Below are 71,919 nucleotides of genomic sequence, written 5' to 3'. Positions count from 1 at the left end.
AGGCTGAACACAATCTACCTTGTTACCAGACTCAAAAATCAGGTCTAGGATGTAACCTTTTACCATTCCTTTAGCTAAAGGACAGTGATTGCTCCCAGGAGGCTCACCTGTGTCTCATAGTAAATAGAAAAATAAAAGGCCTAAGGATACAGACATATTCTAGTGTCTAAGAAGGTGTTTTAAATTTAGCAAATGCAAGTAAAAGCCTAGGTAGTTATAAGAAGGTGATGCTTCAGATTACTTCCTGTTGCTACGGCGCTGTGGTATACTGTTCAGAGATTTAATATTAATCAGTGGACTTTTTGGTTTAAAAAAAAAATCCACTACATGATCCACCATAATAGTTTCAAAGTCAAGATTTTAAATTTCCTTTGGTTTGTCTTTTAAGTATGGACTTAAAATGTTTCTCACTGTGCTAAATTTACATACATCCAGTCTTCTGGATAGAGAAAAGAAGTCCCTCTTCCATGATGTGTAGTCAAACTAAAAATCAAGATCAAGTGAGATTTTTGCCCCTTTTACTTCATGGAAGTCTTCTGCCTCCGCTGAGCTTCCATTAACGAGTGTTTGTGCTATTAACACAGTGGAGTATGTCTAGTGCCCCTTTCTACAATGTGTACTTCAACACAGAGCACAGGCAATGCTGATACCAACATGTTTAAAACTTATATTCTTTGTAAACTTAAAAGGGATTCTTGTAAGATACAGGAAACCACCTGAATCCACCTCTCAGGTCAAATAGAATCCAGACAAGTACTTCCAATCAACAACCTAAATTTCCCACCCTTTGCCTAGTCCAGAGGGCAGGATTCCCCCACCTTTTCCTGGTTTGGGGACTCCCCTCCCCCAACTTCCAAAAGCATGGGTCCAAAAGTTTCAAATGTGTGCCAAGACTTGATAGGCTCTCCTGTCATCTGTGCTCCCACTTGTGGTTTGAAATCATGCCACTGGTACCCTATTCCTGATATGTCTATAAGTGGCTCACTTACCAGCTACCGGATCACTACATTCCTGCATCCAATACCAGCTGATTGGTGAGTCTTCCTTTCTGATTGGTGTGACTGCTTCCTGCCATTCTTACCAACCCTACATCTAAACCCTTCATCTATGACTTTCTCCCTTGGGTGAGATTTTTCCCTCCCCTTCTCACAGGCTGCGAAAAATCCTAGTACTTAGTAAGCCAGATCTTCCCAGGCAATTGTGCTCTTGGTCTTTGACCATCAGCAGATGAGCCACTGGAACAAATTGTACCAATTTCCTCAAGTCAAACCTTGCTCTTGGGATGCCATGATGGGTCACTGACTCCTACTCTCCCCATGGGAAGCCCATTTGCCCATCCCCACAGTTTCCCCTCTGGGATGCCTTCTGGAGAATGTCAGATCCCTATGCCCAGCACCTGCGTTAAGGCCTTCTAAAATCATATGCCTCGGCAACCACACTTGGCCTCAGTATCCCATAAATGACAGATCCAAAATGGAACCTTTTTCATTACTGCCAGCAATCAGGTAAATGGAAGAAGGTTCCCTACACTTAAGCCTTTTCTCCTCTTTACTCCAAAGCCTTCCTCTTTGCCTGCTCTCCCGAAAGGTTCACATGTACTCCTCAAAGAATTTTCTCCCTAACCTACTTAACTTTGTCTTCTGCCCACATATATGTTCCAGTATCCTGCCAGATTTCCTATGTCCAAGACAGCACCAAAGCAGCTACCCACAGTGCTCCATTCTAACCTCACAGGCTGTGGCAGCTGGACCTACATTTTTCCTCCTAGGCACAGATTCCTGCTCTTCCTGGACTTAGCCAACATTTCAGTCTTTTGCCCCTCCCCCCATCACTGGCCCAGTGTCAGCACGAAGTAGCCAAGAAGTAGCCAAAGATGATTGGTTTCTTCACCCCATATCCATTTATTAGCAACAAAAGGTTGTAACAGTGTGCTTCAGACCCAGGACAAACAGCTCCAGGCTCTCCCAGCACTCCTCGGTCCTTATCTGCTGCAGGGCATGGCTGGTATACCCTGCCCTCCACCCTGAACCTTCCAGGGCCTTCTCCTTCCCCTTCACCATATAATCCAGACACTTTGGTGGTCCTCCTCCTCCTCCCTCTTCTTCTTCTTCTTCTTCTTCTTCTTCTTCTTCTTCTTCTTCTTCTTCTTCTTCTTCTTTCTCTCTCTCGCGATCTCCTCTCTCTCTCTCTCTCTCTCTCTGCTTTCTCTTGCATGGCAGGCAAGAACTGCTTCCAATGAACTTACATGTATATTCTTTAACTTGCCTTACAGGAGAAGCTGTCTTCTGTGAACACAGTGCCCTTATTCCCATCTTGGCCGCCCCTTCCTAGTTCCTCTTTTTTTTTTTTTTTTTTTTTTTTTTTAATTAAAAGAAAAGAGAGGAATGTTATGTTGGTGTGCAGGCAATAAATACATCTGGCCTGCCCTCAGGGGCCTTTAGGGTCCTGACAACATTCTATGTCACAACCTGTCTGCCTCCTATGTCATCACCTGCACCAAGCACATGAGAGATAAAAAAAAAAACTCACCCGCCACCTGGTGCTTCCCTCTCTCTCTCTCTCTCTCTCTCTCTCTCTCTCTCTCTCTCTCTCTCTCTGTCTCTCTCTCTCTCTCTCTGTCTCTGTCTCTCTCTCTGTCTTCCTCCCTCCCTCCCTCCCTGTCTGTCTTTTCCTCCCTGTCTCTGTCTGCTTCTATCTATCTATCTATCTATCTATCTATCTATCTATCTCTATCTCTCTCACTCTGCTTTCATACAATAAACCTCTTTGTACCACATCTGTTGTGTGGCATCGTTCTTTATATATTACATTTCCCCTTACAGCTTTCCCACCTGAACTGTAACACTTACAAATAGTTCCCAGAGCTATAAGCTTCTCCTGCTGCTGTTATGCACAAGGAGGGGGAGTAATTCCACAATCCCATGGGGCAGGGGAACAGAAGTTCAATTCCTTCCCTGGTCATGGATTGTATCTCCAGCTCTCTACCAGTGATTTGTATAATTGGAAGACTTCAAACTCTCCATTTTCAGAGAAGCCTCAGGCCCTTATCAGTCTGTTAAAAATTGATTTAAGGTAAGGGAGCATTAGACATTTTTTTCACCAAACATTATTCTACCAGCTAAATTAAGGTTACTCAGGTCACCTGACGAATCACCTGATGATTTTCTGTAAAGACCCTGTAAAACATATCAGGTATGTAAGACATACTCCCACAGATATACATAAAAACCAGAGACCTACTAATACTGCCTTTGTCATGAAGGTGATCCCAGGCATAAGGAGAAAGTTTCAGAAATTAGAGGGAGTTGAAGGGATGAGTAGGTCTCAATGTTTGGAAATTGCTCAGAAAGTTTGCAACAGCCACGACTCAGACAAAGAAAGACACTCTCCCATGTTGTGATCATTGCACTTGGGGAAACAGACAAGAGAGGGAATGGAAGCAACAGACCAGAAGAAATGGTTCGGAAATTTGCCTGCATCATTTGACAGGGCCCTGGGCGTAGATATGTTGATATAGACAAAAATGTCCACAAGACACCTTGCTCCAGTGTGTCGATGGCTTCCTCTCAGTCCTGACTACTGAGGCAGAGTGTGGGCACCTAACAGAAGGCCTTTTTACAGGCTCTGGAGTGAGTCTAAGCAAAAAAGCTCACCTGCCTGTCCCTCAGGCTACATACCTAGGCTACAACCTAGAGAAAGGAAAGCCAATCCTTTCCCATGACTGTATTTCAGATATCCAGCCAGTTCTTACTCCCTCAGCAACCCAGGGATGGTTAGGGAAGGGAAAGTAGAATCCCAGCCCCTCCCCTGGGAGGGAGAGGTTTAAGATAGGGGGCAGGGTGAGAGACTCTTGAAAGAGACACATGTACTGAGTGAATGTTGTCTAGGATGTCTTTGGGACCTAACATTTCAGCTTTTTGTAGATTATAAAGGACAACATAATCTCTTCTGTAACTATTTCCTGCTGAAATTAGGCATTGTTGTCAGGGGGCCCAGGAAGGCTAGAATGTTAGTCAAAGCCAGGACAGGAGAGAGGAGGGCAAATTGAGGGACATCTATTTCACTCACTGCCCAGGTTCTGTGAGACTACCAGGAGCTAAGAAAGTGCAGGCCACTTTGGTGCAGTCTGGCTTGCAGGTTCTGAGTGAACACCTGTTGCTGTCACATTTCAGGCAGTTTTGAAGCAGTCTGCAGTTGACTGGAAACCTGCTGGGACAGATACAGACAAAGGATAGAAGGTAAAGTTAAGGAGCTTGGGGGAAACACTTTTTCTTGGGTATACACTTGAAACGTCAAGTCCCATGATCCTGGTATTTGGGCTAGGGAGTCCCAACACCAGGGGAGAAAGAGATATTCCATCCTCAGCAATGGGCAGGTGGGAGAATTTACACAGTTGATTGACAGGAATGTGTGTCTGGAGTTGAATGTAAGCTGCCACTCCCTGATGCTTATAAGATTTTTTTTTAAGTTTATAAAAAGAGAAAAGTTTTACACTGCTTATAATCTGTACTAAAAATCACATTGTAGAAAAAGCAATAGAGTCATGCCTTTGGGTCATAGTAAAAGCGTAGAGATCCAGAAAATGATTCTGGGTTTAAAACATTAACACTCTATCTTTTGTCCAGAGGCCTGGATATATAGATTGGAAAGAAATATTTTTAGCACCATGAGATGCACTTTAAATCAATATTTATTTCTATAATGTCACATCCAGAGGGAAAGAAGTTTGAGACATTTCTCATTTTTTTTCATATACAAGAGGTTGATTACTGAAAGCAGTCACAGCAAAGCAAATTCCTTTAAATAATGAAATATTTTTAAGCTGGGCATAGTGGCACACACCTTTAATCCCAGCACTTGGGAGGCAGAGGCAGGTGGATCGCTGTGAGTTTGAGGCCAGCCTGGTCTACAAAGCAAGTCTAGGTCTACAAAGCGAGTCTAGAACAGCCAAGGCTACACAGAGAAATCCTGTCTCAAAAAAACAAAATAAGAATATATATATATATATATATATAGGATGCTGAAGTTGTTGGTCTTTGGAACAGTGTTATGTATTGCACAGGAGAGCATCAGCCTTTGGCTGTCAGACACAGAAGTCTGAGAGATTGGTCTATGAAGAAACTTGGGAAAATTGATCTACCTTGGCCAGTAGGGCAATCAACCTAAAAGTGTCCATACTTTGGGCAGAGCCCTGGTAGCAGGTGAGATATGTGGCCATACTTTGTCCAGTGGTTAGCATTAGCACAAACCAGGTGGAGTCATCTATGCCCCATCATCTTCTTTGGAAGCCTCAGGGTCACTGCTAGGAGCTGGCATTTCTGTCTATTATGAGTAGCCTTTTCTCTAAACATTTTAAATGCCATATTCAGAAGATCTTTGATGAGTCTGAGGACCATTACCTATCAAGTATACGTTATTTTAAACAAACCTTATTTGTTTCTACTTACTTGCTTTTGCCTTAACTTTAAAAACATATGTAGGAGGCTAAATAAAGCTTGTCCCTGAAATTGAGTTAATTATATTTGTATTTAGCATGGCTATGAGCATAGCTCTAAGTATATTAAAGAATTTGATCATTAATAAAATATCTGAGTATACTTACCTCACTTTGCCCTGCCAAGGTGGAGGCCTTTTATTTAGCCACTTGGGAACAATTTTGGAGCCAAGGTTACCATTTAGTAACAAGGGTTCTGGCCTGTGATGCCACTGGGGGCCACATCTGGGTCTGTGTCCTGTAGCAGCAAGGGTCTATTACTACCAAATGTCAGGCAGATGTCCCAGGTGTGGGCTGCCTCCAAGGGACATTTTTATGTCTGATCGATGTGCAAAACAAGCCCCACCCCTTGCCTGGGCATTGCTAGCCCTATGGGCTCAAAAGCAAGAGCAATTACCCTGCCCCTAATCAGCTGCAGTGCGTGGGGAAGTAGGCCTTGTACATTTCAGGAGTTGTGGGTGAGCCAACCCTGAGGGTATAAGCATTGAAGAGCTGGCTTTGCCACTTGTCTCCTATATATCCTCTGCCACCCTGTCACCTTGGCCCTCCGCCACCCCACACACACCTTGGACCTCTGCCACCCCCCCACCTTGGCCCTCCGCCACCCCCCTCCCACCTTGGCCCTTGCTACCAGGGGCAGGTGGGAGAACTAGCTCTGGGGTCATGAGAACAGTAGAGCTGTCCCTGCCCCTCACCAGCTGCAGCAGTCCAGGCCCCCCACCTCACCTAGGCAGCACACTTGGCTACCCTCTGGATGCACTCTTGTTATCTACACACTAGCAAACCATATTGTACAGACTTGGGAGTTTAGGGGTCCAGCCTGGCTGGGTCTCCCACTAGCTCCTTGCTGGGGTACTTTCTTCCCTCCCACAAGCAGCCCCATGGTCAAGCCTTTCTCCAACTCCAGGGCCCCCTCTTACTTGCCTTTGGTTCACCCAGCAACCCCCCCCCACCCCCAACCTGTGCACCTTCCTGTTACCTGAGGTATGTGGATAGATTCCCTTCCCCCACCCCCATGTGGTACAATCCAGTTCCCCCTAGCCTAAATTGAGTGGGACCTGGACCCGACTCCTCCCTTAGGCTCTTGAGACCCCACTCCCACACTGGAAGGAAAGGGGTGGGGAGAGGGGAAGTGCCAAGAGTCTGGTAACTAAGTTCCTACAGCAACTAAGAGGGACCATTTCCTGTCTTACCACTGATTTCCAGAGGTGTCCACTGGCTGCTATTTCCATGGCAATCAGGAGTGACAGTTCCTTGGGCAAATGGGACACAAGTTTCCATGATAATGAAAGAATGGGATGAACCAAGCTGGAGGAGTCCCATCTTGCCCATTTTTAAGCTGACATCCCCCACAAGGTCAGAGGAGTGGAGCTGTTGGAGACAGTAACGCAAGAGAGCTGGGGGGCGGGACAGTCCAAACTGGGTACCCAGTAGCCCAGTTTCGGTCAAGCTGGTCTCCTCACATTGTTATACCAAGATTACCCAGATAAGAAGACCCCCAAAAAGACCACCAGGACTTAACACCGATGCAACATACACAAGTCCTGTATTATGGGCTCAGAGCTTCGGATCACAATCCTTCCTGACGCAGCAGGACAGGAGAGTGATTCCAAGCTTCAAGGGCAGTGGGTTCATAAAAGGAAGTGGGGATTGTGGGTCATAGGAATGTCGACCCTTAGGCAGGTTGAGTGGAGCCTGGATCTTCAGGGAAGTCGTGGGTCACAGGAACGTTAATCTTTTGGCAGGTTGGGTGGAGACTGAGTCTGGAGGGGAAGGTTTGGGGGGGGTTGTTTGTTTGTTTGTTTGTTTTGTTTCTATTTCAGAGGAACATTGGGAGCTAATTGTATGTAATCACTCCTGTGGAGTTTCTGGAGATTGCTGCCAGGTGTCATCCCCAGAACACAGGGAGAAGGGTCACCTAGAGGACCCTTCTCATACAGAGCATGATTAATTGTAGAATATAGAATATAGCATTAACTTTGCCCTTACAACATCCCAGTCCCCCAGGTCCTAGATTACCCTGGTTCATTGGTTACACTTTCAATATTCTCTGGAAGACCCTAACCACCACCTCACTTACCTCCCTTGGGACCAATCAGCCTAAAGGTTAGCTGTGTGATATTGCTTTGAACAGATGGCCAAAATGTCTCCCCGTGTCTTCACATTTGTCATTTACATTTGGTTTCTCTTTAAAAAGATTGCCCTGAAAGCAAGTCAATGTCACAGATAGATTCCTGAGTTCTTTCTATAGCCCTGGTCACAATAAGTTTGGATACGGTGCTCAATAAACCATAAACTTCTCATTGAGATCAGTGCTCGAGTGGTTTGTATGGCAATTCTTGTACTACAACATTGGGGTAGAGGTTGCAAGGGTGAAAGGTGGGTATGAGGGAAGCAGGAGAGGGATGGGACTGAGGTGCCTGATGTGGAGTTCACAGGGAACCAATGGAAAGTTATTTTTTAAAAAGTTTACTGATTCCTTTGGCAAAAAAAAAAAAGTTGTCTTGATCATAGTGTCTTTGTGTCTTTTTACAGCAACAGAGCAGTGACTAAGACATAGTATTCATTTGTTTTCTTTTATTGAATAGATTTTATCCATACAATATATTCTAATTATAGTTTCTACTCCCACTACTCCTCCAAGGTCCTCCCATTCTATCTTGACCCAGCTCTTCTCTGTCTCTCATTAGAAAACAAACAAGCTTCTAAGAAATAATAATAAAATAAAGTATTGTAAAGATTTTTTAAAAAATGAGTAAGACAAGACAAAGAGCTAAGAAGAAGCCAAAGAATCACAGACACAAACACACACTTGTAGAAGGAGGAGGAGGAGGAGGAGGAGGAGGAGGAGGAGGAGGAGGGATAGGGAGAAATCCAATAAAAACACAAAACCTAAAGCCATAATATATACACAAAGGATTTGTGCAGGGTTGGAAAAGCCCTGACACAGCATTATGAAACAAGGAACCTCCAAAGACACCACTGTGTTCATTTTCTGTCAGCCAACTAATTCAGGGATTGGAGTCTACCCACAACAGTGGTTTGTTCCTCAGTGTGACTCCCTTAAAGAAGGCTAAAATTTAATTTGCAAGTGCTATCAATTGGAGATAGTTTCTGGGTTAGTGTCGAATGTTGGTCTGATGTACGTTGATGCTAAGTACTGCTTGCTGTCTCTGTGACCCACCTTGCCTAAGACCCTAGCTTGTTTGGCTAATAAAAGGTCACCACATCTGGGCAGGGCAAATGAGATGGGCATGGCTAAGGTTCCTGGGCTTGGGGAGACAGAGAGAATCTTGGGAGGAGGAGAGACCTGAGGAGAAGGGAAAAGAAGGTCACGCCATCATGGGTTAGGTGGAAGAGAAGCGCATGGCTGGCGTGGATGGAGACTTGGCCCAGATGAAGAACATTAGCAAGTATATGGGATTATGGATGGGAGGTAGCTTGACAGAAATTTTTAGAACCAGATGGCATGGGATTGAGACAGGGATCCCACACCTGTAGTTTAGAGGATTGATATCTGCCCTGCCCAAGGTTAACTAAGGCTATTTTAAAACATAGCACATGTCTGTGTCTTGATTGATTGCTAGCGGGTTAGAAAATGCTGCCGTAATAATACTTATAGGCCTAATAAAAAACATCATTAAGCCATACTGGTAAGTTAACCACAACAGGTAATGGATGGGGTCATGTGTGCACTTCTCTCAGCTCTAGGACCCACCTGGTGCAGACATGAGCGTGCACTGTACCTGCTGTCGCAGTCTCTGTGAGCTCATACATGTGTTGATCCTGCTGTGTTTAAAGGCATTGACTCCTTGGTGTCCTCCGTGCCCTCTTGCTCGCACTCTTTCTGCCTCCTCTTCTGTAGGGTTCCTTGAACCCTGAGGAGAAGGATTTGATATTGACATCCCATTTAGGGCTGAGGGTTTGAAGGCCTCTTTCTTACTTTCTGCATAATGTCTGGCTGTTCCCATCTGTTGCAGGAGAAAGCTCCCCTGATGGCGGCTGAGCAAGGCACTGGTCTGAATATAACAGAATGTCTGTGGAAGTCATCTGGTTGCTATGTTCCTTTAGTAGAGTTATCCAGTCTCGGGTACTTGGTCACCCAAGCAACATCAGGTATAGGTTCCACTGTGGTTCTGTGCGCAGCTTCCTCCCTCGGAGGGCCCAGGGACAACTGCACACTGGGCTGGGAAGGATGAAGGGTAAAGAGCGAGGTCTTCAGGATCGCAGTCTGGCTGGGAGTGCTGGAGACCGGGGTGACCTTCTCCAGGGGCTCCCGTGTTAAAGCTGTCTGGTGAAACAGCAGCTCTTAGACAATATTCAGTGAGACAGCTTGTGTGTGTGTTATTCAGGGTAATCAAGGGCTATATGAACCTTGGAGATTGGGAAGGGATTTCCAGGGTGGGCTCACACCATTGGCTAGGCCTGCGATTCTGGAAATACTTTACTTGAGTGGAGAGGAATTCCAGGTGCTAGCCCCTGGGCATGCAGACACAGAACAGGGAGGGAGGGAGCCTTACTCCTGTGGGTCTCAAGACTGAGATTTTCAGGGTTTGGACATGTCTCCACCCTGCTCGAGCTCCATGACAGTTTCTCCAAGCACCATGCATGTGCCCCACATCCCATCTCATGGAGTGGGCCTTAAATCAAACCAGACTGCGGCTTCCTACTCCCACAAGCTTTGTGCTACGACCACACTAGCATATCTTAGCAGGCAAGACCAGTGTAGAATGAAGGTTTGGTGTTTAACTTTTGTCTTTGATAGCATGCAGAGTACCTTCCAGTACCAGGAACACCAGCCTATAGGGGTGAAGGCTCTAGGTAAGCACCAGCTTGACTTCTCCATGGTCAATTAGTTGCACAGACATTACCTTCAGCAATGGGGCCTTGCTGTCAACTTGTAGAGAGCAACCGACAGTCCTGGCAACAGCCTGGCCTGTTTAGATGTAACCCATTCCTAGGACTGGATGCTCCATTCGGTGACAAGAGATGTCCAGTCGCAGCTCTGTAGCCATTGTTATTTGGCAATTTCATTAAGATCGCCTTCATATATGTACATATTTTAGGACGCTTCTACTATACTAGGTTTCCATATGATCCATCAGATGAACCTTAATTTTAGCTCTCCCTCCATGTATTCTGTCCCTCATCCCGACTCCCCTTGCTTCTCCCCATTTGATTCTCCTGTTCCAGTTCCTCCTCCACCCCTGTTTATCTGTATCTATTTCCCCTTGCTAGGGAGACCTATCCTTCACCTCTAGTCCCTGACTCTATAACTAACCTCTGTGGTTCTGTAAATTGAAGCTTGCTTACCATTGACTTAACAGCTAGCACTCACATGTAAGTGAATACAAGCCATATTTGTCTGAGTCTGGGTTACCTTACTCGGAATGATTTTTTTCCCCTAGTTCTAACCATTTACCTGCAAATTTCATGATTTCATTTTTTTAACGGCTGAGTAATTTTTCCATTGTGTAAATCCACCTCATTTTCATTATCCGTCCATCCATTGACCTCTTGTTTGCTTCCAATTTCTGGCTTTTATACGTAGAGCAGGAATGTTTAAGCAAGTGTCTCTGTAGTAAAAATGAAGCGTCTTTTGAGTATATGTCCACAAATGGTATAGCTCGGTTTTGAGGTGGATAGATTCCCAGCTTCCCAAGGAACCATCACACTAATTTCCATAGTGGATGCACAAGTTTGCACTTCCACCAGCAATAAATAAGTGCTCTCTTTCTCCACATCCTTGCCAACATCAGCTGTCATCTGATTTATTGATCTTGGTAACTGTGACTGGTATTAGATAAAATCTCAACATAGTTTTTGTTTGCATTTCCCTGCCAACTAAGAATGTTGGGAGTTTAAGTGTTTTGTAGCCATTTGAGTTTCCTTGTTTGAGAATTCTTTGTTTAGATCTGTACCCCATTTTTAATTGTGTTGTGTGGGGGTTTTTTATGTCCAAGTTTGTTTGTTTTGTTTTTATTTTTACTTATTTCTGTATTTTGTATATTAGCACTCTATCAGATGTGTAATTGATTTTTTAAAAATCTTTTCTCATTATGTAGGCTGCCACTTGGCCTGAATGACTCAGGTTCATGAGGTCCCATATATTACTTGTTGACCTTAGTGCCTGAGCTTTCAGCATTCTGTTCAGAAAGTCTTTTCCTGCGCCATCCTCTGATATCTTCTTCAATTTCTTCTTTCCTTATCCTCAAGTGTCTATCATATAAGGCTTTCACTTGTTTGGTTAGAGTTATCCCAAGATATTTTATATTTTTAGGGGCTATTGTGAAGGGTTTTGCTTCCCTGTTTTCTTTCTCAGTCCATTTGTCATTTGTATATAGGAAGGCTGATTTTTTTTTTTTTAGTTAATATTGTATCTTGCTACTTTGCTGAAGGTGTTTATTACCTATAGGAGTTTCCCAGTGGAATTCTTAGGGCCACTTATATATACCATGATATCATCTGCAAGTAAAGATACTTTGAATTCTTCCCTTTTTATTTGTATTTCTTGATGTCAGTCAGTTGTCTTACTGTTAAAGCTAGACTTTCAAGAACTATATTGAATAGGTATGGAGTGGACAACCTTGTCTTTTTCCTGATTTTAGTGAGGGAAAAATTGAGTCTCTCTCCATTTAAGTTGATGTTGGCTATGGCTAAGTTCTGTAAATTGCCTTTATTACGTTGAAGAAAGTCCCTTGTATCCCTAACTTCTCAAATTTTATGCGTTCTTTATTTGGTTTACAACTGTTTTGTTGAGAAATTTTGCATCTATGTTCATAAGGGAAATTGGCTTGTAATTTTCTTTCTTTGTTAGATCTTTGTGTAGTTAAACTTTCAGAGTAACTGTGGCCTCATAAAATGAATTGGGCATTGTCCTTTGTGTTTCTGTTTTGTGTAATAATTTGAAGAGTATTGGCCTTAACACTTCTTTGAAAGTCTGATAGAATTATTCATTAAAACCATCTGGCCCTGGGCTTTTGTTTTGCTTTTGTTTTTTTGTTTGTTTGTTTGGTTGGTTTTTTGGTACATTATTAATTACTGCTCCTATTTCACTAAGCACTATAAATCTGTTAAAATTGTTTATCTGATCTTGATTAATCTTTAGTAAAATTAAATAAAGTTAATCATTCTTTTAGATTTTCCAATTTGATAGAGTACAACTTTTTAAACTATGTCCCTTTGATTCTCTGGATTTCCTCAGTGTCTGTTTTATGTCCCTCTTTTCATGTCTAACTTGTTAATTTGGATTTTGAGAATGTCTTCAGGACTCTGCCTCTTAGTTAAGAGTTAAGGGTTTGTCAATATTATTGACCCTCTTCATCAGCAAGAGTAGGACAAAGGTGTTAACCACCAGTTAACACCTACACCTAAAAACAGCACAGTCAAATACCTACCATTAAAACCTATAAAAATCTGTCATTGTAAAATGCTATTTTTTTTTTGATACAGGGTTTCTCTGTGTAGCCTTGGCTGTCCTGGACTCTCTTTGTAGACCAGGCTGTCCTCGAACTCATAGATACTCCCCTGCCTCCACCTCCCTGAATGCTGGGATTACAGGCATGTGTCACCATGCCCAGAAAAATGCTTTTATTTTTACATATAGTCCAACATTCAATATTTGAAAGGCTCTAAATTTTTAAGTTGAAATTTTCACTAGCTTTGTGCTACTCACTCAGTAATCAAGCAGACAGTGCCAAAGGCTTAAGTTCACATTTCTTAGACTGACACCACCAGCAATCACTGCTGTTCACTCTGGGTCAGTTCTACGACTCTCTGAGAAGTGATGATGAATTCACAGCTAACTGCTTAATTAGTAAGAAAGCTTTAAAGTCGGTAGGAAAGCTGAACATGGAAGAATCCTGTAAGTCCAGCTCTAGGGAGTCAAAGGCAAAGTCAGATCACCAATAGCTCTAGGCCGCCTGGACTACAAGGCAAATTCCAAGCCAACCTAAGAACCCCATCTCAAAAAAGCAAAGGAAAAAAATCTAATTGTTTTCAAATGCCACACTTCCAAGTCTTCACACCTTGTCACCCTCAGAAATGACAACACAAACCTCTTTTGTAATACACTTTATATTTCTGTCTCAATGGGTACTAACAAATGTTTAAAAGCCTGTGTTGTAGCTGGGCGTGGTGGTAGATGCCTACTGGCCCAGCACTTAGACAGCAGAGGGTAGGAGGGTACAATGTCAAGGTTGGCCTGGGCTGTAGGACTTTATCTCACAAGTCTAAAAGGTATTGCACTGAGGATTTCAGGTTGAGGGTCAACTTCTCTTGCATTGTCCTTAAGGATAAGAATCTTGCACAAACATGAAAGAGTTCACCTCTCACTCTGGCTCCTTGTGGTGTCTGGATTGCTCAGGACAGCTGTAAAACAGGGATTAAAATTTATGCACACACCAAAATCTCACTCTAAGGAAAATGGATACTGTATTTTTTGGACTATAAGATGTACCTGACCATAAGACACACCCAGTTTTTAGAGCAGTAAAACAAGAAAAACAGTAAAAACAGCAATCAGACCATAAGCACACCCTAACTTCTCCCCTACTTTGGGGGGGAAGTGAGTCTTATGGTCTGAAAAATATGGCACTTCTCATCCCTCCTTTCATTACTAAATCGACTTTAAAATCATTACCGTTCATAGCACTTTATATGTGAAAAGCAGGTGTGCGTTTGGCATTGCAGTGTTACGAACCTATTCAGTTGGCAAAACATAATGCCAGTGTACAAGAACTTTTGCTGAAAACAAAATGTACACCTGCATCTCAGAGGACTTTTGGGCATTCTAGCTAAGTGCTCTACCAATTAGCTAACTCCTCCATCCAGTAATGTTTCTTTTTTTTTTTTTTTTTTTTTTTTTTTTTTTTTTTTTTTTTTTGCCTGTTTAGTTTTGGTTTTGGTTTTGAGAAAGGGTCTCTTATTGTCTATACTGATACTAAACTTGTGATTCTCTTGCCTCCACTTCTCAAGTCATAAGTGCTGGGATTAAAGGCATTCACCACCTCTAAGTAACTATATTTAATTTTGAGACTGTGATTTAAAAGAAAAGAATCTATGTATTGCATCCAAGCAACTAAAGACTGGGACCATGGAAGTCTAAAAAAACAGGTCCAAAATGACCACCAAAGCTCAAAGGCATCACAAAGCTCAGAGTGACCAAGAGCAGAGGAAAAGATTAAACCAGACAAAAATTCTGCAAGAGATGGACACAAGCAAAAAGAAGAGGTGTGTATGAACAGGCAGACCTCAGCCCAAGTAGCTTTCTGGGGTGCAGAGATGGCATAGTGACAGTCCTGAAGAAACTGCCTAGACCCACAGTTGGAGAGTGAGGCCTCCAACACACACCTGGGTACACGTACAGAGCACCACAGCATCCCAGGTCATCACAGCATCCCAAAGATATCTGGACCAAATAGCATCCCAGCCAGGCTGTGGGATAGCGTCCAGGAGAAGCAGGAGGCAAAGTCCAGGTCACTTCAGTGTTTTCTAGAATCACTCTTCACCACACTCCCACACATCTTCCAGGGTCACAGTTTTTTGAAGTAGTGTCCTCTCATTCTACAACACGATCTAGACTGCCCTTTCAGTCTTGGTTTCTAGGTGGCACCTTCTTTTAATTTGGATTGAAAAGTTCTGGATTTATCCAGAGGCCAAGACCATTCCTGAGTGAGGACCAAGGAAGGGTGTTTGTTTGTTTGTTTGTTCATCCTCATCTCATAATCTGAGGACGGCTAGTTATCTTCACCTACAGGACACTGGCTCTCACAGGGTGAGCACAGTTTCCACCAGGCCATCATGAGATGCCGTGCCAAGTCTCTCTAGCCTGAGACATCCACCACTCTACCCAGGCCCTAGAGAAGCTGCCCCATAGCTCTGTAGCGTTCACCTTGCCTCTCAGTCGTTAGGTAGCATGATCATACAGTCTGAGCAGCGGAGTAGCCACCTCAGAATGGAATGCGGTTCTTGTCCCAAGCCCGTAGCTGGCATGCAGCCCTGTGGCTGCCACGGCAGATATAGCTACAAGATCAGTTCTCGGTAACAGAACCAGGCACAGCAAGTCTCACAGCTTTCAACCTGGGCCTCCGACAGCAGCATCATGTAGAGCTTGCTTGGCCTAAGGACTCCTCGTGCAGGGCAGGACCAGAGGAGAGCCCCAGCACAGACAGACAAGGGTGATATCAAACAGGAGAGCCATAGTGCTGATGCTGAAGAACCGAGTTGTCCAAAGTGCATGGCTGTGGGGAGATAGAACTTCTATTGTGTCACACAGACTACCAAGAACAAAAAGTCAGAAAAGAAAAAGAAAGTGTCTGGTTGAAGCTGTCATATAAACTGCAAAGTAATGCAAACATCTGTCATTTTAAAAGAGGAAGAAATCAAACATGTATGGGAGTGTGCAATGATTATTTTAGAAAGCATTAGCAGCCTGGCCACCTGTATGTTCTTAGAGGCAGGTGGATTGCTGTGAGTTCGAGGCCAGCCTGATCTACAAGGGGAGTCTAGGATAGCCAAGGCTGACACAGAGAGACCCTGTCTCGGAAAAAAATAAAATTAAAATAAAATAACACATCTCCAGATGGCCTTTTCTTTGGTTTCAGCTAAAAGTTTTTTGGGGGAAAAAGAAACTAAACATGCCTAGAAGACATCCTCTCTTCCACCTTTGGAGGATTTTGTTTTATTCTATTGGTGTGAGTGTGTGCATGGTATGTGTGGCATATGCATGTAGGTGGGTCAGTACACCTGTGTATGGATGCCAGAGCAGGACATCAGGTGCTTGCTATTGCTCTCTGCCATATTGCTGTAAGACAGGATCTCTCATCAAACTGAAAGCTGGACTGGCTGACCAGTGAGCTCTTGGGACCCACCTGCCTTCACCCCCCAAGGCTGAGGTTACAGGCATGCACTTCTTACGTGGGTACTAGGATTTGAACTCCGGTCCTCATGCCCGCACAGCTATCACTCGCCACCTACTGAGGCATCTCCCTAATCTGCTGTCCACTACCTTTTCATGGCATCGGTTGAGCATGCCCAGAAGTGTCTGTATCCATTGTTTTGTTTTGAATTATACTTATTTCTGAGCATGATGGTCCACACCTTTAACTCCATCATTAGGGAGACAGAGGCATAAAGACCTCTAAGCCCAGCCTGGTTTACACAGCAGGTTCCTTGTCAGCCAAGGATACAGTGAGACACTGTCTCAAACAAAAATGTACAAACGTTTTTATGGTGTGTGGGCAGGAGTGAGTATGTGGAGGTCAGGAGAACTATCAGTTCTGTCCTTCCAATACCATGTGGGTCTCAGGGATCAAACTAAGGTCATCGGTCTTGGTGGTAAACACCTCTACCCCACCGAGCTGCCTTGCCTGCCCCTAGATGCTCCCTTGGGCTAAGCATGGTCAGGATGCGTGTCTACAGTCTTTCCTTCTTCAAGTATGACCTTAAACTTAGCACAGAGGAACTCATGTAGCCAATCCTTCTGCCTCAGGACTAGGAAGTGCTGAGATAACAGATGTAAGACACTAGGCTGGGCAGTAACACACATCCTCTACTGAGCATCGGGGACCGTACTATCCCTGTGGTACCTTCCTGTGTGAATTTCCACCCACAGCCTTTGCTTGAGGAGGGCAACCCAATGCACTCCTTGCTGCAAACAGCATCTCTCCATCCCTTTCCCTTCTGTTGTACCAGTGAGCACTGACCATGAAGAGAACGCAGTATGTTTGGTTACAAGCAGATTGGGGCTCATTAATCAATTAACGATTAAGAGAAACTTGGTCTAAGACTGAAGGGGCAGCTGGGATCTTAGTAAGTTCAAGGCCAGCCTAGTCTACATAGCAAGTTTCAGGCCTATGGGGCTACATAGTGGGGGCCTGTCTCAAAAACAAGCAAAACGAAAATGGCAGCAGGGTGAACCTGATGTAAAATTCTAAAGTGATGGGGTGGATGGGTAGCTAAATGACAGAAAGTTCTACAACAGGCAGGGAGGCTAACACTCGTTTAATGTGCGTTCCTGTAACACAGAGGTCATCCCCAACCTCCACTGTGGTGAGGGCTCCGGACAGCCATCTTTCAGTTGGTTAAACCAGGGTCACTTACCTGAGACTTTGACTGGGGTTATGTGGCCATGGAAACAGGAAGTGAGTCCTTCGCTTTTGTGGCCACAGCACCTGGCAGAGCTGGCGAGACGTACCTGACACAGCAGGCAGCTTCCTGCTTGAGGCAGCAGCACCTCAGCAGCAGCCTGCTCTTGTGATGCAGCGCCTTGAAGTTCTGCTTTCCTTTTCTTTTTGAGACAGGGTCATATGCAGCTGCCCCTGAACTCCCTATGTACCTGACGGTGACCTTGAACTTCTGGCCATCCTCCCTACACATCTGAAGAGCTGGGACCACAGACATTTGTCACCATACCCAGTTTACGCAGTTTTTTGGGATCAAACCCAGGGCTTCCGGCATGCTGAAGTCCGAAATCTCAAAGCCTTCCAAGAGTCTATGAGCTATCCATGCTCTTCAATTCCCATCTATTTAAAGAATGAGAAGAACCTTCTTACAGAATCCTGACTGAGAAAGGATTTAGGAGCTAAGAGTAAAGATGTGGCTAGGACAAGGGCAGGGTGCATGAGCCGGCACTGTGCTAAGTTCAGGGCACAGCACACGTCTTTTTCTTCCTTTTCTTTTTCTTTTTCTTTTTTTTTTTTTTTCTTTTTTTTTCTTTTGAGACAAGGTTTGGTAATGTAGCTCAAACTCATGGCAGTCCCCCTGCCTCAGCCTTCCCAATGTCAGGATGACGGGCATTCACTACCACACCCACCAAGGGAACAAGCCGAGTGGGTACAAGGCCTTGCACAGGCCAAGTCCCACCACCGCCAAAGAGGGAGGGGCTGGCATGGCTGAGGGGAAAAGGTTCGATGAGACCTCCTTCTACTTTAGTTTGAGGTACCAGAGACCATGACAGCAGGACTGCCCAGTGCTGGCTTCTCACAGCTCCCTTCCTCCTTTACCAAAGCCACAAGGTAAATATGACGCAGGCTGAGTTATAAAGGGTAAAAATGGTATAGATTGAGAAAATGCCCAAACCTGGGCCCTAAAGAACTGAAAAAGTCAACTATGGTGTCCACCCGGCTGAGCTGGGAACAAACAAAGACTTTGGGGGCTGAGCCTCCTCAACCTCTCTGAGGACCCTCCCTTAAGAACTGTCTGCACTGGGCTAGAGAGATGGTGCAAAAGCTCAGCGCACTTAATGGTCTTTGAGAAGACTGGGGTTTCATTCTAGCACCCACACAGTGGCTCACGACCATCTGCATGAAACTCCAGTCCCAGAGGATTTCGTGTTCTTTTCTGGTCTCCCTGAACATCATGTACACACGTGATGCAGGCAAAGCACCCACAGCCATAAAAGAAAAATAACTAAGTCTCTTAAAGAAAACAATTCTCTTCCTAATGATAACAATCATCCTGGGGAAAAGATTCAGTGAAGGCTGATGTCATCCCATCCAAACCCATAATCCAAAAGAGCCGCCAAGACCCCAAAGAGAGAGCACAGAGGCCTGCAGAAGTCATGAGGTTCTTCCTCCGAAACTGTCCACAGAAGATGGCGCTCAGTGGTAGACTGCTTGTCTAGCACAGAGACAGCTCTGGGTTGTGTTCAATCCCCACCATCAGAGAACCAGGAGAAACAAAGCAAACCCGTATTTAAACCGTGATGGAATCATACTTTTAACCAAACGTCCAGACTTACACCTGCAACCCCACCCCTAGGAAGGCTGAGGCAGGAGGACTGCCATAAGTCTAAGGTGAGCCCAGGCTCTAAACTGAGCTCCCAGCCTTCCAGAGAGTCTGTCTTAAAATAATAATAAAAACAAAGTAATAATAATAACAACAACAACAACAAAAAACTGCACCTCCAACTAGTTGCTCATCAAAATGATTACAGAGAGGGGAAAGCAACTCAAGCTACCCACTAAGACTTGGGAACTAGCTGGCAAAAACAAAAGAAAGCAAAATATGACCCAACTGACCAGCTGTTGCCTAAACCATGCCCTAAGCCTGAGGCCTGCAGCAGTAGTGAACAGGTGAGACCGCCAGCCAAGGAAAACATCCTTCCTAAAGTCCATTCAGGCATGTTCCCGCACACTCATGGACAATAATTATAGGTCAGAACCCAGGCCTCTGAGGGCACTGCAACAAAGAAGCCATTCTCAGAACTGTGAGTCAGGGATTGCCTCATGGGCAAGCAAAGGGACACTCACACATTACAGCAGGGACCACTGCTCTTTTCTTCTCCTTTTTACTTGTGGCTCTGGGAGTGGATGATGGCCTTGCTTGTGGCAGGAAGTGCTGTCCCACTGCACTACCTCCCAGACCGGAGTCTTCCTTTCTCTGAACTGCCTACCTTGCTGCAGTTTCTCCACGCCCAGGCATCCCATACATGGTATTCTTGGGGCAGAAAACACAAGGAGTCATGGTCTAACCTGATGGAGAGGTGGACAGAGCCATATCATGGTCTTGGGGCTAATGTGCAGTGATGATTGGTGGGCTTCTCCTTGGACTAGGAGGGGTGAATGTTTCCTGTCTCAGGAGAGTGCAGAAAGAAATCTAAATGAGAAACAAAGTAGTTTGAAGTTGATTTAAAGGCAGCAAGTGTCCTCCAAACATTCTCTTTTCCTTATAAGAGAGTCCTAAATTGAGGCTGGTCACTTTTCCTTGTGGTTTATTCAGTTTGCAGGGCTGCGAGGGGCAGCCATGTGACCTGCGGTAGTAAGACATGGACTAAGGCTGCCAGCCACACAGGACGTTGTCTCTAAAGTCCATCCAGGTATGCCCCTGAACATTTGCAGACAGCAAAAATATAGGAGATATAAATTCAAATACTGCCGAGTTCTTCTGGAATATCCCTCGGGTCCCTTTTCCTGCCCCTACTGCCATGACGGACAGCAAGTGAAGTGATCTGAGGATAAAGCCATACACTGAGGACAGCAGAGACTCCCATACCACACCTAGATGTCCTTAGCGAATGAGGGAGACTTCCTGTTAGTTTCAGTGTTGCCACTGGTTTTCTACCACACGGAGGACCAGAAGGCAAGGACATGAATGAGGCAACTGTGACAAGGCGGCAGAGGCTACTCAACTGAAGCCTGCCGGAGGGCAAGGTGCTAAAACTAGGCCGCAGTCACCAGAAACTGAGGAAATGGCTTTTCTAGAATAACTATGAATATCACAGACAGACTTGCTGAGAGAGGAAGATGATAAGCATCTATGGTGGGGTGGGGGGTCCTCAGACTGACAGCTTGAGGTTATCCTCAAGCCACAGGCAAGAGCTCTTTCACCTAGCTAATACACTGTCATGAAATTATGGGATGTGGCCCTTGAACCACTATCAGAACAATGGGAGGAGTGACTGAGTTTGCTTTTGTCATAGTGCTAGTAGATTTCTTTAAATATCTTTAAATATCTGTGTCAAAAAATAAAAAACTGTGTTCTTGCTTTAACAGTCTCTTCCTTTATTCCAAATGTGCTTTAACGTATTTATTGAATCAAGAGAAAAGAGGGGATGTCAACGGTGAAACAGATGTTGAGTTTACAGTTTTCTTCCAAATTCCAGCCGACGTCCGGATGTTACGTGTCTGTTCAAAAAGAAGTATGCTTGCATTTTAAACATTATCACCCTTTATTCCTAATGTTCTTTTACTTACACATAACATTATCTTGCTTTTTAAAAGTATGATTAGCTCACTATTGGTTACAAATTATAAGCATATTTTCTAGTAAAATCAATATAAATGATGATAAAAAATTACAAATAATTTTGAAGTAAATCACTGCATAGCGAAGGCGATCTAATAATGTGGCATTTGAAAAACGTTCCGTCATGAAAATTTTGGAAAGCATTTCAATTTTCTTTAATGTAAATTTCTCTACTTCTTCAAATAGATAGAATATGACATGAATTTTAATCATCTGAAGATGATTTCATTCAAAATGAAAATAGGTGTCAATTTATAATTGTTTATTTCCCTACACAAAGGATCAAAATTACATACGTGGCTCGAACTTCAGTTCTCCTGCTGGCCCTGATGGCGCGATCCCTTGCTGAAATTTCTTCTGTTCCAGATGTTGTACGGCCTGGTGAGGGGGAAAATAGGGAAGTACTGCTCGATATTTTTAGTCATGTATGTGATCTTTGGCAAAGCATGACAAACTGAATGTTTTTCCTAGAATACTCTCCTTCCATACTTTGAACACTGAGGAAGGATGGTCACTGTGGATTCATACAGACTCAGAGCAGAAGGTAGCACGTGAGATGGGCTTTGAGGCAGAGTCCCCTGTAGAGCATTGGTCATAAGATAAAAGCCTTGTTTTCCTCGGGGGTCCCCGAGCAGCTCTTCCTCCAGCCTAAGAGTACGGTCATTATTTTCATACATTCAGTTACCCTCTGATAAAGATCTGACCTGTAGCCAGGTTCTGTGGTGCTCATCTTTAATTCCAGCACTGGGGAGGAGAGGCCAGAAGGGCAATAGTTTGAGGTTATCTTCACAATACACAGTCCAAAGCCAGCCTTGGCTCCTGACTCTCAAAGGCCAATTAAAATGAAGATTTGGTCTCTTGTGTAGGTTTGCCTGTGTGCTGTCAGTGACTCTCCTTACTCAGGGACTAGGCACTGCCTCTGAAGGTGACGTCCTGAAACACTGACAGGCGCTTCCCACACCTAGCTGTTTTGACATGAATATCAACAGAGCCCTAAGAGGGGCCCGTGGGCTTTTACAAAAAGCAACCTGACCCATGTCACACTGCAGCCAAGAGATCTTAACCATGGCTGAGAGGGCCTACAAACAATACTAGTTTGGGGTTTCTTTGAGGGGGTTTGTTTGTTTGTTTGTTTGTTTGTTTGTTGGGCCCACTGATGGCTCTCCTGCTTGGCTCTGTTCTTACAGCTGGGTATTGTTTCATTCACTGGGAAATGGTTAATGGCCTTAAAGTTACACACGGCAGAGTTTGGGGGTATAAAGAGATAGGGTCGGTCTCTCACCAAACAATAAGGAAACCCATCTAAGGTGACCTTCAGAGATACTAGTCTTCTAATGGCTCCTTGAATGATGCTTAACTGCAGCTTAGAAAGCCACAAGCTAAGCTTCACCCACCAGTAATCACCACCAGGGGAATGATGGGTAACTTGGGGCTGCAAAGTTGACAAGATCTACAGTTATCTAGAAGATAAAACTCTGGGCCTGTCTGTGAGGAAGCTTCTAGATTTGAGTTAAGTGACGTGGGAAAAACCACCCTAATACTATTCCATGGACTGGAGGCCTGGAGTGCATAAAGAGGAGAGAGAGAGACAAGTGCCCACACTCATCTGTCTCAGCCTCCTGTCCTGACAAAGTGCATCCTCAAACTGGGGGCTAAGACAAACCTTTCTTCCTCTAAGTTAAATGTGCTTGGTATTTGTCGAGCAACAGAGAGAGCAACTAATACAGACGATTCGTTACCCTGAGTGCTGCCTAGGGGACCAAGATGATTTTTCACCCCACCTTAATCTTGTTTATTTTGAAAACAAGGCATGTGTATGCCAGAAGCTCCCCTTAGGTAGGCTGGCAAAACTGCCTGGATCCAAGATGGCTGCCAGAGCGAAGTAGGACTTCTAGCTTACTTATCACGCTACATGCCTGCCGAAGACCCTCCCAGGACAGGTGACAAGCGTCATAGAAGGAACCATAACAGGAATAAAAAGAAGTGGTGCCAGATTTCTGTAAAATCTACAACTATACTCAGAAAGAACATGAACACCCTTTGTTATCCTACATGCTGAGGCCTGATCTGACATTATCTGTCACCACTTCTCTGTTTATAATGGGACTTCTAAACTATGGTCCATAGCAATGTCTTTGAAAATTTTGTTATTGGCTATACTGGTCAGCATAACCGCATTAAGAATAATCTGCTACTCCATATGTGCTTTAAAGGTTAACTTGCATACCCTGAAATTAAAAAATAAAAAGGGAATTGCAGGGAATCCTGGAATTGGCCTGGTCTAGCTGCCCTGAGAAACATGTGTCATCAGATCCCTTAGGGCGGAGTCCATGGCTCCTGGGGCACCATGTGTCTTTCAGTTGCTGAGAAGCCAAGGCACTCCCGAGGCACTAAAGCATCCTGGCTACTTTAAAACTTTCTACCCCTTCCTGGTTAAGAGTCATTTCTCATCAGCCTAATCAGGTAACCTTGGCCCACTGTAAGTGCCGGCACCAGCACTTAGCAGCACTAAGAAGTCTCGCTACACTGTAGCTTAAACAAGGCAAAAATGTCTAATTTATACATTTTAAAAGAAAAGATTAATACTGTCCACCAGATAAGTCAACTCCTTTAATATGTTCAGGAATATATTTATGCTAAGAACTAATGCAGTTAATTACAAGATTAAGCTTTATCCTCAAACATGTCAGAGAATCTGTAGAATGTGACGTGTGAATGTTAAATGAAAAAGCTTACTATGATACAGACCCCAGGCCCTGCCAGTGTCCCTAAGGTCTCCAAGACGACATGGGCACAAAAACAAAGTACTCTCCCTGGATTGTGGTGTGATAACCACCAGGCAAGACTGCCCCACTGCCTCACCGCTGCTGGGCCCAGCCTGGATGCCGGGAGCTGTTTGTCAAGGCTCTCTGTCCATAAGTGTTGCTCCCGTGCTCTCTGCCCCAGCATAAGAATCACATGGATTGCTGAGACCATGATTAAGCAAGATGTTCTGCCAAGTACACACTCAAGGTCTTAAGTAAGACTATCAGAAAAGAGTACACTGTGGCCTCAAGGCTGAGAGTCGATTCTCACGCTGTTCCCGTGAGTGTGTCCACACTATCTCCTGAGAGTGACCTTCCGCTTTGACTCCCCATGCCTGAGATGTGTATAAATTGAACTGGTGAGTAAAGCTGAGGTGTCGTGTGGTATTGACTGCAGGCCTTCTCGAGCCTATCCTGTGTTTCCAACTATTTCTTGCCTCAGTTTCTTCTTTCTCTTCTTTTATTTTCAGTCCCCACTCCCTGGTCAATATGTCCAGAGCGGCTCTGGCACCTGAATTACAGACAAACCGGACACCTGGAGAGTTACTTGTCCCACGCTGCCTAAGACAAGGTGAAGCTGGTCTCTCCTATGTTCCTCCTCCACAGAAAGGCCTTTCAGATTTGCTGGGCCTAGCAGCCAAAAACAGACACTGCCTTGGAACCTGTGCCCCCAGTAAAGCCATCAACACCACAGGAACCTAATGGGATGGCCATTCAGGTCATGAGTAAGCCTCTGTCATTTTAATTGATACATAAGATATTTGAATTATACTCCGTACTATAATTTATCCTTCTCAGGTCTCTCATGCGTTTGAAGACTAGACTAATAAAAGAAGTAACTCTTTATTTACTGTTCCTTTTTCTGAAAGAAGGTTACTTTACTGCTCCTGGTAATCAACCACCTGTATCTCATAAGCAGGAGGAACAGAACTAGGGATCCCCATCAGACTCATGATGAGGGGGGTGCATCAGTTTACATTATAGGAACCTGCTTGTCCCTTATGCCAGGGAGTTGCTTCTGATGTAGCATCTCAGCCTTAGGAGGGACAATGGACAACATGCTCTCTAATCTCAACAATTAAGCTCATGGTCTTAAGGACCCACTATAATTCTCTGGGTACAAAGGATGAATCAGAGTCAACAATTTCCCTCTAGGATCAAACTCATAGTGGGGACGTGCTGAGGCCTGCTCTGTCACCTCTTTCACTCTCATCCATAATCTTCCAACAGTCAAGAACAAGGAGGTTGATTTGTGGGTTTGCCTCATTTTTCCTGCTCTTGGCCAGAGATGAAAGTCGCCTTCACTGATTAATCGGTGTGACGTGTCCTCATTGATTACACAACTCCAAGACGGGAAACTTGTAGCAAAGCTCGTTTTCAAACACACTAAAGTTTAAACTATGATAACTTAATGGTACACCAAGTTATATTATAAAATTTAGCTTGGTGTTCTGTTCCACTGCTATAATCTCAGCATTAGGGAGGTAGAGGCAGGAGGAGCAGAAGTTCCAGGCCAACCCTGGTTAAATGAGGCCTTGTCTCAAAAAAATTAAATAAACTATCAAAAAACAACAATGCCAGGTGGTGGTGGCACACGCCTTTAATCCCAGCACCCAGTAGGCAGGAAGATCTCTGTGAATTGGAGGCCAGCCTGTTCTACAAAGTGAGTTCCAGGACAGCCAAGACTACACAGAGAAACCCTGTCTCAAAAAAAAAAAAATAAAAATAAAAATAAAAAATAAACAAATCACAACAACAGCAACAACAAAAAGGCCACAGGCTTTTGGCAAAGCATCTACTATCTGGTTTGTGGTTCATGATGCACTGGAGACCAAGCCTCACACAGGCTAAGAACATCCCCAGCCTCTGGGCTGCACCTCCAGCCCCTAACATGGGTTCGTTTGTTTATTTTTGTTTATCTGAAACAGGTTTCACTCTGTAACACAGGTTGGTAGCTGGGCTCAAACAATCCTCCTGCCTCAGTAGCTTGGACTGCAGATGTACATCACTTCAAGGGGCCCTGCCAGCCCTGCCAGCCGCATCCCGTCAGTGTCTACCTGCTGACGCTCAGGTTGTGAGCCTCACGCAGGCCATGACAGCCCTGCCAGCTGCATCCCGTCAGTGTCTACCTGCTGACGCTCAGGTTGTGAGCCTCATGCAGGCCATGACAGCCCTGACAGCCGCATCCCGTCAGTGTCTACCTGCTGACGCTCAGGTTGTGAGCCTCACGCAGGCCATGACAGCCCTGCCAGCCACATCCTGTCAGTGTCTACCTTCTGGTACTCCTGCTTCTGAGCCTCAAGGTGGTCCTGCTGTTGCTGCAGCTCTTCTGTCTGCTTCTGCAGCTCACCCGCCCTCTTCTTAAGGTCATCCTCTTGCATTGCAATAATACTTTCATATTCTTTCAGCTCTTCCTCGGTAAATAACTGTTGTTTATCCAATGTCTAAAGGGAAATGGAAGTAAATAATAATGCCAGAAACACGGGGATGCTTGTGCTCAGTTTTAAAATCCTAGAATCATCATTATACAAAAGAGTGTGTATACACACACACACACACACACACACACACACACACACACACACACACACATACACACACACATATCAGTTTTTGGCAAAATAAAAAAAAATATTATATATATATATATATGTACACACACACACACACACACACACACACACACACACACACACATGCACACAGCCAGGGCCATAAAATACAAAATAAACAAATGAAGATGATTCGTGCCCAGATTAGTGGTGTGACTTCCAGGATATCCTGGGTTACATGTGAGTGAGTGAGTGAGTGAGCGAGCGAGCAGCAGAACTGAGTGAATGAATGTGAGAGCAGAAAAGAATGACAGAAGGAAGACAGGGAGGGAGGGAGGGAAAGAGGGGGAAGGAAGAGAGGAAGGAAGGGAGAAACAGGTCTATGTTAGTGATTTCTTTTTAACTAATTTACTTACTATATTTTAAATATTTATTTTGTGCATATGATGTGTATATGACTGGATGCATTTATATGTACCATGTGCATGCTGGCACCTGCAGAGGCCAGAGGAGGGTGTTAGATCCTACAAAACTAGAAGCATAAGCAGTTGTAAGTCACCTTGTGTATCCTGGAGACCCAGCCAAGGTTCCTGACAAGAGCAGCAAATGTTCTTAACCACTGAGCCATCCCTCCAGCTCTTCCTTATACTTTTTATTTTTCCATTTCTTTGTTTGTTTTTCTGTATTTCTTTTTTAGGTTTTTCAAGACAGGGTTTCTCTGTGTAACAGCCCTGGCTGTCCTAGACTCACTCTGTAGATCAGGCTGGCCTTGAACTCGTGGATCCACCCGCCTCTGCCTCCCGAGTGCTGGGATTACAGGCATGTGCCACCATGTCCAACCCTGTTTATACTTTTTAAAGCTGTTTCTTTTCTGGGTTTTGGAGACAGAGGCTCATATAGTCCAGGAAGACCTTAAACTTGCTATGTCTATGAAGATGGCACCTCGAGCCCTGATTCTCCGCCTGGGCTCCATGTTTCTTCGTATTTATTTGTGTTGCTGGGGACTGGACATGGCCATGGGGGTGCTCCACCACTGAGCTACACTCCCAGCTTCCCTTTTTTCCCACCACCACCCTCTTTTCACTTTCTACTTTGACAAAGTTTTACTAACTTGCCCAGGCTGGCCCTGAACTCACTCTGTAGCTCAGGCTATCCTTAAACTTACAACAATGTTCCTTCCTCAGTCTCTGGAGAGTCTCTGGGCTAACAGATTTACATCAACAGTTGAGCTTCTTCTATAGAAAGGCAGACAGACAGACAGACAGCGTGGATAGTGGGAGGCGGGGGACAATGCACAGGCCAGAGAAGACATGAGTGTCCTACTCTATCTCTTCCACTTTTATTCCCTTAAGACAGGGTCTTCCACTGAACTTGGAGCTTGTCTGGCAGACAGCAAGTCCCAGCAGTCCTCCTACTGTGCCACTCTCCCCACAGGGTTGCAGGTATGTGTGGCCATGCCTGATTTGAACTCCAGTCCTTACACGTGCATAGCAAGCACTCTCATTCCCTGAACCATCTTCCCAGACCACAACTTCTTTTATAATAGCAAAAAAATATCGGAAGACATGTCTAATGGCTTACGCCTGTGATCCCAGCACTCAGGAGACAGGAGGCAGGACGGCTACTACAAGAGTGAGGTTGAGACACTGTCTTGGAGAACAAAAGCATGGAGGTGCGTGTCTGTAATCACAGGCATGATGCCGGGGATCAGTTAAGGCTACCCTTGGCTACATGAGACACTGCCTCAAACAATAATAAATGAAACAGATCTGTAGAAACAGCTCACTGGGTCCTTTAATTTATTCTTAAAATGTACCTATGTTTTAAATTTTCAGTGGTGTTATTTTATAGTTACCAAATGTATACATTTTAAAAGATTTCTAATCGTAGTGATGGGGGGGTGCTGGGGTGGGGAGGGGGTGTGAGCTGACTCAACAGTTAGGAGCACTGGCCACTCTTGGAAAGGACCCAGGCCTGGGTCCTAGTATTCACATGGTGGCTCACAATAGTCTGTAATTCCAATTCCAGGTAACTGGACAGCACTTTTCCTCCTCCTCAGGCATGAGGCATGCATAGGGCACACATATACATACAGGTGATACACATACACATATAATAAAAATAAACACTTTAAAAAATATTTCTAATTTTATGTAGATTGCTCATAAAGAAATAAGTTTGCTAGAAAGTTTTCCAAAGAGACAAGGAACAATTATTTTATAATGGTATTTTGTATAAAACATTAATACTAACATTACACATATAAACATAATGAGAAATGACATAGTGGTGCAGAGCTTCTAGAACTGCACGCCCCTCCACAGTTGGTCTTATTACCTCCCAGCTGTCTGGCTCCAAGAATTCTTTCTTCTCTGTAGCTCTCAAAAATTCTTCCAGAGTCACCAAACGGTCTTTGTTGATATCAATCTAATTGAAGGAAAATATAAAAACAACATAAATATATCTTCCTTATTTTTGAGGTACAAATCTTCCATGGGATGCCACCTTGCAAACATTCAGCAATTAGGACCAGGTTAGCATACACAGAAAGGGGCGGGAAAGTGAAGAAAAGTACTCCATTTTCATGGGATCTTCATCCCCTATTATAATTAAAACTTGAAAATGCAAGCTGTCCATCGACCTGATGTGCTTCAGACCAACACACCGAGGAAGCAATCTGGCTGGTTGCATTGTTACGGCCAATGCCTTCACCACAATAATCATAATCCAGCTAGATTAGTGCTTGGACAAGAAAAGCCCCACCCCAATGCAGCAGCCATACTCAGGAACAAAGTAGGACCAGCTAAGACACCCAGCCTACTGCTTTTCACAGGCATGGGTACACTTTCTGAGGTCTCAGTGTGCACGGATCTAGCTATGCAGACCTGTGTGACCTGAACTTCTGGTGGTCCTTCGGTCTCCGCCTATCGAGTGATGAGATAAGAGGCATGGGTAGTGCTCTGAAGAAGAGTGGCTGCCATAGGCTCATGTATTTGAAAGCTGTCATTAGGGAGGAACACTATTGAGAGGGATTAGGAGGTGTGGCTAGGTCGGAGCAGCTGTGGCCATGCTGGAGGAAGCGAGTCCCTGAGATTTCAAATGCTCAAGCCAGGCCTGGCGTCTTACTCTCTCTGCCTGCAGATCAGGATGTAGCTCTTTGCGACTTCTCACACACTGCACTGGCCAGGACAGCGGGGCCCTGACACGACAGACTGCACTGGATGGCAGGGCTACCACACAATCAGCACAGAGAAAAGGAAACCGGAAAAAGAAATGAAGAAAATGAAAGATCACATCTGCCCTCTAGTGGGAGTGATCCAGTAGAGAAAGAAAAACCTGACCCAAGAAACAAAGGGAGTCTAAGGCAGGGAGAAGACCTTTAAGAGAAAGACCAGCACTTGTCTGCATAGGGCCTTCAGCAGAGGCAGCAGCCATGATTACTCACAATACCAGACCCAAGACAAACAAATGGGTAGAGAGGTGGAGTGGTTGGACGGCTTGGTGGGAAAGACGGGCCATTCTCCTGCTTGCCTCTTTCAGTAGGAAGCTGACAGGAAGGGCACCAGCAGCAGAAGAAAAGGGACATCTTGAGGTTTTACGGAGAGCAGAGAATAAGAATGGGGAAGCAAGTGGAGCAAGAATTAGAGCGGCTGTGCAGAGGGCCTCCCAGGGACCTGGGTTCACAGCCTAGAGCTACTGCGGCCAGTTAGCAGGCTCTGAGTTTGTGTCCAGCCACGTCTCTCTGCTCCAGTATTTAAGGTGCGGGGAGGGGGGCGTCACACGATAAATGGAACAAACACTTTGCTACGGCAATTCTCCTTCTCCTCACAGCTGTCAGTGACTTAACAACATGTGTCACTCTGTTTTCTGGAGAGCCAAGTCATGGGAGAAAGAAAAACTCACTGAGCAAGTAAAGCTGAAAAAAAGAGTCAGTTGCTCTAAAAAGCAGAAATTAAAATCTTAAGTCTCGGCAATGGTTTCTGCGGTTATCACAATCACTGCTGCGTCCTACAGCAGGGGTCGACATCCCTGCCTCCAGCTCCGCGTGTGTTGCTGAGGCAGCCTGAGAGGTACCCATCCTCTTCTCACTGAGTGTGGAAACGCTTCAGCCGGGAAGATGTGAGCAGAATGGGCACGGTATGGCTGGACATCAGTCCGACTCACTACTCTGTGAATGGCCTTGAGTGTCTTATGCCCCTTATATCATCCACTGAGAGAGTCTTCCTGTGGCCTCAGAATGAGAGACACCAGAAAGCCAAACCACACTAGACCCAAGCTGAGCTGAGCTGGCCCCACCTCCTTGGACCCTTGAAGCTTATGAAAGGCAAACAAAACATAAATATTTGTTTCCATAATTTTTTCAGATAGGGTTTCTCTGTGTAGCCTTGGCTGTCCTGGACTCACTTTGTAGACCAGGCTGGCCTCAAACTCACAGAGATCCACCTGTCTCTGCCTCCCGAGTCCTGGGATTAAAAGCATGCACCGCCACACCTTGCTGCTTTCATGATTATTAAAGCAACAGAATTTGGGAGTCTTCTTAGTGTAGGCTGAGTATCCATTGACTAAATTGTGTGTTACCAGATGTGGCTTTAAATTTTGGATTTCTAAATTAATTCATTTTGGATTCAATCCCAGAATGAAGGAGGCAGATGCAGGAAAATCTCTGTGAGTTCAAGGCCAACCTACAAAGCGAGTTCCAGGACAGCCAGGGACACACACACACACACACACACACACACACACACACACACACACCCCTGCCTCCTGCACCCTCAAAAAATGAGATATTTGCATACATATAATGAGGTACCCTGGGGAGGGATCATATGGTGGTTTAAATAAAAATGGCCCTCATAGGCCCATAGGGAGTGGCACTATTAGTGGCCTTGTTGGAGTGGGTGTGGCCTTGTTGGAGTGGGTGTGGCCTTGTTGGAATAGATGTAGCCTGGCCAGTATGTCACTGTCAGTTCCTGTCACCTATAGATTCAGATGTAGAACTCTCAGTGTCCTCAGCACCATGTCTGCCTGCACGCTGCCATGCTTCCTGACATGCAATAACAGACTAACTCTCCGACTGTAAGCCAGCCTCAATTAAATGTTTTCCTTTATAAGAGTTGCTGTGGTCATGGTGTCTCTTCACAGCAATAGAAACCCTAACTAAGACAGACACTCCTCTCCAAAAACAAAATTGATTTATGATTTATATATATATACAACTTATACATACATACAGCCTGGAGGCAACTTTATACAATTTTTTAAATAATTTGGTACATGAAACATAAAAATTCATGGTATAGGCTTTTTTCTATTTCTTGCATCTTTGTCAGTGATCACAAAGTGTTGAATTTTGGAGCATTTTGGATTTCTGATTAGAGCTTTCCAACCCATAGAGGCTTATGTAGGCTTAAAAAAAATGTCAACTATACAACATCTTTTTTTTACTACCCAAATGTTTATTGCTTATATACAGTAGTGTCATAATCTTGTAAAATATTTAAAGTACTTACAAACTATTTTGTTATACAAATCTAGTATAATATTCTAGTCACAATACAAAATCCAATTAAATACCTACTGTGGGAATTAGAGAGATGGCTCAATGACTAGAAGCACTTGCTGCTCTTGCAGAGGACCCAGGTTCAGTTCCCAGTACCCACACGGCCTCTCACAACTGCCCTTAATTCCAGTTCCAGGAAATCAAGTGTCTTCTTCTGGCCTTCTCAGGCACCAGGCATGCACAAGTGCACAAATGTGTATGCAAGCAAACACACATGCACATACAATAAAAACAAATAAATATAAAAAATTACCAACTTCATATTTACTCATCCATCTTATGATGAGAAATCCTGCAAGAACGTGACTAAGGGAGGGAATGGCGCGCCCGCCCCTAAAGCACACCTCACTCATGACGTGCTCCCGCATCCGCAGCCTTTCTTCTTCCATTTCTATCATGTCATCCTCTGCATTCCGCGGGTCATACACTTTCTCCAGCTTTAAAAAAAAAATGTGAAAACTAACAGAAAGAAGAGAAGGTGACTGAAGGGAAGGAGGCAGGCAGGGCTGAGGCGGTAACAACTGTTTACCTCTTTTGTGAACAGCGCTTCTAACTCTTGCTCATCCAGGAACCCGTCATTGTTGACATCTACAGTTCAATAGTTATAAATGCAAATGTAGATTCGAATCCTCAGAAAATAAACACTTAACATACATTTGCAAACGTAGTGCTGGTGTGAAGTGACAACTGACTGCAGGACAGGCTTCATCTTTTCCATGACGCCTCAGATCAGTACAAGGGACAATTCTATCTTTACAGTTCATAATCATGTCTTAGAAAAGTACATATTATCTACTTCTTTCAAGAGAGAGAGAGCATTATCTACAAAAACAAAAGTAGTTAAAAACAAAATTTAAGCAAACATCTTGCTGTGTAGACCTAACTGGTCTGGTATTCCCTATGTAGTGCAGGATGGACTAGCACATACAGCAATCCTCCTGCCTCAGTTTCCCAAGTCTTGGGATTCCAAATGTCACCACCATATCAGCCTAGCAAATTATAATTCTGTCATGAAAAGCTTGCTAGATACAACCTAACCAGCCACAGAATTACCTCTAGCTTACAGAGAGCTTTGAAGTGAATCCCACAATGAGTAAATAGCAAGCACAGGCAGGAAGACACAGCTATGATCTGAGATATCTTCTACTGAGATCAGCTAAAAGACTATTAACAACCTCACTTGAAAAAAGAAAAACTCTAAATCTATGTTAGAGCTCAACAGCAAACCATCACAGCGAATTACGAGTAAATCAAATACAGACTTGTCAAACAGCAGATATAAATATCAATATTTGTATCCAATCTGTTACCGTGTAATTTGAAAAATGTCTTGGGGTCAAAGTCATTAGGGTCCAATCCATCAGCCTCTTCCCAGACCTCTTTTAGCTGATCTTTGCTTCCCTGTGAACCAATTTTAAGAAATTGCTCAAAACAAGACAGAACCTATGTAGAGACTCAAAGCATATGTCTGAGGAACATTTCAGAATTAAGACTCGAAGTTTACGTGCTAAACTTAGGACAAGGCACTGACTTCACCTAGAGCCGGTTTCCGGGCAGCACAGTGCTTACAGGGTGATTGACTTTGGGGTGGTTTTCATGCTTCCTCTTCATTTCTTCAAACTTAGCCTCCTCCTCCTTCCTCTTCTCCTCGTCCAGGGTCTTTAAGTGCTCCCTGCGCTTGTGCTCCTTCAACATCTCGTACTTCTTGAACTCCTCGTGCCGCGTGCGGTCGTACTGCTCCAGGTCCGAGGTGGCCTGGGGCGTGGCACAGTCAAGGCAACGACAGTCAGTGCATGTGTGGTGTGCGTGTGTTCACACATGTGTGGGCAGCTGTGTGCAGGTGTGTGGGATACTGGGGGTCCTCCCTGATGGCTCTCCACCTTGCAGGGTCTCTCAAGTGAACCCAGAGCTGCCTCCCCAGAACAGAAAAAAAACAGCTCTTAGAAATACAGTGTGCTCTCTAGCAGAAGTAACACAGGGGGATAAGACAAACAAGCACTGGACTATTCAAAGCAAGAAAAATAAAAAACTGATTTTAAAAAGAAGGAGCCTGGCCAAGCACAAACAAGACACAAAATGGAAGCGGTCACAGCTACTTCACTAAATTTCATGACTGCCCAACTAAAACATCAAGCTTGTCAATTTCCCTCATAAGTAATGTCACAGGTCTGCAAACTCTCATCTAAAACTGCCTGGGCCAACCAACTGTGGTAGTTCATGCCAGTATTCCCAGCATGCATGAATCCCTAACATGCATGAAATCCTGAGCCACACACTAGTACTACACACAAATATAATGTATAGTAATACAATAAAATAAACAACATATAATAGTAATAAACATTATCATACGTAAAATACCTATAATAGTAATAAAATTTTTAAGGGATTTTCCAAATTTTAGGGCACAGGGAGGAAGGCCCAATGGAGACAGAGAAAGAGGAATCACACTACCTCATGCCAAGAAATAGCATGAGACAGCATAAGCTGGTGAAGGAAACTGACTCTCCCGTAGACTCCCTTACAAAGTCTAAGTAAAAGCTATGGACACCATCGTAGACTTGCCAGTTCAAGCCTGGCTCAGGTTGCAGCACTGTGGATTTGGGGACATGGGTGAGTGGCATGCACCCATGTGAGTACTGCTATCTGTAGTGAGAGAGCTGAAAGCAACCTCCCTCGGAAGATGCGTGTTTCTCCAGAGCATGTGAGCGTGCTCCTGCTTCACAAGTTTACCTGTCAAATCCCAGATCCTCAACAGATCACAGAGACCCCTGTGGGGCGGATGCTCACCGCTTTGATTAGCATATCCAAGTCTCTGGACTCAAACGTGTCCGGATTCTGGTGGTTCAGGTGTTCAAACTGCTTGAGAAGAAGGTGGTGATTCATGCCAGTGTCTGCAGCAGTGTGAGAAGACAGCACACGTCAGCATGCCAGTGTCTGCAGCAGTGTGAGAAGGCGGCACACGTCAGCATGCCGGTGTCTGCAGCAGTGTGGGAAGACAGCACACATCAGCATGCCGGTGTCTGCAGCAGTGTGTTAAGACGGCACACGTCAGCATGCCGGTGTCTGCAGCAGTGTGAGAAGACGGCACACGTCAGCATGCCGGTGTCTGCAGCAGTGTGAGAAGATGGCACACGTCAGCATGCCGGTGTCTGCAGCAGTGTGAGAAGACAGCACACGTCAGCATGCCGGTGTCTGCAGCAGTGTGAGAAGACGGCACACGTCAGCATGCCAGTGTCTGCAGCAGTGTGGGAAGACAGCACACGTCAGCATGCCGGTGTCTGCAGCAGTGTGTTAAGACGGCACACGTCAGCATGCCGGTGTCTGCAGCAGTGTGAGAAGACAGCACACGTCAGCATGCCGGTGTCTGCAGCAGTGTGAGAAGACAGCACACGTCAGCATGCCGGTGTCTGCAACAGTGTGGGAAGGCAGCACATGTCAGCATGCCAGTGTCTGCAGCAGTGTGAGAAGACAGCACACGTCAGCATGCCGGTGTCTGCAGCAGTGTGAGAAGACGGCACACGTCAGCATGCCAGTGTCTGCAGCAGTGTAGGAAGACGGCACACGTCAGCATGCCGGTGTCTGCAGCAGTGTGGGAAGACGGCATACGTCAGCATGCCAGTGTCTGCAGCAGTGTGAGAAGACGGCACACGTCAGCATGCCGGTGTCTGCAGCAGTGTGGGAAGACGGCACACGTCAGCCCCAGAGGACACCAAACATTAACCTCTGGCCTCCACACACATGAGTGTGCACACACATAGGCACATACACACCACACACATAAAAAAGCATGCTGGCACTTAATGTAAAGCCCTCCACTGGCGGCAGCATCCCCCCTGCCCTGCACCGACCTTGGAGGGAATCCAGCTTAGCCTTGATGAGCATCCTCAGCCTTCCGATTTCTTGCCTCTTTAGTTCATCAAGTTTTGTCCTCACCTTGTGACTGACAAAATCCAGCTCTTTGCTCAGCCTCCCACTCTGCCAACGAAATTCACAAATTAGTCTTATCTAGCACATCTTATTTTATGCCTGATGCAACAGAGTGAAAACAGCACTGCAAGAACTGGAAAGACACCTCAGCAGTTAAGACCATAGGCTGCCCTTCCAGAAGGCCTCAGTGTGGCTCCCAGCACCCACATGGTAGCTCACAACCATCTGTAACACCAGACTCAGAGGATCTAACACCCTCTCTGATGTCTACGGACATCCCATCTGTGCATTCACATGATGCACAAGCACACACAAACAAAACACCCACACATTAAAAATTAAAACATACTTTTAAATAACATAATCCCAGATTAGTAATGGTTTGCCTGACTTGGGTAACTTTCACGTTATAAAAGCATTCCTCTTATTTCATTTCCTTTGCTTTCAGTTGGACATGACCACTCATTCCTAGCATCACAGTACTCGGGAGGCAGAGGCAGGTGGATCTCTGTAAGTTCAAGGCCAGCCTGGTCTACAAAGTGAGTCCAAGATGGCCAAGGCTATACCAGAAATAATGTTTCAAAAAAAAAAAAAAAAAGCTAAAGATAGGTGCTGGAGAAATGCCTCAGAGGTTAAGATCACTGACTTCTCTTCCAGAGGTCAGGAGTTCAATTCCAGCATCAACCATGGTAGCTCACAACCATCTATAATGTGATCTGATGCCTTTTTCCTGGCCTGTAGGCAGAGTGAGCACATGACCCAAAAATTCCATCCCCAGGACTATAACTAGAGGCTGAAACATGCTAACACAGTAACTTAAGCGTCACTGTTCACTGCAGCATTTCTCAGACTGACAAACACAAACAGCGATAATCCAAACGTCTTATCAACTGATGAACAGACAAAATCTACCACGCCTTCCCTCAGTTCAGTCCCAAGGAGAGGAGGTTATCTCTAGAACACACATGTATCCCCTTGGGGATACACGATAGCGTGGCATCACGTGTAACAGGTGCCGACTGTACATTCCTCAGGACATCCAGGGTACCATACATAAGGTATTCTTAGGATGGAGGCAAATGGTTGTCCCTGCCGTATTAACATAACATAGAGCTCACTACATCGATAGGGTACCATACATAAGGTATTCTTAGGATGGAGGCAAATGGTTGTCCCTGCCGTATTAACATAACATAGAGCTCACTACCTCCTCTGGTAATCTGGAACTGACCAAAGCACCAGGCCCTAACCTGCTCTTCACCTTTGAATAACTGCCTGCTCTCCTCAGAACATGATACAAGCTACTGCACTTGCTATCCACGGCCCTCTACCATGTGGCCCGGGACTCCATTACGTGGCCGTTCGTGGCCTCCATCTCTAACTCCTGAGTCCAACTCCAGAGTATCCTAAACACGGCATGGGTTACAGCCCTTTGACTGTTTGGCTCATACAGCACGCAGCCCTTCCCTCTTCCTTCTACTTCCTGCGGGGAAGAATGACTTCCCGCCTTTCCCCACTACTTCACACGGGCCACGTGACTATAAAACAACAACCCATATCAATCCATCCACGCTCTCTCTCAGTCTCACATTTCCCTTCTTTTCCACGGAGCCCTCGTCTTGTGCCTCAGGTGTTCAACTAAGCGTCCGCCATGCCCACTGCTGGACTCCACTCACCCTTATCTCCTCTATGTCCGCTTTCTGGAGCTTTTCTTTGAAATGCTGGTCTGTTTCCAGGACGTTAATCACTTGCTTGAGGTAGTCATCGTAATAAAGTCCGGTACCCTTCGAGTCAGAAACAGCAGTCACAATTCACAAAGTCTGCCTTGCTCTGAACAGAAAGATTTGAATCTTGAAAAGCAACTTCTAGCAAATTCCCCAACAGCTTCAATGGTCAAGAAAGAGTTCTGAGTCGGGATCAACATCACAGTTTATTACAAACTAGGTGTAAGTGTCCTAGTGGTTTAGAGAGCGAAGCTTTAAGGCTGCATGTGTAGCTAGGAGGGGCAGTGCTTGCTGAGAATGCACAAGGCTCCGGGTCCCGTCCCCACCAATGACGAACAACACGGTGGTGAGAATGGGATCCTGGGGGAAAATAGATGGCCTCTTCCCATGATCATCTCTCCCTCTTCTGAAAACAACAGTATTTTTCTTCTTGGCTGATTATTGCTACATTAAAAATATACTATGATTAATTCTTTTATATACCAATCATTTTAAGCAGTACTGGTCAGTGTTTTGTTGCCTGATTCCTGCCTAGTACCCTTTCCACTACTGCTTCAGAAATACGTCCTAAAGTGTAGGATTATATGTCAGCATTAGCAATACTTCATGGGGGGCTGGAGAGGTGGCTCAGAGGTTAACAGCACTGCCTGCTCTTCCAGAGGTCCTGAGTTCAATTCCCAGCAACCACATGGTGGCTCACAACCATCTATACTGGGATCTGATGCTCTCTTCTGGCCTGCAGGTGTACATGCAGATAGAGCAAGCACTCATAGACATAAAATAAATATATAAATCTTTAAAAACTTAAAAAAACAGTCCTTCACAGTACGTCCCCTCCACTGACTGAGCCATTTGGCAGCGATCCCACTACTCTGCCTCCGCCATGGTCCGTCTGGGTCTTCAGTCTGCCCACACACTTACTGGCGGCTCTATCCTCACGCTCTCCACGGGCTCGGGGTTGTGTACTTTGGTCTTGTCTACGTCTATAGGCACAGCTTCCAGAGCAGTAAACACGCACGGAACCAAGAGGAAACAGAACCGCACTTGGATGATCCTCTGCCTCATCTGAAATGAAGAAGTCATTACGCAGAGTCCTGGGAAGATGCTGCAAGGCTGCAGACGTGCATGCCCAGAGCTGCTGCAGTTGTATATCCATCCCAAAGAGGTTAAAGGCAAAACTAAAACAGGCGAACAAAAACACCACTAGGAGACGGGGTAAAAATGGATTACAACTTACAAATTTGACACTTAAAATTAATCACCAAAGAAAATCAGAGGACAGCTGGCCAGATGGCTCAATGGTTAAAGGCAAACACACAAATAAAGAAGTAGGTAAATAAACATAGGAAAACATTGTTCTTAAAAAGAAGAAAATCAAGAACTGACGTGGGCCTATCACTCTGCTGGCTCAGGTGGGAGAGTTGTAAGTCCTAGGTCGGCATAGGTTGTCACGACCCCTCCAGTGGAGTCTGTGGGACAAATGCTGTTGCACAACCCGAGGCAACGACCCCTGCCCAGGGAGAGCCTCCTGGAATGGGTCTGATGTTCCTGCCAGGAGTATTTGATTGCAGCCTTTTTTTCTCATTGTGTTGGCATATTCCGTCTCTATTCTTTCTCCCATACCAGGACCCTTCAAACACATGACGCCGTTTCCATGAAACGCCCTAACACGGAAACGGAGCCAGGGACCATTCAGGCCCGGAGTTCACCACCAAGCTCTGCTGGTCTTCTCCACTTATTAAAAGAAACATGTCTAAGAATTATTCATTAGTTAATAATTTATATTATGACTTACAAAGAAATAAAGTGTTTCAGAACGCTCCAGATAGTGGCACTCAGATATTAGAAAGAAGAACTAAGAAAAAACTTTCTTGGTCCCCACACTCCCCAGCACACAGGTGCTGGGCAAAAATTAATGAGAAAACATTGACCGTTTGACAAAGAGGGCACATGTGTACTGAAACCAAGCCAATAACTTAAGAATGAGGACGTCTTTACTTTGCATTCTGTACCCTGCATTGTTTCATTTCAAGTCAATAATTCAAAAATGACAACACCATCCCTTTGCATTACGTACTTTGTACTGGGTATGCCTGATTGCGTCACTGACTCCCTTGAATCTACTCCATGGAAAATATCACCACAATGCACTCCCTGTTTCAAGATGTGCATAAAAGTCTAGAGCGCTTGCCTAGGAAAAACACTCAGACTCAAACTGCCTCTGGGTGGTCTTTCTTTGTCTCCGCCAAATCCTTGTGCACCGACGCTGTGAGAACTCCCGTTCCCAAGGACCTGTACCCGACTGAGATGGTCCGTGGCAGGTGGCACCCAACGTGGGGCGCCACCGGGTCACTGGGTGAGACCTGGAAGCAAACAGAGCCTGGAATGGGGGTGCACAGCTACAGTCCCACACTTGGAAGGCTAGGTTAATGAGACCACTGCTGGTCTGAGAGCAACCCTGAGCTGCACAGTAAGTTCCAGACCAGCCAGGGTACTGTAGCAAGATCCTGTCTCAAAAACAAAAAGGAAGAAAGGGAGGGGTGGAGCCGGGAAGGAAATTATGGGAGAAATATTTTTCAGGCAAAATTAAAAAGACATGAAGCAAAACCCTGACTTCTAACCACTTATATATAAAAAAAAAAAAAAAAATGTGAAAGTTAGACAAGGTGGCTCCAGCCTTGTATTCCAGGACTTGGGAGGCTGACAAGAGGATCGCAATGAATTCAAGGCCAGCCTGAGCTACACAGTAAGTTCCAGGCCACTCTGGGGGCAGACACTCACTGTCAGAAAAACAAACTAAAGAAAGTGAGCATTGAGAATATGGAAGGCATAAGAAACAAGGGGCACATGAGAGGATAGGGGGAGGGGGAGAGAAAAGGTAGCGTCATGAGAAAGAGAAAGGCAGAAGAGTGCAGAGGAGACAAAACATTGCTTGTTCGATGTCATGTGAGGAATCTGTATTTAAACACATGTGTTTACACGCCTATGACAGCAATCCAGGAAAGAAACTGTGAGAAGGGGAGAGGGGGCCAGTGAGAAGAGGGACCCTGGTGGGAAGGGCAGTGAGGAGTCAACAGGAACAAAACACAACACATAGGTACTAAAATGCTATATAAGGAAACCCATCATTTTGTACATTATAAAATTTTTAACTGAAAAAAAAAAAGCAGAAGAGGCAAAAAAAAAAAGATTAATTACAAAACGCTCAATACAAGGGGCTGGGGGGATGCTTCAGTGGTTAGGAGCTCCTGCTGCTCTTCCAGAGGTCCTGAGTCCAGTCCTAGCACCCACGTCAGATTGCCCACAGCTGTACACAGCTCCAGTTCCAGAGGACCTTCTGGCTCCACAGGCATCAGGCATGCGTGTGGTACACAGACACACACAGGGGCAAAGCACCCATATGCTTAAATGTAAAATAAACAAATCCTAAATAAATAAAACAAGAGGGCTGCAGGCACAGTCAACAGCCTACTGTTCAGAGAAGTCAGGCAGCTCACCGCCACCTGCGACTCTGGCTCCAGGGAATTTGATGCCCTCTTTTGGCCTTTGTGGGCACCATATGCAAATGTACAGACAGATACAGATAAACAAAAACTAAAAATATTAAAAACAAAACAAAACAAAACAAAACAACAACAAAAAAAAAACAATGAAAGCATAGTGAAAAACAGCCAGGCTAGGGAGATGACTCAATGGGTAAAGGCATTTCCCAGCAAGGCTGACAAACTGAGTTTGGTCTCTGGGACTCATATGATGGCAGGAAAGAACTTGTGGTGGTTTTTTGGTTTGTTTGTTTGGTTTTTTTTTGGTTGGTTGGTTGGTTTTGGTTTGTTTGTTTTTGGTTTTGTTGGTGGTTTGAGTTGGGTTTTTTTGTTTGATTTTTGTTTGTTTGTTTTTTTTTTCAAGACAGGGTTTCTTTGTGTAGTCTTGGCTGTCCTGGAATCACTTTGTAGACAAAGCTTGCCTCGAACTCACATCAATCCACCTGCCTCTGCCTCTGGAGTGCTGGGATTAAATGCATGTGCCACCGCTAAAGATTTATTTATTATTATGTATGTGAGTGTATGTATGTACACCCACAGGCCAAAAGAGGACATCAGATCACATTACAGATGGTTGTGAGACATCATGTTGTTGCTAGGAATTGAAATCATGTTGTTGATAGGAATTGAACTCAGGACCTCTGGAAGAGCAGTCAGTGCTCTTAACCACTGAGCCATCTCTCCAGCCCCAGGAAAGAACTTGAAAGCCGGCTCTGGCCTCCACAGGTATCCCATGATGCACATGCACACTCAGAGAATGAATGAATGAGTGAATGAATGAGTGAATGAATGACAAAACAAACCAAAAAATGGTGGACGGTGGTGGCGCACACCTTTAATCTCAGCACTTGGGAGGCAGATGCAGGTGGATTGCTGTGAGTTCAGGCCAGTCTGGTCTACAGAGTGCGTTCCAGGACAGCCAGGGCTACACAGAGAAACCCTGTCTTGAAAAAACAAAAACAAAAACCAAACAAACAAAAAAAGCTGCTTTCAAGTAAATATGCCAATAAAATACCCAATAGGCCGGGTGTGGTGGCACAGCCCTGTAACCACAGGGGTAAAGAAGCAGAGGCAGGAGGACTGCAGCAAGATTGTGGCCAGCCTATCTTACATAGCAAGTTCCAGGCCAATCAGGGCTGTATATGAGAGACTGTGTTTCAAAACACGACAACAAAAAAGTGTGTCTGTCAGGTGGGATGCTGGAGAGGTCTCTGCAGTGTGGCGATGACTATGTTCACCTCTCACTAGTAGATGCCATGGGGTTAAAACAGGAGGGCAGAAGATTTCAAACATTTTGAATACAGTAACTGAAGTTTCACTCCGTCTCCATAATGATCCACAGCTCCAGGTCTCCTGCAAGGATTGGAAAGGTTTACGATCTGACACTACAGGCTTTTGTACATATAAGCTTATGTTAGGGGTCAGATCGAGGCCAATGCTAAGAACTTCCACAGCACTGAGGAAGGCAGACAGGAAACAGACACAGTACTCAGAGAGCCACAGAGCAGGCCTGGAATGACTGACACCGAAGTGGCAGGCTACCTGTGAGTAGCTCCTCTGCAGAAGCACAGATTCCCAGGGTCTGTGCTGTAAACCAGAGATGTGGGAGGCCCCACAATCTCCTATAGAGTCCTGTAGCTAATCTGAAGCAACAGAAATCACTGCCCTTCAACACACTGCCTCTGTCTGCTCTGTCGTGCAGAATGCTTATCTCCAAGGGAGTGTCAAGGCTGAGGGTATAACTGGGCAGCAGAGCCCTTGGCAAATACATTGCAGGCCCTGGATTCCCTCCCCAGCACTAGGGGAGGGGCAGGATTTCCATTTATGTGTGTAGATGGGGGAGCTGGTGCATGTGCCTGTTGCATGCTTGTGCACATGCAGTGGCCAGAGACTTCGGAAGCTGTCCATCTTGTTTTCTGAGACTAGGTTTCTTGTTGGAGCCTGAAGGTTGCTGGCTGGCTAGGGATCTACTTGTCATTGTCACCCCTGTGCTGTGATTACAAGCATTTACCACCAGGCCTGGCTGCTTGCCTAGGTTCTGGGACTCAACTCAAAGCGTCATTCTTGCACAGCAAGGACTTTACTCCCCAAGCTATCTCCCCACTGTCCCCAGCTCTGTACTCTAACTCCCCACTGTCCCCAGCTCTGTACTCTAACTCCCCACTGTCCCCAGCTCTGTACTCTAACACCAGCTGTAACTCCCCACTGTCCCCAGCTCTGTACTCTAACACCAGCTGTAACTCCCCACTGTCCCCAGCTCTGTACTCTAACACCAGCTGTAACTCCCCACTGTCCCCAGCTCTGTACTCTAACTCCAGCTGTAACTCCCCACTGTCCCCAGCTCTGTACTCTAACTCCCCACTGTCCCCAGCTCTGTACTCTAACACCAGCTGTAACTCCCCACTGTCCCTGGCTCTGTACTCAAACACCAGCTGTAGTTAGTCACAGCTGTCACTGTGTCATCACAAGTCAGTCACTGGAGTTTTTAACTTGGAGGATTTCTCTAGACCTCACTGTTCTTTCTGTATTGAGACAGGATGCTATGAAGCCTCAAACTCGCTGTGCAGCTGAGCATGGATTTGAACCCTTGCGCCTCCTGCCTCTTACAGGCCTGGACCACCACATCTAGCTCAACCTCAGTAGTCCTTAAATTTGTAAATTCCATTATCAAATTAGTGGGTAAAGTAGAGGTATTTTATGGTACATAATCAGAAATACCAATATAATAGGTTGTGCTCAAATCAATTTTATAAAATTACTAGGTTAAACAATTTACAAATACCTTTAAATTAAACCTCTAGTTGAAGGCTGGGCAGTGGTGGCACAGGCTTTTAATTCCAGAACTCTGGAGGCAGAGGCAGGCAGACCTCTGAGTTTGAGGCCAGCCTGGTCTACAGAGTGAATTCCAGGATAGCCAGGGCTACAAGAGAAATCTTGTCCTGAAAAACCAGAAAACAAACAAACAAGCCAAATAACAACAACAAACCAAACAAGCAAAGCAACAAACCAAACCAAAACCCTCTAGCTGACTAAGGTTTACTGAGCAAGCCTAACACAGGGGTAAAGCAAGAGGCCCCAGTGCTCAGAAACAAAAGCAGCAACAACAGCAGCACAGATCAAATACCAAAGGCTGTTCCTACATAGAGACAACTGAAGAGAGAGAGATAAATCAAGAAAGTACCACACCCTGGGAACACGAGGCTCCGCCCTAACTCCTGGTTTGCTTTGGCAGGCAGGAACAATGCTCAGGCTAAGGCACCAACCGCCCTGTGTTCATTCATTCCTGGGTTTCATTTTGATTTTCACATGGCAAAGACAATTCATCATTGTATAGCATTCAAAAATCAAAGGCTATTTTGCTTTTTAGTAATTTTAAAAGCCAAAGACTGAGATTTTAAGGAGAAATATATGGCTTTAAAATCAAAATAATAAACACAATTTAAAGCAAAAAGAGAGAAAGAAAGCAAGAGAGAGACATACATACTATATGATTCAATCCACATAAAATGCCCCAATAGGCAAATCCTGAGGAAAGTACATTATTACTGCTCACGGCTGATGGCAGCGGGAGGGGAAAGCAGAAGTAAAGGTTACTGGGAGAGGATGTGTTTAGTGGGGAGGAAAGTGTGTTAAATCAGACAGAGGGGACAGTGGTACAACATTAGAGTGTGCTGGACTCCAGTCAACTGGACACTTTAAAACAAGGTAGACTGTAGCACAGTATGGTGACACATGCTGCTGGGGGCTAAAACAGAAACACAAAGAGAGAGAATGAATTACATGATATAAAATAATCTTTCAATTTTACAAAAAAAGAGATATAGCAAAAAAAAAAAAAGTCAAGCTAAATAAATGGGATTTTTTTGGTTGGTTTGTTGTTTGTTTGTGTTTTTGTTTTGTTTGTTCTCAGTTTTTTCAAGACAAGGTTTCTCTGTGTAGTCTTAGCTGTCTCAGACTGTCTTTGTAGACCAGGCTAGCCTTAAACTCAGAGATCCACCTGCCTCTGCCTCCCCTTAGTGCTGGGATTACAGTTGTACATCACCATGCTCAGCTAAGATAAATGTTTTTAATGTGAATAAAAAATATATAACCCATGCTTAGCATCTATTCTAGTCATGCTTTAAACTTTTCCATAATCTAAATTTTATATTCTTATCACTTTCATCTTTATTGGGGGGGTTGGTTTTTCAAGACAGGGTTTCTCTGTGTAGCCTTGTCTGTCCTGGACTCGCTTTGTAGATCAGGCTGGCCTCGAACTCACAGCGATCCACCTGCCTCTGCCTCCCGAGTGCTGGGATTAAAGGTGTGTGCCACCACGCCCGGCTCACTTTCATCTTTTGCTTTACCACTATCAGAAAAAAAAAAAATGATCTGCTTTCTTTATAATTTTCTGATAATTCTGTCAATTTTTATGTAAGTATGAGTTACATAATTTAAGGTTTCCTAGCCCTCTGCTGGACTTAACTTTACTATTTGAGTGACTTAGGCCAATTTTGTTTGAAACCAGCACTGCTAAGTCAGTGTGCTCCGATTAGTGTGCTAATACATGTGTGTACATGTATATACACATACACACTATTTTGTATAACTGACACCCTTGCCTCCTTTCCTTTTGCTCTATTTACTGTACATGTGCATGTATGCACACGCGTGCCACACTGAGTGTGTGGTAGCCACAGGGCAACTTTTAGGAGTGGGTTCTCTCCTTCCATTGTCTGAGTACAAGCTCAGCCTTCTTTCCTTAATAAATTTCTTTTAGATTTATTTATTTTACTGTGAGTGTTTTGCTTGCATGTTTATCTATGCACCCTGTCTGTACAGTGCCTGAGGAGCTCAGAAGGGGGAGGGGACCCCCAGAACTGGAGTTACAGAGCCTTGGGAGCCACCATGTGGGTTCTGGGACCTACACCTGCGTCCTCTGCAAGAACAGGTGTTCTTAGCCACCAAGCCATCTCTCCAGCCCCATCTTCCTTCTAATGCAAATATTTCCTGTTTAAATTTACTCAGGTTACTGATTCTGTATTTAATCAACTTGATACATGATTCTTTAGCTTAATATCTTAAAAGTCAGGGATTGTCTTTCAAAAAAAATTGGCCAAGTGGTGACAGCAACATGAGCTTTAATACCCAAATGTCATAGACTTTATTGCAATTTTTTTTTTTACTGTCATAACTTAGACTTTTCCCATTATCACTGTGTCTTCCTGGCCCTCTATCTTCGAAGGATTAAGCTAAGTCAGACCCAGTGGTGTGTGCCTGTGGCCACAGTGCTTGGAAGGCTGAGGTAGGACTGCAGAGAGCTTGGGGTCACCCTGGGCTGCACACAAGGGGCTCAGACATCGCTCAGTGGGGAGTGCTTGCCTAGCGTGATGGCGCCCTCACGAGTGAGCAACACCACTGCTAGAGGAACACCCTGACCTTTCCACTTACGGGCATTAAGTGCTTTGCCAGACTTTGGACAGGAAACCACTACACAAAGCTGTGTTGCTAGTCTACCTTCTGAGAGACAACAGAATTCCCTATGAGCAGCCACAGAGCCCCAGCGAGGACTGCAGAAAGTGACTCCATGGTCCAGCGTGGTTTCCCAGATACTGGGCTGATAAGACAGATACACCCATCACTAAGGCAAATGTCAAACTGCCGGCCATGTCTTCCTAACACTGAGCAAACGTTTCGTAGCTTCTAGTAACGTGTAACGTAAGAAATGAATGACTAGCCGGGCGTGGTGGCGCACACCGTTAATCCCAGCACTCAGGAGGCAGAGGCAGGCGGACCGTTGTGAGTTCGAGGCCAGCCTGGTCTACAAAGTGAGTTTCAGGACAGCCAGAGCTTTTAGACAGAGAAAGTCTGTCTCAAAAGCCTCACCAAAAAGAGAAAGAAAAAGAAAAGACTGCCTGAGGGTATAACTCAGTGGCAGAACACTTATCTAGCACGTATGGCCTCAGCACTGTAGGGTAAGATTAAGGGGGCAAAGCTGATTTCAGCCCATGGGAAACGCTGACAAACGTCTGGGTCTCTCACACACCTCAAAACAATACAGTAACACTAATGGTGAGAAAGAGGCCGGCATCAAACTCACAGTGACTTCCCTGCCTTAGCCTCCTGAATGTTGAGATGATAGGTATGCATCGCTGAACTGAGTGAGGAGAATAGGTTTTCATGTTTTGAAATGTTCATTTATTTATGTTGAGATAAGCTGGCCTCGGTAGCCAAGGGCGGCTTTGAGCTTCTGACTCCCCTGCCTCCACCTCCTGGAATGCTGAGAGCACAGGTGTCCACCTTCATGCCCAGCTTATGCAGTGGAAGAGACTGAACTCGGGGCCTTGTGCACGCTAGGCAAGCACTCTGCAGACTGAGCCATTTCCCCAGCCCAAGTCCTGTGGCTTCTGTGGACTTGTTTATTGGGGGGCTCACTTCCACAATCAAGGCTCTCTTCGAGAATCCAGTGGGTCCACGTGCTGGGTCTGAACCCAGGACTTCCTGCAGCCAACTAAACTGCATCTCCAGCCTGTGTCTGGGATTTTAGAGCACTCCACTGAAGAACGCTCAGAAAAATGCCTGGCCAACGCCGCTGATACATTACACCTTAAACTACAAGGCGGCCTCCCAAAGACGTTACAGTGTGCTCTTGGGGTGGGCGATGACACAGCTAAAGGCAGAGTGGCTAAATCTGGCTTCAGTGTTCAAGAGCCTGGCTAACCTGCCGGGCGTGCTCACTTAGCTCCTGGAGCGTGCTATGATGTGTCTGAGAAGTTAATGAACAGGACGCCTGGAAAAGAACACAGACTGCCAGTGTTCCTCCACAGCTGACCGTGAAGGGACCCTCCCCCAGGGACCCTAAACCCTCCTAAGACCCCAGTTTGCTTGACTAAACCAACTCCACGAAAGGCTTCAGGATTTTCACTCTGCCTAACTAGGTCAAGTTTCTAACAACTCCTGGAAAAATCACAAGTAATGGACAGCTATAGCTCATAGGCAGCTGATCAGCTTATAGAACAAAATGACCGGATATCATGTTTTTATTACTCCATGGTCTTGGTAAAGAACACAGCTGGCCCCGTCCAATCAAATTAAAGGCCAACTCCTGAGTAAGCGCCAAAACCTCATTGACTCAAAAAGCTCCCCCCGCCCCCCCCCCCAACCAAACCAACAGCCAATCCTGAATCCCCTCATATATTCTCACTCAATTCTGACCAATCAAGTAAAGGTTGTCACAAATCCCTCCAACTGTGTAAGTTGAGCCTGCCCACTCATTTCAGAGTCGCCCTCTAGAGGAGAGAGGCGATCCTAGCATGCTAGAATAAAAACACTTTTTGCATACTGCCTTCGGGTCTTTCTTCAGCAGACCATGCAGACCCTAACATTTGGTGGCCCATACGGGGATCTCTGAAGACAACTCACACACACACCCAAGGGCAGTGGGGTGTTTCAGGGGACTCTTTCTTGGTAAGCTTTTGGGTGCACCTGTGTCTTGTATTGCCTTTGTGTCTGTCTGAAAAGCCACTCAGAGCGTAAGAAAGGGGGACAAAGGGGACATAGTGGACTCACGGACAGTTCTCCAGCCAGGGAGGCCAGAGGTCTTGACTCTCGGTTTGGCTGTTTCGCACTCCCGGGGAGTCAGGCGGTCTTCATCTAGTCTTCGCCCCGAGTACACAGGGGCCCAGACCCACGGAGCCGTTTGGTTTTTTGCTTTCATTTTCCTTGGAACGATCTTTGGGGGTCTACTTGTATGTGTGCGCGCGCGCGCGTGTGTGTATGTGTGTGTTGCTCGCCGTCTTGTTGCTTTGGTTTTTAAAGTACTCAATTATGGTTCAAACTACATCTACCCCCTCTCTGGTTCCCTTTGATAAACACCTGAAATCTGTTTGGCCGTATATTGTCGAAGTCTCGAGACTGTGTCGTTTTTGTGTTGCCTGTCTGACATGGCCATCATGTCAAATTTTGTTTCTATGTCTGTAATATTACTGTCTGTATATTTGTTTAATTGTTTAAATGTTGTTTTACATCTTATATTCTGAGAGAAAGGCCAAACTCCATCTGCTGGCCATTAGTTCTAACTCATTTCAAAGATTCTCAAAAGAGAAATAACAAAAATTGATAAATTAGCTCTGTCCTTGGAGCCAGCCAGTTGCAGGTGAAAGTCTTCTGCCTAGATCAAATTGGCAACAAGCCCAGGGCTGCCTGGACTCCCAATGATGTGTTCTGAGCTCAGGCGAGCCCCTTGACATGGTGAGGGCAGGGTCACTACCCACAGCGGGGAGGAGCTGAGCAGTGGGAGCTAATGTGTCGGGTCTTTCCAGGGGCCTCAGTGGTAAGCAGTGACCAGATGAAGCCACCAGTAAGGGCCCTGTCAGTCACAGTCACTCATTGGGCTCCTTGGCGATGGGCTCCGCATAAATTTCACTATGGGGGCTGTGCATTTCCAACAGGGGCGTGTGTGTAGAAACATCCCGGGCAGGATGCCAAAATTAGATAGCCTTAGTTTCTCTATTATCTTCTACAGGTTCTGCCTTTAGCATTTAATATTTAGGTGTAAGATCCATTAAGAGTTATGCTATAAAAAACAAAATTAATAAAAACTGTAATATGCTAATCAAACAGGCAACAAAATGCTCCTCCCTTGAAACTACAGCTAGAAAAAGAAAAAAAAAAGTTTTGTCTGTTTTACTACATGTTTGTTTCTGACTGGTTTTAAGTGTTTGAATTTACGGTGTTCTGTATGTCTTGGTTATAAATTAGTGGTTATTGGGTGTGGTTAAAAATCTGTAACATCTGTAACAGAAAGTTAACTTAAGCTTGTAATTTAGGGTTGGAGCCTTTCTAAACAACAAATGGCATAAGCCAACTAAAGAAACAGGTCTTCAAAAGTACTTTAAATTAAAATAAGATTTTTTTATAATTTCTGTCCTATATTAAATACTCAACTTATAAATTATAAGATTTAAAACAATGTCTTTTTAATGAGGTATTAGAGCTGCACCTCTACGTGTCCATATTCAAGAACTTTTCTTGCTGGCAGCCGAACTGTAACATGAAAACGATACACTTAGTACTGATTTTAAAAACACCAAATTGTTAGCACTATTAAAACTTGGTTTTACCTTATAAACATTGTGGTTATGCTCTATGACTTTACTCTTTAAAGAGGTTCTTTAATTTTGATATTACAAAAGAGTTTTTAAAAAATTTTTAATGGACTGGAGGGATGGCTCAGAGGTTAAGGGCACTGTCTGCTCTTCCAGGGGTCCTGAGTTCAATCCCCAGCAAACACAAGCGGCTCACAATCATCTATAATGAGATCTGGTGCCCTGTTCTGATGTGCAGGTGTATATGGAGGCAGAACACTGTATATGTAATAAATAAATAATTTTTTATTTTAATAAGGTACTATATAGTTACTGATTGTATTAATTTTACTTAAAAACAAACACTTTTGTTCAGGTAAATCAACCATCTTATGTTTTATTACCTGTAAATCTGACCCAGCCTTGGTTTGATAACCCAGGCACTTAGGCATTAAATACAATGCTTCTGAGGTGACCTGGGCACAGGTTAAATCCCACCTCCATGGGCATCAATACAACCCTGAGTTATCCCTAAACATGCAGCCCTTACATTAACAAATTACAGCCATTGGTTCTGCTCAATTAGAGTTTACCTCGGCTTCCAAGATTACAGATTCTAACAACCTCTTCCCTTTGTCTCAGGACGACTTTTGGTTTATTATAATCAAACTGGACATAAACCTGGGAATTGTGCTTGTTTTGGTTCTTGTCGTTCCGGTTACCATCTGAGAACTGAAATGCCCATCACGCCAAAACATTAGAGCCTCTTTCTTAAATATTAGCTCACGTGGGGCCACTGTGGTGTTGTAAACATTAACTGCAACAGCTTTGGCCTACAAACCTTTCTGGGGTCTAATGACAATTTACACTCTGACTACTAAAAGTTGATAATATACTTCTTGGGACATAACAATCTGCCCAGGCTGGCTTGGATGTTTTCTTTCTGTCTAACGCCCCTGAAACCACAAAGGCTACCAGCCTGGGAGTAGGCTGTGACACTCTGACAAAATATGCCCTTAACACTACAAGACTACTAAAAAAAACTGGGCTAAAAGATTGATGAAAACATAATTGTAAAAAATAATAATAATAACTCCGTTCTGTCATGGCTTATCAATGATGACTAAATTTATGACCAAAAAAAAGGCTAAAACATATCTGGAGACAAAAGACGATCTGATCTATGTTTCAAAACAGCATACATTTGTCCCTGCCAACAGACAGCTGGCAGTGGTTTTGGTTAACAAACCAATAAAGAGTTTGAAAAAAAAAAAAAAAAAGGCGAACACAAAGCTGAAAGCCCACTGCCAGCTTACGGCAGCACAAAGAAAACCCCAGCACCAAAGCTTATACAGTTCAAGTTACAGGGTTAGAAGAAACTCCCAGGCAACAAGCCCTGAGAAGACAGGGCTGGAGAGACGGCACAGCAGCTAACAGCACGGGCTGCTCTTCCAGGGGCTAAGGAACAATGCCCAGCACCAAAAGAGGGACTCACAACTATCTGTTAACTCCAGTCCCAGGGCATCCGACACCCTCTTGTGGCCACCGTGGGCACTGCATGCATGTGGTACACAGACACGCAGGCTAAACCCTCATAAACATAAGCAAATCTTTTTATAAATGCTGCGCAAAAGCTGTACATCTAAATTAACCTTTCAAACCTCTTTTAGTAGCCAAATGGAACTGTGCATGATACAGCATGTCAGGGTGGCCTTGGTTTTCACTGGCAGCATTTTGTTTTCTTATATGCCCTGTGGCCGTGTGTCCTACCAGTGACGCACAGAAATTCTAGGTGTGAAATCTACCATCTTCTTTAGGACTTCCTATTTCCCTTGCCTCTCGATACTCACCGCTTCTTCTTTCTTTCTTCTTTTCTTTTCTTTTTTTAAGATTTATTCATTTTATTATGCATACAGTATTCTGTCTGCATAAACACATGCAGGCCAAAAGACAGCACCGAGTCTCGTTATAGTTGGTTGTGAGCCACCATGTGGTTGCTGGGAACTGAACTCAGGACCTTTGGAAGAGCAGCCAGTGCTCTTAATCTCTGAGCCATCTCTCCAGCCCTAAATGTTTTCTGTTTTGTTGGTGTTTTGCAATTGTTGTTGTTTTTGTTTTGTTTTTGTTTTTTCATTTTTTAAGACAGGGTTTCTCTGTGTGGCTTTGACTGTCCTGGACTCTCTCTGTAGACCTGGCTGGCCTCGAACTCACAGAGACCCACCCGCCTCTGCCTCCCAAGTGCTGGGATTACAGGTGTGCGCCAACCACACCTTGCACCTCTCATTTCTTACTTAATGTGGAGATCAGAGATAACCTTTAGAAGTCAGCTTCTCTCCTGCCACCACCTGGGCCCATGAAGCAAACTCAGACTACCAGGCTCATCAGCCATTGCCTTGACCGGCTGAGCCATCTAGATAGCGCTCTTGCTTCCTTCTGACCACTGAAGACCATTCTGAGCACACTGTCCCCTTTATCCCAGCCTACTCTTTCAGTGCTCATTCTAGACACAACTAGAACAATTAGCTCACGCATTGCTGAGGCCTTAATAAATGTCGACTTGCCATAAAAGAAATGGAACGTACTCGATTACATCAGGTGGACGAGTGATGGCAGAGAAATCTCTTGAAACCCAAAAGCAACCGATTCATCTACAGACTTCCATCAACTGGAACTATGAACGTTGCACAGGAGAGCTGAGGAAAGACGCCCACAGGAAGAAGAGCAGAGGTGTGAGCTAGTCTCCTTCCCTGGCCACGTCAGTAGGAATGGTCGTGCTTCCTTCATCATCATCCTCTTCCATAAGGGCCATACAGACCTTGAAAGGAGCCAGTGTGCCAACTGCTGAACGGCAGACTGAGCCAGACGTTGCAGGCTGGGAGTTTACTCTCTAAGAGCAGGATGACATGAAATCCATTCAACTTCCTGTGTAGCCCAGGCTGGCCTCAAATGCAAAGCACTCATGCCTCAGCCTTCCCAATGCTCAGATCACAGGCAGGAGCCAACAAGTCTAGGATAATGTGAAATGTTGTTGTTGTTGCTGTTGTAGACATGTAACCCAGATTTCCCTGAACTTACTATGTAGCCTGATCTTCCTGTTTCTGCCTCCTAGGTGTCAGGACTACAGGTGTGCACCTCCACACCCAGTTTATAAGGTGCCGGCAATAGAACCCAGGGCTTGGTGCATGCTAGGCAAACATTTGACCAATGAGCAACACCCCAGCCCCATGATAAGACAACGCAAAAAGCACGGATCCACACAGAACCAGAGCCTTCCCCTATGTATCCAGTGAGTCCAAAACAAGCCTCCCAAGTTCCAAGCCCAGAAAAACAACTCCAAAGGTGTGACTTACACACAGAGCCAGAATTTTTTAGCTATGAAATCACTCGAGTAGTCAAGTGGTTATCCAGTTAGGAGTATAAACTGCGTAACTGTGTGTGTAAGAGAGGGAAGGAAGGAGGGGTAGAGGGAAGGAGGGAGGGAGGGAGGGAGGGAGGAAGGAGGGAGGGAAGGAGAGAGGGATAGAAGGGAGGAGGAAGGGGGAGAGAGTGTATGTGTCTGTGTGTGTGTGTGTGTGTGTGGGAGAGAGAGAGAGAGAAATGTGGTGTATGTTCACATGCAGTGCAGAGGGGCGGAGCCACAGATACATAAGGGATCATGCCTAGCTTTCTAACTGGGGATTTGAACTCAGATCTTCAAGCTTGCACTCCAAGCCTTCTTACCATTGAGTCATCTCCCTAGCCCTGTCCTTGCCTTTGTGAATCTTTCTTCTTTTTCTCTTTCTCTTTTCTTTTAATTTTTTCCTCTCTTTAAGGCTTAAGTATGTTTTCTTCAAACAAATGTTTATGTGTTAAGAAATCACATCAGGCCAGGTGTGGTGGTGCAGGCCTTTAATCCCAGCACTCGGGAGGCAGAGACCAGGTGGATTGGTGTGAATTCAAGGCCAACCTGGTCTACAAAGAGAGTCCAGGACAGACAGCCAAGCCTACACAGAGAAACCCTATCTTGAAAAAAACCAAAAACCAAAAACCAGGAGAAAAAGAAAGAACTCACATCAGATATTATGCTAGAAAGCAAAGATAAATAATAGATGCTTCCTTGATGTGGAAGCCTTTAATATAGTGAGAGAGGCAGGTTAATCAATAAGCAGTTCTGAGGGAAAAGTTGCTTTAAAAAACAATGTACAGAACAGCCATGTTTCTGTTAATGAAAAAGTTTGAAAAATGTATTTATTCATTTGTTTTGCCCGTATGTATGCCAACACACTGAGTGTATGTCATGCACACGGGCCAGAAGAGGTGTCAGCTGCCCTGGGACTGGAGTTACAGACACTTCTGAGCCACCATGTGTGTGGTGGGACTCAAACCCAGGTCCACTGGAAGAGCAGCCAGCACTCTAACTGTTGAACCATCTCTCCATCCCTGAGAGAGTCCAGCATGTGGGGAGCTAAGACATGAGGATGGCGGCGACTTTGAGACTAGCCTGGGCTACAGAGTAAGACTATCTCAAACCACCAAAGCAGAACAAACGCTAAGAAAAATTAAAGTGGTATTCAAGACTACACATATTTAGTCTGATGACTCAAATGTCAAATGTCTTTTAAAACCCCCATGAGAGGTTCAAAAGATAGCGGAAGGAAACCCACCTACAGGTCCAGGGCTGTGCAAAACTAAGCCTGATGGCTCCTGCTATAATCCCAGCACTGGAAAGGACAGGTTGAAGGATCATAAACACAAGGTCATCTTCAGTTCCAGGAAGTCCAAGGCCAATAAGAGTTTGTGTACCACCATGCCTGGCCATGCCCAAGTATTAACAGGAAAAGTATGAGAAATGCAAACAAACTTCATAGAAATGAAATCTCAATCTCTCCTTCCTACAAACACTAAACGACTGGCTGAACCTGTGCATTCATTCATCCTCACTTGAAATTCCATTCACTTTTTTACACCAAAATAATGACAATTGAACCCTGTATCCCAGCCCAGCCTGCACTCTGGATCCCCCAGCCGCTACCAACCTCTGAGGTTCTAGAATTACAGCTGTGTCCCACCATACTCAGTCTTCTGGACCATATTAAGTGAAAAACTATGGTATGTCTGTAAACATTTACAGGGAACATCTGGAAAGAAATATCGGCATGCCCTGAGGCTGGGGTATATTGTAGCTCTGTATAGAGGATTTGAGGAGCATGTGTGAGGGCCTGGTCTCAACTCCTAATGCTGTCCTCCCCCCCCCCCGACCACCCACCCTCCCCCCACCCCCCGTAAATGGTATACTTACATAAGTTATGCAAGGGTAGGTAGTTAGAGAAAAATTCATGACAGGTAAGAGCTAAGTGACTTTAAACAATCAACTCCTTTCAACTAGAAAGGCAAAAAGATGGGTCCTGTGTGACCCACTTGAGTGGAAATAATAAACACAGTCACTTCAGATGACCGCTTAGGCGACAATGCTCTATCTTTCTAGTGTCTTCTTTACTTAACTGCCTGCAGTTTGATGAACGTCAGCGCATCTCTACACAGTCATCAGTTGCACAACAAACAACGCATTGAACATTCATGGGCGGTTGTTTTTAAATAACCAGACCAAATCCCCAAACTAGAGAGAAGTCCTTCCCTAATGACTCATGGAATAAAAGCAGAACAGAGCCAAGCACGAGGGCACATGCCTGTAATCACAGCTCTAGAGACAGACTAGTCCCACAGCCTGGCTATATTTTGCGTTGCGCGCGTGTGCGCGCGCACGCGCGCACACACACACACACACACGAACAAAGAAACAAATGCACGCCCAAGAAAATAACAGAAATGCAACTTAGCAAACCATTTCTTTCTCTAGGCAGCAATAAGGTCTGCTCCAATCGCTGAAGCCACGTAAGTCACTGCCAAGGAGCCCAAGCTCAGAAAAGAGACGACAGACACTCTATCTGTGACAGGGACTTCTCCTCTGCTGAGATCCACATCAGTCCTTCCTTCCCAGTAACGTACGCCCCATCTTACTAGGGTAGCCATGCATCCAGTTACACTTCTTTGGAGTCTGAGCTTTGGTTCAGGGAGTCTCCAAGGAGAAGGAACGCATGTTTCCTTGTCTCTGCCTGGGTGCCTGGAACCCTGCTGGGACACTAGAAGCCTGGCAGCCATCTTTGATTTTTGAGAACTAGGGAAACCTTAGCAGGCCAAAGACCAAGAACTACAAGATTAGGTCTCAGCCGGGCAGTGGTGGCGCACGCCTTTAATCCCAGCACCCGTAACTCCAGTTCCAGGTGATCTGACACACTCTTCTGGGCTGAGGGCACCAGGCACACACATGGTGCACAGACATGAATGTGGGCAAAACACCCGTACACATAAAATAAAATAAAGCTTAAATAACAGAATTATTTTACGGACCGAAGAGATGGCTCAGTGATTAAGAAGCCAAACTGCTCTTGACTTTAACTATTTTCAGATTTCAGTTTCTCTCTCTCTCTCTCTCTCTCTGTCTCTGTCTCTCTCTCTCTCTCTCTCTCTCTCTCTCTCACACACACACACACACACACACACACACACAAAATGATGAATAAATAAATAAAATCTTTTTTAAAAGATGAATCACTTTAATCTGAGTATTGTGCTTACTATTTATAATCCTACCATACAGGAGGCTAAGGCAGGAGAATAACTATCAGCTAAAGACCCACCTGGGACACACAGTGAGCTCGAGACCAGCCTGGGACACACAGGGAGCTCTAGACCAGCCTGGGACACACAGGGAGCTCTAGACCAGCCTGGGACACACAGGGAGCTCTAGACCAGCCTGGGACACACAGGGAGCTCTAGACCAGCCTGGGACACACAGGGAGCTCTAGACCTGCCTGAGCCACACAGGGAGCTCTAGACCAGCCTGGGACACATAGTGAGCTCTAGACCAGCCTGGGACACACAGGGAGCTCTAGACCAGCCTGGGACACACAGGGAGCTCTAGACCTGCCTGGGACACACAGTGAGTTCTAGACCTGCCTGGGACACACAGTGAGTTCTAGACCAGCCTGAGCCACACAGGGAGCTCTAGACCAGCCTGAGCCACACAGGGAGCTCTAGACCAGCCTGGGACACACAGGGAGCTCTAGACCAGCCTGGGACACACAGGGAGCTCTAGACCAGCCTGGACCACACAGTGAGTTCTAGACCAGCCTGGGACACACAGTGAGACTCTGTCTTTACTTCTCCCCCTAATAAATAGAATTATTTGAAATGACAAAATAAATGTTGTGTTTAAACCACCCCTGTGTCTGTTTTATGGTCTCTCCCTGTGTTTTATTGCTGTTGAAGGTCATAGCTGGTTTCCTTTGTCGCAAACAAACAAGCAACAAATTTTCACTGAACACTTACCTTCAGGCAGGCTAAGGTTCTGTCTTATTCTTTTTTGTTTTTTCACAGATGAAGCCACTGAGATCTCAAGTGGTAAGATGATCTACACAATATTAAGTTTGTGGACAACAAGTCTTGGCTTCTGGACCAATTTTTTCCCATGAAAAACTGACTCTTGGATTCTAAATGGAAAAGAGAGAGAAATTAAATATAACAATAAATTATAAATACATCCTTATTTAGTGGGAATAGTATATAAGAATATGTGCCATGATATACATATTATAAAATTAGCAGGACTTGGTGGCCCACGCCTTAAATCCTAGTACTAGAGGCAGAGGCAGGAGGATCTCCGGGAGTTCAAGGCCACCTGGTCTACATACTGAGTTCCAGGATATCTAGGGCTATGAAGAGAGATCCTGTCTTAAAAACCAAAGTATTAAATTTTCTGACCTCTTAGGTTACTGATAAAATAAACAGTCAGGAGCCAGAACAAACAGATCGTGTTTACAATGCCTAAGTTGTACTACCCTGGAAAGAACTCAAGGTAACAGCATTTGTTTTTCTCAGCAAAGACAAACTTTAAGACATACAGTGTGACAGCCAGGTGTGGTGGCACACACCTGTAATCCCAGCACTTGGGAAGCAGAGGCAAGTGGATCTCTGTGAGTTCAAGGCCAGCCTGGGTCTACAAAGAATCCAAGACAGCCAGAGCTACATAGAGAAACCCTGTCTTGAAAAACCAAAAAAGAAAGAAAAAGAAAAACCTCCACACAGTGTGGTGGTTCGAATGAGAATGACTGGCTCCCAAAATTCTTGTATTTAAATGCTCAAAGAGTGGCACAATTTGAAAGGACTAGGAGGTGTGGCCTTGTTGGAGGAAGTGTGTCACGCAGGGTGAGGGTGTGCTTTGAGGTTTCTCTCCTGCTGCTGCCTGTGGATGCAGATGTAGCCTCTCAGCTCCTTCTCCAGCACATCTGCCTGTGTGCTGCCGTGCTCCCTGCCGTGCTCCCTGCCGTGCTCCCCACCACAATGATCGTGGACTAACCCTCTGAGACTGCAAGCAAGGCCAACTACATGTTTCCCTTGATAAGAGCTGCCGTTGTCATGGTGTCTTTTCACAGCAATGGAACAGTGGCTAAGACATAGGGTAACTGGGTTTGTTTGTTTCTTTCTTTTAAAAAACTGTTTTTATTTTATCCATATATGTGAGTGCCTCTGCCTCCCAAATGCTAGGATTAAAGGCATGTGCCACCACCACCCAGCTTTAAATGTTTATGAATACTTACCACTACCTTAACACAATTAACTTGAAAATGGTAAGATGGCTTAGTGAGGAAAGGCATTTGCCACCAAGCCTGGCAAATCTGAGACCCAGAACCCACAGGGTAGAAGAAGAGAACTGACTTCAGAAAGTTGTCCTCTGCCCTTCCATGTGCATGCCATGGCAGATGCACACAAAAATAAATATTAAAAATATTTGTAATTAACTGATCCCAGTTTGTCACAGATGTGCTGCTACCACCACCACCACCACCACCATTATTAGTATTAGTATTATTGGTAATAGTTTTAGTGTATGTGTATGTGCCTACTTATTTGTACGTGCACCGTATGCATGTAGGTGCCTGTGGAAACCAGAAGAGGGTGTCAGAGCCTCTGAAATGGAAGTTATAGGCAGTTGTGACCAGAAACAGGTTCTGAGACCTGAACCCAGATCCTCTGCAAGAACAGCAAGTGCTCGTAACCACTGAGCCATCTCCCCCTGCCACAGATGCAAAACATCAGTGCGTTTTCAAAGCCTTTCCTGAAGCCTCGCTGTGTAGGACAAGCCGCACAAGTTAAATGCAATGCTGAACATGCGTATCTCTATGCAGTCTGCAAAGAAAATGCGCAAATCAAGCCTTTTCAAATCTTAGTAGCAGGGGCTGGAGAGATGGCTCAGAGGTTAAGAGCACTGACTGCTCTTCCAATGGTCATGAGTTCAATTCCCAGCAATCACATGGTGGCTCACAACCATCTATAACAATATCTGGTGCCCTCTTCTGATGTGCAAGCAGAATGCTGTATACATAATAAAAAAATAAATATTTTTAAAAATTTTTTTAGTAGCAGGTGTCTCTTTAGGTGGTGTATTTAATACAAGGCTGCCTACGCAGAGGCTGTATCCTTAGTCTGCAATCTGATTTTCTGAGTCTTGACTTTTCCTAAGTAGAAAACTGTATTGAGCTAGATATGGTGGCTGCTACCTATAATCCAGGAATTCAGGAGGGTGTGGCAGGAGGATTGCCTTAAATTCAGGGCCAACCTGGGCTACACAGTGAGTTCTAGAACAGCCTGGGCTAAAAATAATTTTTGTTGTTGTTGTTATTGTTGCTTTGTTTTTTGTTTGGTTGGTTTTTTTTTTTTCCAAGACAGAGTTTTCTCTGTGTAGCATTGGCTGTCCTGGACTCTCTCTGTAGACCAGGCTGGCCTCGAACTCACAGTGATCTGCCTGCCTCTGCTTCCTGAGTGCTAGAGTTATGGGCATGTGCCACCACACCCAGGTAAAATATTTTCAACACACTTTTTTTTTTTTTTACTCATTGTATGTGTATGTGGTGTGTGTGTGTGTTTGTGTGTGTGTGTGTGTGTGTGTGTGTATCATATGTAAGAGTCCCTGGAGAAGCCAGAAGAGGGTGTCAGATCTCCTGGAATTAGAGTTACAATTGGCTGTGAGCTGCTGGGCATGGCTAGGAACCTAATACATATCTTCTGAGAAAGCGGTAAGCACTTTGAACTACTGAGCCAGCTGTCCAGCCCACTTATTATTATTTTTAATAATTATATTTTACTTTTACTTATTTATTAATTTACTTCGCATGTGTGTACATGAGCTCCATGACACTAAACAGAAGTCACAGAACAACTTGGTTCTCTTCTTCCACCTTGACATGGGTTATGAGATTGAATTTGGAGTGTCAGGTTTGGCAACAAGACCTTTACCCTCAGCCACACCTTGCCAGCCAGCCCTTCAATATATTTAAAAAACCAGCTCTTGATCCTTCCAGATCTCAAATACTCAAAGAAATATTTTGCAGACACCAGCCATGAAAAGGGTCCTTACAAAGTAGGACACAGTTTTAACATATACCATTCTACCATTTATCTGCAGAGACACATAAAATATATCCTAAAACAAAGACTCTAGAACTAATGCCCATAATTAATAGCTACCGATTTTGAAAAGTGTCCTGGGCTAGAGAGATGGCTCAAAGGTTAAGGTCGCTGTCTGTTCTTCCAAAGGTCCTGAGTTCAAGTCCCAGAAACCATATGGTGCTCACAACCATCTATAATGAGATCTGGTTCCCTCTTCTTGGTGCAGGTGTACACTTAGGCAAAACACTGTGTACATAATAAATAAATCTTTAAAAAAAAATAAAAGTCTCCTCACTGTCTTCTTGTGATTTCATTTCAATTTGAACATAAACCAACTTGGCAAAAAGCAATGCTAAAAGCGGGGCTTGGGAGTACACGTCTGCAATCCCAGCACTCAGAAGCCTGAAGGGTTGCTGTAAGACCCAGGCCACACATGGAGTCTGAGTCTATCCCGCCTTAAACAAACAAACAAGTAAATGGGATGGATATAAAGAATGTGTGAGGAGAGATGCTGGTTGGGACAGGGTGAAGGGGAGATGGCTGTCTGTAAGCTGCCACATACGCATAAGGACCTGAGTCTGGATCCTAAGCACCCTCATAAAAAGGCAGGCAGGCCACACACCTATAATCCCAGCAGTAGGGAGGGAGAGACAGGAGCATCCCTAGGGCTCCTTGGCCAGCTAATCTTACCACATAAACCTGAAATGGACCTCTGGCCTACACACACATGGGGCGGGGGGGGGGGGGGGGAGTAACAGCAACAGAGACCACCATGGGCAGTAGGCAAAATGAAAAGAGCTAAGCAAGCATCTGTAAACCCGTAAGGAGGCAGAGATGCATTTATGAATGTTTGTGTGGAGGTCAATGGACAGCTTGCAGGAGCTGGTGCCCTCTTTCTACCATATGGGTCACGGAGACAAAACCCAGAGGGACATCTGGCTTGGCTGCACGAGCCTTCATCTACTGAGCCATCTACAAGGCTCTTGGAAATGAATTTCTGACCCACACCAGACAAACCAGGTGATAACTAGAGTGATACCATCTGAGATTTCATATGCAATTCTAATTTTCCATTATTTTAATCTTCGGCCCTATTAATTGTGCTAACTGAGGAACGTGTGTTGGAACATACATTATTTGTTGAATTTTCTAGAGTTTTATGAAATTATAACACACTTTAAAACATGAGGAAAACTCCTGATGCAATTTCTAAAAAAGACAAGATAAAATCATCTGAGTGTTGCTCAAGCCCAGTTACTTAACAAAATGAGCCCGGGAAGACCTTAAGAAGCAATTCAGATAACTGAAGGCTATCTGGTCCGAATGCCTGATATAATCCTATCACCCCTTGACAATTCTTTACGGCAATCATCTCACCATTTCCTATAGGGAAATCTCACAGTTAGCCATAACTCACTATAAGGAATATGTTCATTTAAGCCGTGTGTCCTCCTGCCTCAGGCTCCCCTCATAGCTGGTGCTGTGTGACTCACCGCCTTCCTGTCTTTCAGGCTGGTATTGGGGGGAGGGTGGTAGCATTTATGTTATTTATCCACAGACTTAACAAGGCCTTAAATTTAAAAAAACAGCACTCAGCATTCCATTTGTGTCAAAGGTGCATCAGCATGTGTAAAAAATATATGAGAACAAGGGTTTCTGTTCATTTTTCGTTCTCTCCTCCTCCACCCCTTTCTGGTTTTGCAAAATAATTGTCATGTAAGACCGACCGCAATGACCACATCAGCCCACCGAGGTAACACACTCAGCAGGTGCATGAAGAAAGTAACGTCTTTCTCTTCCCCTTCAACCGAAAGGGCTCCTCTTTCGCCCTCATTCGTCACTTTGGGGCAAACGATACTACAGCTGGCACGAACTTTCTCCTTCGCGGCAGATGTTGGCTTCTTCACACAGCCCAGTGTTCCTGGGGCCTAGCTTTGCTCCACGGAGCTGGGCGCGCGGAGCATCCGCCTGGATTTATGGGTCCAAGCAGTCCTCACCGGTGGGCATGGCCCTCGCCCACGGACCCCGCCCCAGGCTGAGCCCCGCACCTACCCCGCGCCTGCTCGTGCCACCAACCCCAAAGAAAAGCTCAGGTGCCCTGCAGCGAGAGGAGGAGCGGCGGAGTGGACCCGACGCCCCCCGACTTCAGCTGGGAAGACCCTCCCCAGCCTTGCCTGCACACAGCTCGGCCCTCCACGCTCACAGGCCAGGGCAGGACAAGCGCGGACCTGCACCCTCTCGCTAGGGGCCCGCCGCCCAGCCTCCCCGAGCCTGAGATCTGCACCCAGCCTCGCGCCACTGACCTTCTCCGCAGGGTCCCCGCGCGCGAGGCTGAAGCCGGGTGATGCCCGCCGCGCGTACACCAGTTTTTCCCTGCCCACGGCCCTCAGCCCAGCTCTGTGCTACACAGCCCACTGCCTGCCCGCCTCCTGGTTGCCATGGCGACTGACTCCGCCCCCTGACAGCCGCTAATTGGTCAGGCTCCGGGTCGCGGAGGACGCCTATTGGTGAGACGGTCCTGGGGAAGCGCCTACGCGAAAGCGCTTCGGGAAGACTTAATCCAAGAGGGACGTGGCGCTCTCCGACGCGGGTGAGGAGGCCGCGCCTCTTCCTTTGCTTGCTGTCCTTAACTAGCTCGTATAGCCGGACTTGAGCCGGTGAGGTGCTGCCCAGGGATCCCACACACACACAAACAAAATCTTAGGGATATCCAGGCTCTTAGTCTCTGGCCTGCGCCTGCAGCGCCCACAGCGGTGGAGAAAAATACAGCAAGCCTCTTGCGGGTACAGTTTTTAACCATACCCCCCACCCTCGTCCTCCTGGCCGCCCCTCAGTCCCTGTGACTTAATTGCATCTAGCTGTCTTTTATCTCAGGCGCACATCTTCAGATGCCCCTTTCTCTACTCTCTGCCCCAAAGGAGCGGAGACATCTTCAACTCATTTTAACTCATGGGACTCTTAGATGTACGGGCTTGGAGGGTTAGAAAAACTTTTAGAGGCTGGAGGCTGGTTCTGAAGTTTGGGTGCCAGTTATTCAGACCTTACTGATTTTTAGCTTTTTTTTTTTTTTTTTTTTTTTTTTTTTTTTTTTTCCCAGAAAGAAAGAAAGAAATTGTCCTAGGTTGTGTATTACTGGTCTCCTTACTGCAATGAAAAAAATCAAAAAGCAACTAAGGAAAGAAGGGTTTATTGAAATAAAACCCTCACAGTCCCAGTTTAAGGGTTCACTTCAGTATAGCAGCAGAGACTTGAGGCAGCTGGTCACAAGGCACCCCAGTCAGGAAGCGGAGAGAGATGAATGCCGATGCTTTGCCCTCGTTCTCTATCTCTCTCGCTCTCAGGTTGGCTGAAAGTACACGTGTAGAACCGACGGATACAGAGGAAGGCAAACTGCACCGGAAGCCGCTGTAGCAAAATGCAACATGGGTTAAAGCTGTGTGCATCATTAGGGACCAGACTGCCTCAACTCACCTCTAAACCCGTCAGTAACACACACACACACACACACACACACACACACACACACACACACACGCCAATCCATAGAAAAGTGGCAGGCACATTGTAGTAGCTCGGTCATTCTTGGGTTTGTGACTAAGACTATAATCAACCTCTAGATTTAACTCTTATCCATACCTCTTGTGCGCTCACTTAGACAAATGTTCCAAGGTTTCGCTCCGTTTGTGTTGTGGGGGGATACGTGCCCAGCCGTTTGTTTGTGTGGTTGTTTTGCTGCTCTGCCTCCGATGAAGGCTTCATAGCTGCGACACATGTAAGGAAATGAATAGGTTGAACGTAATGACACTTGAGGACGGTAATAGATTATGGTGTAGGGACTCTAAATTCCAACTTGAAAAAATAACAGAAATACTACATCATAGGTGTCATTTGTAACCATGTAAGATTCCAGTTGATACTCCACCCCAACACTGGGGATTACTGGACTTAACAGGCATGGTGGTCCATGCCTTCAGTGCTAGTACATGGTAGATGGTAGCAATGGGATCAGGAATGCAACGCCAGCCTGGGCTACGTAAGAGCCTGCCTTATGAAACAAAAACAGACAAAATAACTGGACTATGAACACATCGAAGGCAGAAGCTGCTTGGAGCATTTTTATTGCCTATCATCTAGCAAAGGGACAGATACTATCTGAATCAAGAACAAAAATTGGGTGTAGCGTTTCTAAGGGCAGATCTTAGGAGCCCTGGCGGTGATCTGCCTGGATGAGTCACAGTGGTCCAGTAAAGCCCGAGAATGAGAAGATAAAATTCACCCAGTGATGAAATGAAAGGAAGTGGATGATGAGCTGGGATGTGGTGAGCGAGATGGTGACACCTTTCTGGGGTAAAGGTCAAGGAGAAGACAAGAAAAACAGGTTGAACAATGAGTAAACACCGCGATCGTGGATTAGGAGACAGCAGAGCAAATACATCAGAAGGCCATGAGGCTATATGGGGGAAAAGACACTCAGTCCCAATTCAGCTTGATGAGGTAGGATGGGTAGTAAGGGGGGGGTCCGTTTTTCTTACGAATAGGGGAGGGGAAAGAGGGAGGGAGGAGAGGAGGGAAGAGGGAGGAGACTACAACCAGGACATAAAGTGAATAAATAAGTTAATTTTTTAAAAAACCTGGAGTGAGCCTGGCACAGCACCTCACATCTGTGATCCCAACACTTGGGGAGGCAGAGGCAGGCAAATCTCTGTGAGTTCTAGGCCAGCCTGGTCTACAAAGCAAGTCCAGCCCAGCCAAGGCTACACAGAGAAACCCTGTCTGGGGAGGGAGTGGGGCCTGGAGTGGTGGTTCGTGTTTTTAATCCAAACACTTGAGTGACTAAGGCCAGCCTGGGCAACAGTGTGAGATCCTGTTTCAAACTCTCCCACCAAACAATACTAAATAAAATCAAGAAAGAACAGTTCTTATGCTAAAAATTGATTTAAAAAAAAATAGCATCAAGGGTGAGGGATGTAGCTCAGTGGTAGAAAGCTTCTCTGTAAATCTCAAGGTCCTGGCTCAGTCCTCAACACTGGAAGGAGGGAAGGGAGGAAGGGAGGGAGAGAGAGAGGGAGGAAGGGAGGGAGGAAGGGAGGGATAGAGAACCCTGAATGTATTCCATTATCTGAGGAATTTAAGAAGAAATATTACTTCTTAAATCAAGATGCCTCAGAGTTCCTGAGTTCCAGCTCCAGGATCTGCATGATAGAAGGAGAGAACTTCCCACAAGCTGTCCTCTGACCACCACGTGTTCACCATCCCAAGACACACGTGCACACCACACATATCACACACCACGCATGCACACACGTGCACGCGCACTAAATGTAGTTTTAAGAAGAGGAAAAAAATACATAATAAGTAAAACCTGAAACTTGGGTTCTAGCTAGGATGGAGAATGTTCTGGTGGGAAAAGGACAGAAGAAGAGCCAGTGCCCTGCACAAGTCAGAATCCGTCCCCAGCCCTGTTCCAAATGCTTGGCACCTGTGCCTGGTCTTGAGTCAGATGTCTGACTCTAGGCCTGGTGTGTACTCTGGCAGAGTAACTAGTTCATCAGGTAACCAAGAAGTCAACCTCCGAATGGTGACAAAGCCAGTGGGCCTGCATTAAAGGGTGGGAAGGACTCAGTTATCTTTAAGGAACTGACCACTGAGAGTGACCATGCTCCAGTGAGTATATGGGCAACACGAATTGCACAGTTTTTGTTAGGTTGGTTTGGTTTGGTTGGTTCGTTAGTTGGTTGGTTTTCTTCTTTTTTGGAGGCGGAATGGAGACCACAAGATTGAGGGCATGCTTGTGAGGACTGGGGAGTGACTATGATGGGGTGCATACTGTGAAATTCCAGAATATTCAGTAAAGATATTATGTTGGAGGGGGAAAAAAAAAGCTCCAAGCTGCTCCTGACTTGGGCAGTCCACTCCATTGTCTTTAGAAGGTGCCCTTACTTAGCATTATTAACTAAACCCAGCTCCAGCAGCAAGCTTCTAGGCAGCAGTGGTCCAGGCTGCTGAGAGCGATGGTGGCGTGCTGAGCTACAGGGATGCACTAAAAGGAATTTCTGTGCCTGTAACCCAGGGGGCCATGTTAGGTACTGGAGAAGACACTGGATACACTTCATCCTCTCTCCTCACACCCACCTCTGCCTGTTTCCCGGGAAACCCTGCCTGATTACTGCCTTCATGGGATATCTCTCAACTTGATCTAGGCAATTTGATTCTTTGATTTCCAAGAAAACCACAGCTCAGCTAAGAAACTCAAAATGAGTTTGCTGGAGGGCAGGCGAGAAAGAAAGAAAAACCTCTGAGCAGAGCAGCGGCTCTTGGTACCTCAGGAGAGAAGGGGTGTGTGTGTGTGTGTGTGTGTGTGTGTGTGTGTGTGTGTGTGTGTGTGTTATTCCAATGTTTTGTTACAGATTCTTACTATATAGCCTTTGATGCTCTGAAATTCTTATATAGACGGAACTGGCCTTGAACTAGTGGCAAACGTCTTGCGTCTGGCGTCTGTCGCCTGACTGACTACTGAGATTAAAGGAATGTACTACCATGTCCCACCTATTCTGGCTCTCTCTCTCTCTCTCTCTCTCTCTCTCTCTCTCTCTCTCTCTCTCTCTCTTTCTCTCTCTCTCTTTCTCTCTTCGTTACAGCCCTGGCTATCCTAGAATTCACTTTGTAGGCCAGGGTGGCTTTGAACTCAGAGATATGTCTGCGTTTGCCTCCCAGTGCTGGAATTTAAAGAATTAAAGCTAGTCTATTCTAGCTTTTTTTTGTACACTTGCAGGCCAGTAGAGGGCATCAGATCAAATTATAGATGGATGTGAGCCACCATGTGGTTGCTGGGAAGTGAACTCAAGACCTCTGGAGGAGCAGCCAGTGCTCTTAACCACTGAACCATCTCTCCAGCCCTATTCTAGCTTTTTAATGCCACAGTATTCCCCTATGTATTCTTCTTCCAGGATTCAACATGACATCAACCATGAGTTTGTTACAAAGGCGAGCTCTTAATGTTCAGAAGATAGATGAAGATGGTAGAGATTGCTTATTACTCCAGATACATTAAGATCTCAAAAACTAAAACAGTCAGCAGTAAATGCTTTGGGAGCCAAGACTTACAAATTGTATTAAGGTCTAGTTCACAGATCAGCAACCTGTAACCATGAGACCAAAGCACCCAACTGCCTACTTCTGTAGATAGTTTTGATGGCATACGGCCATATTCAACAGCTACATGCATCATACACACAGTACTTGCATGGTGTCTCTGACTACCATACTATTGCAATGGCAGACCAAAGTAGATATTAAAACAACTTTTCAGCTCTCAAGACACAAATTATAAGCCAGGTGCTGTAGTATACACCTACCTGTAATCCCAGCTATTCTAACTGCTGAGGCAGGAGGATTGCAAATTTGAGACCTGCATGGTCTTAAGAAAGATGATCTCAAAATAAAATATAAAAGTACTGGAGGCTGGAGAGATGGCTCAGCGGAAAAGAGCACTGACTGCTCTTCCAGAGGACCCAGGTTCAATTCTCAGCACCCACATGGCAGCTCACAACTGTCTGTAACTTCATGATCTGACACTCTCATACAGACATTGATGTAGCCAAAATGCCTATGTACATAAAAAATGAATTAATAAATAATTTTTTAAAAAGGCCAGGCAGTGGTGGCACATGCCTTTAATCCCAACACTTGGGAGGCAGAGGCAGGTGGATCTCCGTGAGTTCGAGGCCAGCCTTGTCTACAAAGTAAGTCCAGGACAGCCAAGGCTACACAAAGAGACCCTGTCTGGGAGGGGGCGGTGGGGAAGAGTACTGGAGATGTATCTCAGTCGGAGATTAATTTCCCAGCAGGCTTATCATTCAGGGTCATAGAACAAGAAAAGTATTACTACCTGGCCCTTTACAAAAAACAAATGAGTAAATCAAGGTCTGGATAATTCATTCAGAATCCAGAAGCTTTACCTTCATTGAGTCCTCTAACCCATTACTTCTTAGTCTCTCGTGTATTACAAACCACTTGTTGTATTTTTAAAGAGTTTTTGTTGTTGTTGTTGGTGGTGGTGGTGTGTGTGTGTGTGTGTGTGTGTGTGTACACACATGATGTGAGTGGGCAGTCAGAGGACAACTTTTGGAGGCTGTTCTCTCCTTGCAGTTTTAATGGTTCCAGGGGTTGAACTCAGTGGAGTAATCATCCTTACCCACTGAGCCATTTCACTGGCCAGGAAGATCTTGATAAAACACATTTGATTATTAAGTCCATGAGGAAGTGGGAGATTCTGTTTCTGACTAGCTAATTTATGTCATTTCCTTATTTATCTATTAATTTTATATATGTATTTATTGTACTTATTCGTTCTTATTCATTTATTTGAGACAAGATTCGTGTCCCAGTTCTGATCCTCCTGCCTCCACCTCTATACTGAGCGCTAGAATTGCAGCCATGTGCCACACCCAAATCCCTTCAGCTTTTAGCATCTATGGTGTCCTGTCATTTTTCCCCTCAGAACCTAATTTAATGTCTGTGATTGATCTATGAGAACAGCCATCTGTTCCCTTGCCTCTGTTTCCCTCTGGTACTCTCATCTGATAAAAACTCAGCCTTAGGTGAAGCCAGAGTGCTTCCTATCTGAACCAACACTGCTCTATGATGTGGGAGAAAAGTCATCATCGTCACATACCCTAACAGGCTGTAAGCACTGCCCAGCCACCTTCCAGCATCTCTCCCCAGCCTCCTCCTATACCCTCCAGGACATTCCCACGCGTCTCTGGGCCTCTTGTCCTGATCTTGCCCTGTTTTTAGCAGATAACCTGAGTCACCTTTGTGGAGCACTTCCTTGTGTCAGTTTGGTGACTCTACTGTTCCTATGAGGTGAAATGTTGTCGTGCTAGGGTAGAACTGGAGGCCTCACATATTGGACAAGTGCTCTATGACTGAGCAACATCGCCCAGCCCAAGTCACTCATTATTTTTGTTTGTTTGTTTTCTTTATTGGGGGTGATAGGATCGAGGTCATGCGTAACCCAGGTTAGCCTCTGTGCAGCCAAGGATGACCTTGAACTCCTAACTCTCCTGCTTCCGACTCTCAAGTGCTGGTATCAGAGGGACACACTACACTCCCAATGACGTCATGAGTCTTGACCTCAAAGGTAGGAAGCACAGAGGTCAGGGACTGGCCAGGAGAGGCAGCAAAGGGCCTTTTCTCAGGAAGTTCTTTTCCTTTCCTTCACAGGATATTCGCAGTGGCCCTGCAAATCATTTCTTCACCTCGGGGTATCCTGGATAGCCAGTGTCCCACCACAGGGAATGCGAGGAAGCCAATAGTCATGACGGGCTTGGCCAATCATGATGAGTTTCCTTCTACATTGCTATCCCCACAGAAAATTTGAGTTTCACTAACAAGGAAGAACAGAGTCAAGTAGTTGGTTAGGCGACTGCACCACGCTCACCTTATCTCAGTATCAAATCTTCAGAGCCTCCTGACTCTTTATTCCTTTCCTCTTTCTGCGCATGTGTGGCCTTTGCTCATACTGACTCTATTTCCGTCTGTTTAGTGGCTCCATTCCTCTCTTCGGCTGTTCCTCTCTTTCCTGTATTCCTTCTCTCGCTGTAGAGTCACCATCCAGGCCTGAGAATGTGGTACCAGAATGTCTCCCATATTTTAAAAATAACTTCCTATTCGGTAAAGAGATGTGTTTTTTTTTTTTTTTTTTAAGTAATAACATATTAAGTACAGAATTCAGTGTCTTTAGTACAAAATTATTTCAACTTTTCTATATGCTTAAAACTTCCATAATGTATGTTGGTAAGAAAAATCGCTTCTATGACCCCAAGCCACCCTCCAAATTGTTTTCCTTCTTTTTCAAAAATTTTACATTTGTTTTGAGGCAGGGTCTCACTTTAGTACCCCAGGCTGGCCTGTAACTCACTATATAGCCCAAGCTAGCTTCAAAGCCATAACAGCCCAGTGAAGTTGCTCAGTGGACACTTGCCTCTCAAGCCTGACAACCTGGCTTCCATCCCAGAAGCCATAGCAGGAGGATAAAACTGACTCCTAAAGTCATCCTCTGCTCATGTGCTGGACGCCTTGATGTCAGCTCAATACAAGCAGAGCCGTCTGAGAGGAAGAAACCTTAATTGAGAAAAAGTCTTCCATAAGATTAGGCTGTAGGCAAACCTGTAGGGCATTTCTTAATCGGTGATCTATGGAGGTCAGCCCAGCCCACTGTGGGTGGTGCCATCCCTGGTCTGGCGGTCCTAAGAAAGCAGGATGACCAAGCCAGTAAGCAACACCCCTTCATGGTCTGCATAAGACTCCGGGTTCCTGCCTTGAGGCTTCCTTCAGTGATGAACAGTAGAAATGTCAGCCAAATAAACCCTTTCCTCCCCCAGTTTCCTTTCAGTCATGGTGTTTCGTTGCAGCAATAGTAGTAACCCTATCTAAGACAGTCCTCTGCCTGTGCACTCTGGCATGTGTATTCACACACACACACACACACACACACACAACTAAAACTAATACTACTACTAATAAATAAAATACAAGTTTAAAATTCACACACAATAAAACAGCCAAGTGTGGAGCTGGGCATGGTGGCACACATCTTTAATCCCAGCATTCAGGGAGGCAGAGCCAGGCGGATCTCTGTGAGTTTGAAGCCAGCCTGGTCTACAAAGTGAGTCCCAGGACAGCCAATGCTGCACAGAAAAACCCTGTCTTTAAAAAAAAAAAAAAAAAGCCAAAATTACAAAATCATTTACAAAATAGTTGAAGCAATCCTCCTGCCTCAACCTCCTAAGCACTAGGTTTACAGGCACAAGGCACCACACTAAGGCATTGCTTAATTTGTTTTCATTCATTATTTTCAGTTATGCATATGTGTTTCTGTCTGTGGGAGTGAATGTGAGTGCAGGTGTCCACGGAGGCCGGAGACATTGGATCATCCTGTGTCTGGAACCTCAGGCAGATGTGACTGTCTCATGTAGGTGATGAGAGTCAGACTCTCATCCTTCGAAAAAGCAG

General features: G+C 45.2%; 1 protein-coding gene and 1 long non-coding RNA gene across 3 annotated transcripts; both read right to left on the bottom strand.

Annotated features, from left to right (window-relative positions):
* Positions 1-21,490: 21,490 nt before the first annotated feature.
* On the bottom strand, positions 21,491-38,905 carry Nucb2 (nucleobindin 2). The gene is made up of 11 exons (XM_051149272.1): positions 38,733-38,905; positions 37,764-37,871; positions 36,009-36,135; positions 34,948-35,051; positions 33,727-33,912; positions 33,468-33,558; positions 32,687-32,745; positions 32,502-32,594; positions 28,935-29,024; positions 26,319-26,489; positions 21,491-21,619 (listed from the first exon to the last, which is right to left on the bottom strand). Exons 1-11 carry the CDS (start codon positions 38,892-38,894, stop codon positions 21,530-21,532), a joined length of 1,281 nt encoding a protein of 426 aa, XP_051005229.1. The 5' UTR covers positions 38,895-38,905; the 3' UTR covers positions 21,491-21,529.
* Positions 38,906-57,113: 18,208 nt separating this feature from the next.
* LOC127192320 (uncharacterized) lies at positions 57,114-57,728 on the bottom strand. Of its 2 annotated transcripts, none has more exons than XR_007830941.1 (3): positions 57,585-57,728; positions 57,324-57,381; positions 57,114-57,265 (listed from the first exon to the last, which is right to left on the bottom strand). It is a non-coding gene; the product is annotated as an uncharacterized LOC127192320 (long non-coding RNA). The 2 variants fall into 2 exon arrangements; XR_007830940.1 differs by lacking the exon at positions 57,585-57,728 and adding an exon at positions 57,498-57,563 and having other exon boundaries at positions 57,324-57,410.
* Between the last annotated feature and the right edge of the window lie 14,191 nt (positions 57,729-71,919).

This window comes from Acomys russatus, chromosome 7, assembly GCF_903995435.1.
Source record: "Acomys russatus chromosome 7, mAcoRus1.1, whole genome shotgun sequence".
Classification (NCBI taxonomy): Eukaryota; Metazoa; Chordata; class Mammalia; order Rodentia; family Muridae; genus Acomys; species Acomys russatus.
The sequence above is the reverse complement of the archived record's forward strand: the minus strand, read 5'-3'. Positions and strand labels throughout refer to the sequence as shown.

What these genes read in the sequence shown, in the direction of transcription:
- Nucb2 (XM_051149272.1), bottom strand. Translation starts at nt 38,894, where the DNA reads ATGACTTCTTCATTTCAGATGAGGCAGAGGATCATCCAAGTGCGGTTC. An exon ending in GCGTGAGGATAGAGCCGCCA is followed by an intron (nt 37,872 to 38,732) that starts GTAAGTGTGTGG and finishes TCTGACTCGAAG; the next exon opens with GGTACCGGACTTTATTACGA. An exon ending in AGAAGCAGGAGTACCAGAAG is followed by an intron (nt 21,620 to 26,318) that starts GTAGACACTGAC and finishes CCCCCTCACCAG; the next exon opens with GCCGTACAACATCTGGAACA.